The 68849-nt window shown below is 35.0% G+C and overlaps 1 protein-coding gene across 2 annotated transcripts; it reads left to right on the forward strand.

Annotated features, from left to right (window-relative positions):
• Positions 1 to 4714: 4714 nt before the first annotated feature.
• On the forward strand, positions 4715 to 43320 carry LOC110808787 (early-responsive to dehydration stress protein (ERD4)). 2 transcript variants are annotated; one of them, XM_088216132.1, is made up of 11 exons: positions 4717 to 5248; positions 6558 to 6710; positions 16180 to 16315; positions 16592 to 16693; positions 16862 to 16984; positions 17106 to 17186; positions 17391 to 17731; positions 18479 to 18724; positions 19255 to 19579; positions 41817 to 42050; positions 42720 to 43320. In XM_088216132.1, the coding sequence occupies exons 1-11, from the start codon at positions 4935 to 4937 to the stop codon at positions 43086 to 43088; spliced, it is 2424 nt and encodes an 807-aa protein (XP_088072258.1). In that variant the 5' UTR covers positions 4717 to 4934; the 3' UTR covers positions 43089 to 43320. The 2 variants fall into 2 exon arrangements, with proteins under 2 accessions (XP_088072259.1, XP_088072258.1); XM_088216133.1 differs by lacking the exon at positions 6558 to 6710 and having other exon boundaries at positions 4715 to 5248.
• The last annotated feature ends 25529 nt before the right edge of the window (positions 43321 to 68849 follow it).

Here is a 68849-nt window from a genome sequence, read left to right on the forward strand (position 1 = left end):
TTGTGTAAGGTGTAGCGCCTGGGGAAAGTGGAAAAGGAAAAAAAAAAAAAAAAATGCGCGCGCCACGTCAGCAGACCCAGTCAGCAGTCCTGGCCAACCAGGACCTGCCACGTGGTAAAACCACGTCGACCGGGGACGGACCACGTTGGCGATCCGCGTGCGCGCGATCGGACGACCCAGATCAATCGCGCGCACGGACGGCCCAGATTTCATAAAAAACGGACGGCTCAGATTAAATCAAAATGGACGGTTGAGATCAAAAGGCAAAAGGGTATAAATAAGACCCCCACACCACACCCCAAACCCTAGCCGCCTGCCCTCGCCGGAGAAGACGAACCAGAAGCCGGCCGCCGCCACCCACCGCCGCACCGGAGGGATTTTCGGCCGCCGATCCAGGTAAATTTCATACCCCCGACTCGTTTTTCCACGCTGATTTCCCCAGTGGCCAAATCGGAGCCAAAATCCCGGCCAAACGGCCGGAAAACACGGCCGAAAGCCAGCGGCGTCGCCGCGCCCCTCCTCTATTTTTGCCTCCGATGAGGCCCTTCCCGGCCTCTGTTTAATGCAATTTTTATACCACCGTGATCACCATTCTTTTCTCTACAGGTTGATCGGAGCCGAAATACCAAAACAAGAACTTCACCGGAGAGCCGCCGCACCCGAGAGCACCGCCGCCGGTAAGCTTCGGTTTTTCGTAATTTTTTGGCCCCCCGAGGGCCGTAGGGTTGTTTTATCGCAGGAACCAATGCGAGTGTGGCCGAATTCGGCTGGAAACGGCCGAAAACAGCCAACTCGAGGCGAACCGCCGCCGCAAGCGGCGGCGCCGTCGCCGGAGCACGGCGGAGCCGCCGTGCCGGAGTTGCGATATTGGCCGAAAGGGGCCCTGGGCCTAATTTGGGATTTTTTGGAACACGTGCAGGTACCAGTAGTGCGTTTCAGTTCCCCGGGAAAAATTCAGGAAAAATTAGGGACAGCCTGCAAGCGCACTGTGAAGCCGTGTTCGGACCCCGAAACGTGTAAGGACCCCTCACCCTATTTCCTATCACGGTTTTAAAGTTCAATAAATGATAAAATGGTATTTCATGAATCAACGAATGTGTGAAATTACTTAGGGTCGCTAATGGAGCCCGAGTCTAGTGTGTTTGTCGGTTAACTGTTATTTGGCCTGTTTTACAGTTTTAAATGCAGTATGAGGTTTGATGTTTTCATTTTATAGTTTCGTGTGCATATTGTACTGTTTTATTGATTATGGATTGAATGACTGGGATATTGATGCTGTATGTTGTCTGTTTGGCATAAATTACCGTTTTGCTTGTTTGTATGTGATTGATGATACTGACTGAGGAAAAAGAGAATGAAAGATTATGTAAATGGGTAATTGTATAATGTGGTCAGCCTGACTAGATATCCTGGGAGATGGTGGACGGACCGGGTCCGTAGGGAACCCTACCGGGATTGTGGTCTCCCATACCGGACGGGGTATGATCTTATGTGTTTGGCGCCCATACCGGACGGGGTATGGGGACGGTCCGTTTCACCCTCATACCGGACGGGGTAATGAGGTTTATAGTTTTGGCGCCCATACCGGACGGGGTATGGGGACGGCCCTGGAATACGACTTCAAATGTTAAGGGTTAACGGGTAGCGGGACTCCTATGGATCCCCATGGATACTAGTGGGCTGGTAAATGAGGAAAATATATTGTGTAACGATTGAATTTCGAAAGGCTTGATAAGTATTACGTTATACAGTTTATATATGATTTCATAATGATAATGATGTTATTGTTTTCGTATATTGTCTTATGAATTTCACCGGGTAAGTGAATGGTAAAGGTTTTATTATTGATAAAAGGTTTTGTTGTAAATTATGCTCCATTGGTCTTTTTGTGTTTTCTACCCACCTTTACCTCCGTGACGGTGAGATATTGTGATGTCTTTACTGGGCTAGTGTAGCTCATTCCTTATTTAATCATTTCAGATCAGGAAGACCTTGTTCCCGAGCCAGTTCCGCAGGAGGACGACGAAGGGGACGCCTAAAGACTCCATAGCCATATTTGTAGCTTTTACTTTCAAGTTTCTCCTTTAGGTAGTTTGATCTTTTATATTGTGAGCATGTTTTTGGTTTTAGTGTAAGGGATGTTAATCGAATTTTTGATTTCACTTCCGCATTTGATATTTTTAATATATATTCCATTATGAATTTCCGGGGCTGTTACATAAGGGATGTTAATAATAATCTATTTTATTTCGCTTCTGCACTTAGAATAAATTTATACATTTCTTTTTAATTTCCGGGGCCGTTACAATATTAACCTAAATCTTTTATTCCGCTTCCGCACTCAGATTTTTATATGCATTTTCTTTTGAATTTCTGGGGCCGTTACAATATCCGTACAGAAAAACACGTTAGGGGCCTCGATTGACTGAGAAATCACAAAAAAATCGAACCTATTAGCGGGGGGAACTTTTGGGTGCGGTGACCAAAACCGGGCTAAATTTTGATTTTATTAAAATTGATCCCGTACTAAATTTCGAGTTCAGATATTACAGTTTGTTTTTTTAAAATTTTAGATTTTTCTAAGAACAAAATTTTGAAAAATATTTAACTTAATTTTTTATTTTCAAACTTTTTCTTTTTTTTTTCTTTAGTTTTCCAAGTCATACGTTTTTGCTTTTTCTTCTTTTTAAATCAAATTTTCTTATTTATAAAAAATAATATTAATTTATCAAAACAATTATTACCGACAATAATTTTAATTAACATGAAAAACCAAACATACAATTATTTTTATATTAAGTAAACAATTAACAAAATTACATATAGTAAAAATCATCAATCTTCATATATCTTATTTTTCGTGATAATTATTAGTGTTTATAAATCAAGTAAAAAGGCAATTTTAAAAAATAATTTGTAAAATTTTATAAAAAAAGATTTTAAGAAATTATATTTATATATCTGTCAATTCTAGTGACTAAATTATAGTTGTACGATAATTTCCGAAATTGTATACTGACTAACCTTATAATTATGATTTATAATTCCCGATATATAGATAAGGATCAAAATTATAGAAAATATATATTAGTAATTCTAGAATTATAAGTAATTATGATTTTAAATTTTTTATAAATTAGTGTTGATGTCTGCAAAATTTGTCTGATTGTAGATTTTGGAATTGTATAATAATTATTTTTTTTATCCACTAGTCACTAAAATTCATATTTATTTTAATTAATTATTAATCATATTTAATAGAATGAAAATTGATGTTTTGAAAAATTTAAATTAAATTAAATTAAAAAATATTTAATTAATTAAAATATTTAAAATTAATATAATTTTAAATGTTACGTGTCAAAATTATATTCTGTTAATTTGTGAGGAGGTTCTTTTAGTGTGTATTTATTAAAATAGGCAATAAAATATTCAGGAAATCGTAATATATAACACAAATATTTTATGGGTAATTAACTGTTCTTCTTTTTTTTATTTAAAAAAACTGAGATGTAAATAAAGAAAAGTTTGTCATATTTAACATAAAATATTACTAAAATATTGAGATAATTTAAGAATGAAGAAGGGAATAATTATTTGATAAATAAATTATAAGACAATGAAATAATTAAAGTATTGAGAAAATTTTAAAATAATAAATATTTAAATAACAAGAAAGAATAATTATTTAAAGGAAGGAAAAATGATAATTATTTAAAACTTTTGAGAGAATTTTAAAATAAAGAAAGAAATATTTAATAAGAATAAAAAACAAGGTTGAATTCATAGAACAAAAAGAGAAATTAAAAAATAAATTTTTTAAAAATAATATTATTAATAAAATATTTTAAATAACCTTGTTAATTATTTGTACTCCTTTTCTCTAACAAAAAGAGGTGTAAAAAATTTGTGTGGCAACTCTGGAGAAATAATGACTAATGATTGATATGTAATTATTAGTATTAAAAATATATAATTAGTAGCAATTGGAGAAATAAATAGATTAAAAGTGCTATAGTGTTGATGGTGGTGCATGAATTTTTAACCATATTTATTAGATACAATTAAAAAGATAATTATTTTTTAAAATTTGAAAATAAATTTTTTTATATATTAATAATTAAATACCACATCATGTAATAACAAAAATAAAAATATTATAAAAATACCCCATGTCATAAAAGTGGAAGGGATGTTTGGTAAAATATAATATTAACATTTGCAAATATAATAATCAAATACTAATAAATTAGAAGCACTATGGGAATCCATTAGCTGATTTTGTGGCACTAATACATAAAACTTTATCATCAATCAACATGCGCTCTATCGCATTCCACTTTTCCACCGGATTGAGAAAGTGAAAACGAAACTCAAAAAGACAAAGAACAAAAGGAAAAAAAAAAAAGGAACCTGTTTATAATCATATGAACCCCAACAAAGAAATAAAAAAGAATTACAAGAACCCAATCCCCACACAAGAGAGTCTTTCACCTCTTTCCCTCTCCATCTCTCTCTCTCTCTCTCTCTCTCTCTATATATATATATATATATATATATATGAAATATATATGTATATATATGCATATCTCTCTCTCCTTCACATGCATGGAAGACTTCCTATTGGTTCTTCCTCCAATAAAAGAAATAGTATAGACAAAACAAAAACAGATAATGTAATCATTAAAACAATGGAAAGAAATATTAGAGCTTTTTTTTTTTTTCAGATCAGAACCGAATAAGCAATGAGCAGACACACTTGGCTCCTATAAATAAATAGTATCTTTTTCTTATTATTCTTGCCCTTTCTGTTTCTTTAATTCCTTTCTTACATCACCCACCTTCTTCTTTTTCTTTCTTTTATCTCCTGCTTTTGCTTCTCTTCTTTCCCTTTCTCTGTTTCTTTCTTTCCTTTCTCTTCTGCTTCTCCATCAATGGCTACACTTGGTGATATTGGGGTCTCTGCATTAATCAACATTCTAAGTGCTTTTGCTTTCTTGCTGGCTTTTGCTCTGTTTAGAATCCAACCCATCAACGACAGAGTTTACTTTCCAAAATGGTATATCAGTGGAGGAAGAAGCAGCCCCAGGAGAAGTGGAAATTTTGTGGGCAAGTTTGTGAATCTCAATTTCAGGACTTACTTCACTTTCCTCAACTGGATGCCCGAGGCTATGAAAATGAGTGAGAGTGAGATTATCAATCATGCTGGCCTTGATTCTGCTGTTTTTCTCAGGATATACACTCTTGGGTACTTTCCTTATCATTACTTTTATTATTATTATTATCGGTATTGTTATTATTATTATCATCATTGTTATTACTATACTTTAATTTTTTCAGCTTTATATTAGCTTCCCTGTTTGCTGGTGGGTAAGTTTGTTTCTCGAGAAAAAAGGAAAAGAGTCACGTTATGCAGTATATTTACTGTTTACAACTTTGAACTAGAAGATAATTGAAACTTTTATTTTCTTTTCGAGCTGAGGCTGTTTCGATGAACACTCTCTAGTAACCGAATTGCCCTTCTTTCTGTAGTTTGTAGCTATCTTGTCCAATGTGCTGTTAGTTTCCCGGTATTCTTCGCTTACTAAAATTATGACTGTCTATTGGAATATTAAAAAAAAGACAAAATTTTCCTGTTTTATAAGCCTCTGTTGTCTATTTGCCCTCTGTAATTCCAGAAATTCTCAATTTTTTTCCCTTATTTTCCCAGAAGTTAAGACTACCATTTTTTTGGGCAATAAAATGTTATTTGGGGTGTTTTTGACTTTATACTAAGTAGAATTGCACTTCTCTCTTCTGTCATGCTAAATTAGTGAAATATTTGGATCACAGAATGGTGTTCCTCTAATTTTTCTTCTCTGTTTTATGGTTGTTTTTCTTGTTATTTGTCTTGAGAAAAAAGTTTTGAAATTAGGACTAATTGATTAGGACATACTCAATGTGGTTGGAATTCATGTGTCTTTTACTTATTTTCAGGGGTGTACTTATTTATTTATTTCTTTAGTTGGTTTGATAAGCCGTGCTTCTCTATAAGCGGCTGAAGCCTGTATTTTTATGAACTCCTAAGTAGTTACCAAGAAAAAAATGAGTATGGGTATGTTATCATTTTCATCTGCATGTACCAAATCCGTAACTATGTTTTTGAAGAAGCTTGTAGTTAGAGAAATCAATGAATCATAACTACCACTTTCAGAGTGATGAAGACTTGATTTAGCTTGTTTCGATTTAATGCTTAAATTAGTGCTGGTGGGTTTCTCCCTAGCATTCAGGTGGGAATGTCAAATATGGAACTCTCAAGGCCATCCCTCAGATCTCCGTGTTCCCTTGTTTTTTTTGTCTTTTTTTGTTTTCTTATATGTTCTGTCCCTTTGTGTTCATTAGCAAGAGATATAAACTACCAAGTTCTCCATTGTTTTCCTATTATACCAGTTTGGTTATCCACTAGTCAAACTTTATACTGTGAACTGACAAAATCATGTTGAGAAACTGTTTTGGATTGATGCTTCAATATCTCTGAACATCCCTCTGATTATATTATTTCCTACTGTTTTTGACAGCTTGAAAATATTTGTACCCATTACGCTCTTGGCGCTTCTTATTCTTATTCCAGTCAACGTGTCAAGTGGAACACTATTCTTTTTGAAAAAGGACCTGGTTGTGAGTGACATTGATAAGCTTTCAATATCAAATGTTAAACCCAAATCTATAAGGTATGTTTATTTAAATCCTAAACAACAATAATTTTCCTGCCCCATAACGAAAGAAGTGATTAATTATCTCCTCTCCCTTTCCTTACGTCCTTGACTTCTACATTCATGAAATTCTGTTAAAAAGTTTCACCACTGAATGACAAGTTGCACAAGATATCTGTTGCCTGAAGCAATTTCTCAATCAGATAAAAAGTAAAATGGCAACCGTTTATATGCATGCTTATTTTGCTGTTGCACTCTATAGTTGGTAGAAGATTAAATTATGGTTCCTGCTTTTTGCAATCTCTTAGTTGAGAGGAAAATTTACTTCCTAAGCATATTGTTTGCAGAGCTTATATTTTTTGTATGAGTTATGTGCTTTCAAATCTTATATGTAGTCAATTTGTTGCTCACTTTGCTTTTATTAAAACTTGACACGTTCTTTGTTTAATAATTGGCCAAAGAAAACAGAAGTTATTGACTCAGGTCTGTTGAGTTGCACTAAATAATAACTGTCGTTGATATTCAGGAGGACTACCTTAAGAATATAGGTCATATCCAATGTGAGTACTTGAATTGAAAGGAAATGAAAATTGGGATTAAAGCTAAGATTTCTTTCTCTAACTTATTTTTGCTTTATGGATCCTTTATATTCAATGTGGAGCAATATGTCGGACATGCGGAACCCTTGCGCCTTCTTTATTTGCTTTGACTAGGAACAGTTTCATTTATCAAAAGCTAACTCTAATAGGGAAAGTATTTTGGCTTTTTGACCTCATATTGGACGCTAGATCTTGAAATATACAAAAGATCTCCCTCCAAACTGTACATATATCAAATACCATCTTCTACAAAATTCTATATATATATGAGATCAAGTATGAAATTCTGTTTTACTCACTTTAAATTGAGTATCCATTTCTTTCCTTCTCCTGGTAGGATTAGAAATCCTGTATTTTACATATCCATACAACTAAATGCTTGAGCTTCCTTATGAAACCCTCGTCGTTGGGTTAGCCATATACTTTACGTGTTTTTGGCGATTCACATGGCATCATCAAAATGTTGCAAGTCTTGTGCTCAGATTTTGTTGCTGTAAGATAATTGGAATGTAGTTATCCTTTTCCATTGAACTGACAATTTATTGATAATTGAACTTATAAATTCCTTTTCACACAGCATTAACTAGTGTAAAATATTTTAACTTCATTTTAAGAAGAAAACTGAAAATAATTTAGAATTTGAACATAGTCAGAATATCTATTTTGAGTGCTTGCTAGGATTGTTCTTTGAGAAATTTAACTACAAGTTGCTCACATCATTATGATGTAGCTATAACCTTCCCACAGACTAAACTTAATGGGTTGAAGGACAGACCGTTTTGCAAACAGGTTCTCACTCAATGGAGCTACGTATTGTCTCTGCTGTCAGAAACTAAGATAACGAGTATAGATCATGAGTTTTTTAAGCTAGTGCACTGTATAAGGGTGCAAGCTTATATATTTATGTTTAACATATGAGAAAAAAAATTAATTTCTTAACTTTCTACAAATGATGGATAAGAAAGAAATAACACCATATTTAAGGGAGGAAAAAAAAAATGGTGCTCTTTGTTTGTTTGTTTGTCTGTTTGTTTTTTTCTTCTTCAGATAGAACTAGTTGCTGCTTGTGATAGCTGTGATGTTTCTATCTCCCTTTGAAAAGGGAAGATGAGACATTTATTCTATAAAAGCCACTCATTCCTTTGTTTGCTGTATAATATCAAAACTGGAACAGATCCTGTACAATTTAAATAAACTACCTCCTATTATATATATAATCTTGTGCTATTTGTAGCATGTTAGAATATTGTAGAACATTCTCTATATATAATAATATAATTATCTTTCCAAATATGTAAGCGTAATTAGGAAGAAAATAATTTTGGTAATTTATGTTAGTTATCATATATGAATCCATCTACTTGTATTTATATTGCAACTTTCATTTCAAATGTATAAGAACTATTCAGTATTTCTTCCTTCTTAATCTTTTACACGGTATCAGAGTTAGGGTTAGAGTTAGGGTTAGAGTTTTAGGGGTAAGATTATATCAGACCAAACTAAGGATTGAACAACCCATTCCCGGCGCCGGAAGAAGTCGACCAGCGATCTCTGGCCAATTCAAAGTGTGGCCAGCACGGTGGTGTACGCTGGAGAAGTTGAGACGGCGGTTTGCGCTATAGTTTGAGGTTGTGTGCGTTGGGTTTGCCGGACGAGGGTATTTCTGTAACGACCCCCAATTTCGGTGCGTTTTGCTTTCCCGTTTGAGGACAGAAGCTATCAAGGAGCTTGACCGGCCGGTTCTGTGCACAAAACCAGAAAGCCGGAGGAGAGAAAACTGCCGCAAAGCAGATCACGGGACAACAAATTTTTTTGAGTTTTCCTGTGCGATTCGAGGTGTTCTCGCAAGCCCCTTCTGAATTTCGGTTGTCTAGTGGGGTCTGTGGTGATTTCCGGCTGAAAGGAGACATTTTGGTGATTTTCGGTGGTGGCGTGTGGCATTCTGGCAGTGGCGTGTGACATTCTGGCGGTGGTGCGTGCAGCGGCGTGTGAGTTCCGGTGGTTGGCAGTGAGGTTTTGGTAGGATTGTTGACAGCCATGCGTGAAGAGGTATTATCTTTTCTCAAATTTTTCTGGTATATTTGTAGTGTTTTTCAGGTATCTCTGATTGTTGAAGTTTGGGTATTTTAAGTGGCATATTTTTAGTTCTTGAATTGAAATGGATGATAATATAGTCTGTTATTACTGCTGTGAATAAGGACATATAAAACGATATTGTAAGAAATTGCAGAACCTTAATCGAAGGATACAGACCACTAATATTGTTGCTGCTACTGCTAGCTCATTCTCTGAGAGAACTGTTATGATTTCAGTTGATGAGTATATTAAACTCACTTAGTATCGAGAATCTTTAAATAAATTTTCTATTCTGCTTGAATCATAAGAAAAATGTCTTATCTCTTCCTCAAACAGATAAGTGATTAATTCTGATATTACAGATCACATGACAGGTAATCTTAATATTTTTTCTAGTGTTCGACCACATAAAGCACATTTTCCTGTAACTATTGCTGATGGGTCGGTATATAATATTGTGGGTTCGTGAACCACAAAACCAACATCATTTATTACTCTGTCATCTGTATTAAATCTACCTAAACTCGCTTTTAATTTGATCTCTGTAAGTAAGTTTACTAAATATCTAAATTATTGTATTACATTTTTTCCTAATCACTGTGTTCTTCAAAATTTTATGACGAAGCAGGTTATTGGTAAATGAAATATATCAAGTGGTCTTTACATTCTTGATACTCGGGTACCTCGATCAGTTACCTGTCTAGTATTATCTCTCCATTTGAAACGCATTGTCAATTGGGACATCCATCTCTACTTGTGTTGAAGAAGATATGTTCTCAGTTTCATGATGTACCCTCACTGGATTGTGAGTCATGTTAGTTTGCAAAACATCATCGTAGTCCATCAAGTCCAAGGGTCAATAGACGAGTAGAGTTTGCATTTGAGTTAGTTCACTATGATGTTTGGGGTCCCTATCCTGTTTCGTCCAAAACTGGGTTTAAGTATTTCATTACTTTTGTAGATGATTTTTCTCGAATGGTTTGAATATATTTTATGAAGAATCGTTCGGAAATATTTTCTCACATTTGTGCTTTGTGTGCTGAAGTGAAAACACAATTTAATGTTTCAGTACATGTATTGAAAAGTGCTAATATCAAAAAATATATGTCAGATTCATTTCAGAACTATATGACACAACACAGGATCTTTCACCAATCCTCATTGTTGATACACCATGTCAAAATGAGGTCGTTGAGAGAAAGAACAAACACATCTATAGTGCTTGATTAAGATGTTCTTTATAGTCTTCTTTTTCCAAATAAGTCTTTATTTCCGGTGTAACTTAAGATATTTGGTAGTACCTGTTATGTTCGAGATGTGCAACTTACTATAATAAGATTGGATCTAAAGGCCTTGAGGTGCGTATTTTTGGGATTTTCTCGTCTTCAGAAAGAATACAGATGCTACTCTTCAGATCTCAATAAGTATTTGGTATCAACTGATGTGGTTTTTTTAGAAAATATGCCATTATTCTTCTCATCATTTAAGTCTACAAGTCAGGAAGTGGACGACGAGTGGCTCATCTATAGTTTTACACAAGGTGCCTTTACTGAACAAATAGATAAAAGTGTTCCTCTAGATGATATACCTTCAGCTCCACTTGAGTAAGTTGATGATAGTGTTTGTGTATCTTTGACCCAAGTAGCACCGCCATTGTCCATGTTTATTCCAGAAGACAGCAAATTAATGATACATGTCCTGCACCAGATCCGTCGTCATTTGATTCTGCCTCACAGGATCTTGATCTTCCTATTGGTCTCCATAAAGGTAAATGTCAATGCATCATCCTTACCCCAACTTATCCCATTGCTAATTTTATATTATATGACCATCTGTCTCCCTCGTCAAGTGATTTAATTACTTCTATAGATTCAATCTCTATACGCAAAATAGTTAAAGAGACATTGAATCATCCTAGTTGGCGTAATGTTATGATTGAGGAGATAAATGCTCTTGATGATAATCATACCTGCAATCTGGTAGATTTTCCCAAAGGAAAAAAAGTTGTAGGGTGCAAATGGGTATTTGCAATCAAAGTGAATTCAGATGGTTCTATAGCAAGATTTAAAGCTCGAATGATAGTGAAAGACTATGCTCAGACTTATGGGATGGACTATTCTGATACATTCTCTCCAGTAGCCAAATTTATCTCTATCCATTTATTCGTATCTATTGCAGCCTCCCGAGATTTTCTCTTAAAAATGCCTTTCTTCATGGTGATCTCTCAGAAGAACTGTGTATGAAACAGCCACCTGCGTTTGTTACTCAGAGAGAGTACGAAAAAGTTTATCATTTAAAGAAACCTTTGTATGGTCTGAAGTAGAGTTTGCGTGCGTGGTTTGAGAAGTTTAGTCAGGTAGTATGTGAGTTCAGATTAAAGAAGAGCAAATGTGATCATTTAGTTTTTTATAGACAATCAACAATTGATATTATACTTTTTTTTTATTTATATTAATGATATTATGATTATAGGAGATGAACATGCAGAAATATTCTCTCTCAAGTCATTCTTGCATACCAAATTCAATACCAAAGATTTGGGACAGGTAAAATACTTTTTGGGAGTTCAAGTAACAAGAAGTAAGAAAGAGATTCTGTTATCTCAGAGAAAGTATGTACTTGATCTACTTGCAGAAACATGAAAGTTAGGAGCTAAGCCATGCAATACACCAATAGTACCAAATATATATCTTACAAAAGATGATGGTGATCCCCTTGATGACACAGATATTTAAATATAGGCGACTGGTTGGGAAATTGAATTACTTCACTGTGACTCGTCCAGATATAGCATACCTTGTCGGTATTGTTAGCCAGTTTATGTCAGCACCACAGCCAAACATTGGGAGGCTTTGGAACAGATTTTGTGTTACTTAAAAGGTGCTACAGGACTCGACGTAGTATTTATAAACTATGAGCATACTCATATCGAATGTTTTACAGATGCTGATTGGACTGGATATAAGATTGATAAGAGGTCTACTACGGGCTAATTGTGTTTTTGTTGGTGGGAATCTCATATCATGGAAAAGTAAAAAGCAAACAGTTGTATCTCGCTCAAGTGCAGAGTACAAATATCGCGTTATGACATAGTCTACATGCGAAATCTTATGGATACGTCATCTGTTAGATGAAATAGACTTGAAGCTCACATCTCTTGCAAAACTCTGGTACGATAATCAAGCTGCCCTTCATATTGCCTCAAATCATATGTATCATGAGAGAACCAAACATATCGAGATTGATTGTCACTTCATCCGAGAGAAGATTTAGGAAAACTTTATATTTACTGGTTATGTGAAGACAAGAGAACAATTTGGTGATATATTCACAAAATTCTAAATGAAATACAAATTGAGTACCTTCAGAACAAGTTGGATATGATTAATATTTATGCTTCAACTTGAGGCAAAGTGTTAAAATATTGTAGAATATTCTCTATACATAATAATATGATTATCTTTCCAAATATGTAAGCGTAATTAGGAAGAAAATAATTAGGGTAATTTATGTTGGTTACCATATATGAATCCATTTACTTGTATATATATTGCAACTTTCATTTTAATAAACATATAAAAATTATTTAGTATTTCTTCCTTCCTAACCTTTACATAGCAGAAGTACAAGATGTTGAGGCTTGTGACAAAATTGAGTGAGAAGTTGGGAAAGTTGAGAAAAATAGAGAGCAAAATATAGAAGAAAGAAAAAGAAGTTGCTAGAAATTTTTTAAATTGATATTTTTCAGCATACATAAGCTCCTTAAAGAGAAAATAAATTCAAAGTAGTCAACTTAAACATTAAATTAGATTCATGTTCTAAAAAAATATTTTTAATAACTTGTGTTGATTTAATGTAGATCTGTGGATTTCCAACACCTTGTATTAATTTTCTGCATATTTCCAACACTTTGTATTAATTTTCTACATATCTCTAATACCTTTTGTTAATATTTCTAGAGATTTACATAAGTTTATTCAAATAAAGACTCATAAGTCAACACTCCTCCTTGAGTTTTTCTTTGTACAAACTTGCTTTTGATCTTAGATCTTCAAATTTGTCTTTTAGAAGTGCCTGCTTGAGACTATATAAAGCCTTCTTCAACTTGTATACCATATCAGCCTTTCCCTCAACAACAAACCTTTGAGGTAGTTCAATGAAAATCTCCTCCTGCAAGAGACAATCCCAAAAAACTGATTTTACATTTAAATGATAGAGCCTTCAATTTAGCTTTGCTGCTAAGACCACCAACAGTTTGATAATGTCATGCCTTGCGACAGGTGCAAAGATATCACCATAATCCACTCTTAGTAATTGTGCATAACCCTTCACCATCAACCTTGCTTTGAATTTGAAAATGGAAGCATCAGAGTTGAATTTAATCCTGTATACCCATTTGACTCCAATAACATGACCATTTTCAGACCTTGGTACAAGCGGCCAAGTGTTGTTTTTATTAATCATGTTAATCTCCTCCTCCATAGAAAGCTGACACTCTTGTACTTCATAGCATGTTCATAGTTTGTTGGTTCAATAATGGTCAAATTGTACATTTCATAAGCTACTGCTAATAACTTGGTCTTTCTGATTGGTGTGTCTGCAGTAGGATCATCAAATTCTATAGAATCAAGTTGAACATTTTCAGCACCAACACGTTAGGAATTTAAAGCTGCAACAACTATATCTTTTATGAGCTACTTTGCTTCAACTTGTTTCTTATCCCAATCCCAGAATACTGATTCATCAACAAGCACATCCTTACTCACAAAAACTTTTCCTGTCACCACATTGTAGACTCTGTAACCCTTGGCTTGAGTTGCATACCCCAAAGAAATACTAATTTCAGTCTTGTCATCCAATTTATTTATTTTTAACTAAGGGAATATGACTGCAACATACTGAAACAAAGATTTTCACGTGTCATGTGCATGGTTTTAATCCATTCCATGCCTCGATTGGAGTCATAAACAGACCTAGTGGGAAGTATGCTAATTAAATAGACAACAGTATAAACTGTTTCAGCCTAAAAATGTGGGAAGAGAACTCTCAATAAGCATGCATCTCATCATCTCCATTTCTGTTATGTTCTTTCTTTTTTGACACACCATTCTGCTACGGTGAATAACTAATAGTAAACTGATGATAGATATCATTCTCTTCACAGAATTTTTTGAATTCTGCTGAGGCATATCTCCTCAATTGTTTGATCTTAAGTAGACAATCTTAACTTCGCTTTGCTTTTCGGCTAAAGTTTTAAATTTCTTAAACACAGATATCACTTAAGCTTTGTTTGATAGAAAATACATATGAGTCATACGAGTGTATCATCAGTAAACCACACAAAGATTCATTTTTACTCAAAGATTTAATATTTATAAAACCACTCACATCGGTATGCATGAGTTCAAGTTTTCTCATAACTCGTCTCACACCAACTGAGGAAAAACTAGTCCTATACTTACCAAGCTGACAGACAATATACACACCTTCACAATCAGCTAACATAAGCATATTAGCAACCATTCCACTCTCTTGCATAAACTTCAAAGAGTCAGCATTGTAGTGGTCAAATCTTTATGCCACAAGCAGGTCAAATCATTATTGGCAATAAAAACATGTTGATTTACATAGTTCAGACTAAGTACATAACTATTTTCATTTTTCTTAATCTTTGCTACTAGCACATTTGTAAGATCATAAATAAAACAATAATACCTAAGGGTTCTCTCAACAACCTTACAGTGTCCTCTTGTGGCTTATACTTCTGCTAGCAAGGCTGATTTATTGTAAACAAGAAAGTTACGTCTTGTAAAGTCAAGTATAGGAACACACTGGCAATATGCAGGTACAAGGTAGAATAAGTGAAAATAGGACTATGAGAATTTCCTAATTGACAACAAGATGCCACTGGTATTAAGTGGCCTTGCAATTCTCATTTCCACTATGCCGGACTGATTTGTTAACATAATTAGATTGATCCAAGAATAAATCTTCAGCACTGAGTGTGACTTTCACTCAAGAAAGTGATGAAGGGGTCTGAGGTCAGATATAAGAAATTCAACCTTCAACTTAGCCAAGAACAAAAGAGAATATGAAAAAGTAACTAGATTATATACATATAAAAGGAGTATTTCCATGTCTTCTTGATATTATAGATGAACATGGAATCTGCTTTACTAGAGAGAGCACCTTTTGTAGATAAACCAGAAATAAAGCATGGAAACCAAGCATGGCGGCGCTTGTTTCAAACCATAGATAGCCTTTTTGAACTACTCTTGAGGTGAGATGTTGATAGCACCTCATCATGTCTTGCTCTAATCCTTGAACTTATGAGCTGGTCCTAGTAGGTTGGTATCGATTGGTAATTTTGTGGACTTTCCATAAATAAGTTAATTGTGAAGTTCATTGTTGTTTAGGTGATTGAACTAATGGTGGATAAGTGTCTTTTAATTTTTGTCTTAGAATTCTTTTGCATGTGGCTTCCAAGGCATGAATGGTTGTCATATTGTTCTTTGATTTCATTTTGTTCCATGTAAACATTTCCAAGCGTCAATTTATAAAATATTTCCTTGCTTAGCTTTCAGTTTCCATAGAACTTAATCATTAAAGAAACCAAAATTATCACTTGCATTGTTATGCACTGATTCGGCTTCTCATAAGCTCTTGGGGAGTTGAATGGGGAAATTTATTTGAGATGTGTTGAAAATGTTGTTCTATTTTGATCCTTGTAAACTTTTATTTTAACATCAGTTTTAAAATTTGTCTCATTGTAGGCTATAGATTGTTTTAATAGGTTTCATATTTGATTTCAGGTTCTTCATCCACATAGCGTTGGAGTACTTGTTCACTATATGGACTTGTTTCATGCTTTACAAGGAATATGATACGGTAGCATCAATGAGATTGCATTTCCTGGCTTCACAGCATAGATGTGCAGAGCAGTTTACAGTGAGTTAAATGAACATCCTGCTATATAATTATCCCAGTGAAATTTTTTGGAGAATGTGTTTAAACATGTAACGAAACTGGATGTAGTTGTTCGTTAACATTTATATTTTAGGATTATTTTTTTTTTAATTTCAATCTCTTATCATGAGAATAAAATACATATTTCCATCCCATTTTTGTTGAGCTTACATTTTTTATTCTTCTTTTTTGGGATTACATATTCACTTTATGTTTCTGTTCTGTAAAAGTTTCTAACAGTAAAATCGAATATTGCAGGTAGTGGTGAGGAATGTGCCACATGTTTCCGGTCACTCAATATCAGATACTGTGGACCACTTCTTTAAAACAAATCACCCTGATCATTATCTTAGTCATCAGGTAATATTGTTCTTTATGATATTGCAATTGTATATATAAAGGTTTTCATTATTATCATTCATGAGATAACACATGAATAACATGTGCTATTTCTGTCAGTCATGAGGAATGTGCATTTGTTTTCTCCATTTTGCAGTCATATAATCTACTAATGTTTTCTTTCTTCAGGCAGTATATAATGCAAACAAATTTTCCAAGTTGGTGAGGAAAAGAGATAGGCTGCAGAACTGGCTGGACTATAACCAACTGAAGTTTGAAAGGCATCCAGACAAAAAAAGGCCGACTACAAGGGTAGTTCTTCTTAGGAACTTGGATGCTACTGGCAAACTTTGACTAATACGCCACTTAGTATGTAATACATTGTTAAGCTTTTGATGTTTTGAATTCATGGTTTGAACAACATTGATTTCAGACTGGTTTCTGCGGGCTGTGGGGCAAAAAGGTAGATTCAATTGAGTACTACAAGCATCAAGTAAAGGAGCTCAATAAGAGAGTAAGCTATAACTACTGCTTCATCTATGGTCTTACTTGAGATATTATTCATGGTAATTTGTCGAGTGTCATTTTCTAGTTTGTCCAAAGCTTCCATTGAAATCATTTTTCTTGAATTTACTATTTTCAATAAAACTTTTAGCAATTTGTGTTAGAATTATTCTGGTGCTCTAACTTTGATTTTTTGCAATATATTTTGTCTTAGATGTCACTGGAACGCCAGAAGATTCTGAAGGATTCAAAATCTATTTTACCAGTTGCTTTTGTATCATTCAATTCTCGCTGGGGGGCTGCTGTTTGTGCACAAACGCAACAAAGCAAAAATCCTACTCTTTGGTTAACAAATTGGGCACCAGAAACTCGTGATATTTATTGGAGGAATTTGGCTATACCATTTGTTTCACTAACAGTCCGGAAACTTATAATATCGTTGTCTGTATTTGCTTTGGTTTTCTTCTACATGATACCCATTGCTTTCGTGCAATCACTTGCGAACTTGGAGGGTCTTGAAAAGGTTGCTCCTTTTCTTAGACCACTAATAGAATTGTAAGTGAACTTATCATATTCTTAATTTTTGATAACCCTGATTTTGCAGCATGCCATAAAATATTAATTTATTTTGAAATTCTTAATAACTTCTTGTGATGAAGGTTGTCTCTAACATTAGAGTTTATTAGTTGGTGCTTCTCTCAATTCATTCTTTTTTGTAATATTTTCTATACCCTTACAACATATGCTATAATAGGTACTCCTACCTTTTTTTCCTCCTGTATGATTGAAAGTTCATATCTTTTCTTTTATATATTTGAATTGTCTCAAGCTTAAGGGAAAAGCATAGACCATAATTACTTTTTAATGAGCTCCATAATGCATTTATTTTTTAGTTTCAATTATAAAATACTATTGATTGTTTATTATATAATGAGTTATTTGTGTGTGCCTCCTGTTTGTCATTTCTTTGTAGTAGATAATTGCAGTTTCTGAAGTATTTTCAGTGTCTGCATTCTCTGGCCATGATGTGTCTATGAAAGATTTAGATTGTAACCTCTTAAGGGCGTTACATGAAGTGTGTTGGTAACAAGTTAGAAAATCATAATTTTAATTTTTAAGGATATGAGATAATACTTAGGAATGAGGAAGTCAATCCTATGTTACTTTTGAAGAAATATATAATAGTGATGTTGATTTTCTATATGTCAAACGCAGTATTGCAAATCTCCCTCCAATGGTAATAAATATCCTTTTATTTTCTTTTAGTAATTATTACTAAGTATATTTTGGCGTGTTGTACAGGAAATTCATCAAGTCATTCTTACAGGGTTTCCTTCCTGGTCTTGCTCTTAAAATCTTTCTGCACATTTTACCAACGATTTTGATGATCATGTCAAAGATTGAGGGACATATAGCTTTATCAACTCTAGAAAGGAGGACATCAGCAAAATACTACTATTTCATTTTGGTAAATGTTTTCCTAGGAAGCATTATCACTGGAACAGCCTTCGAGCAATTGCATTCTTTCCTTCACCAATCACCAACCCAGTAATGTTCTGCTATCCTTTTATCTGATTAAAAATGTCGGAAAATCTGTAGGCATATGACAACTCTGCTATCTGATACAATTTTGAGTTTGTTTAGGTTTTGGGGTTCGAGTAGGTGGTACATGTGCTTATCCCTATCATGTTGCCTTTTGAAGTAGTTTGGTTTCTCTTGAGATGGTTTGCATTGTGGAAGATGATGATAATTTTCTTTTATTGACCAGTCATTTAAATTTTAACAGAGCAGCTATTGTTGATTAAGCAACATAATAAATAGTGGTTTATCTAAAACATTGTTAGAGAGCTTCCTAGCCCATATTTGTTTTGGTAAAGGTAAAGCAGCTACAAGCTACAACACCTAGAACACTTGATTGGTTGGATAGAGGCATGCATGATTCTTGTTATCAGATATACCCTTAGCTACTGAGAGAATTAATAATTTCTCTGTGATCATCAGGAATTTCACTGCATATATCTGTAGTTTGTGTCAACTTCCATTTGATATGTTAATCTTTTATCCTCATCAAATTGCAGGATTCCTAGGACAATAGGAGTATCTATACCAATGAAGGCCACTTTCTTCATTACATATATCATGGTTGATGGGTGGGCTGGAATAGCTAGTGAGATTCTACGATTGAAGCCATTAGTTATTTTTCATCTCAAGAACATGTTTCTTGTGAAAACAGAAAGAGACAGAGAGAAGGCTATGGACCCCCATAGCGTGGATTACCCAGAGACTCTCCCAACTCTCCAACTTTACTTTCTTTTGGGGATTGTGTATGCTGTGGTTACTCCAATCCTTCTTCCCTTCATAGTAGTCTTCTTTGCCTTTGCATACTTGGTTTATCGTCATCAGGTTGGTTTACTTATATGCATACTTTTTCACATTGTTTTCATGTTATATAGGCTTATATCCACAGTGTATTACCAATACATATATCCATCTTCTAGGCTTAAGATCAAATTGGTTATCATTTAGCAAGTCTCTCAGTAAGGTGACAATCAGTTGAGTCTAAAAAGAATGAATATACTCTTATCTATGTTACAATTTATGTTTATCACTGATATTATATTTTTCATTTACAACGTAATGTTTTGTTAACTTAGAAATCTACATGCTCATGTAGACTAGAACTCTAGCAGCACATATGTTTGGCGAATAAAATTACCTTCAATACTTTTTTGTACTGGTTAGTGACAATTTATTTTTTCTCCTTCATTGCAACTAGAGCTACTGTTTTAAAGAAAAACTCCTGTACTCCCTCCTTTTTTTCAGTCACAAGTTTCTTTCTCTTCTTCTGCCAGACCATCACTGTCTGGCTCTTCATCACAAGCTTTTTCTTCTGTCTCCCAGCAACAAAGTTCCTAACTTTTTCTCTCCTGCACCACCATCAACCTGCATCTTGGTTCTTACACTCCATTTTAGCTGCTTCTCTGATTCTTAAAGTCTCTCAAGCAGTTATTCTCTCCCCTGCACAGTAGGTGCTGTAGGACAAGGTACAGTAGAACCATACTTACCCAAAAAAGTAGAGAGAAAGAAGAAAATATGAGGGAAGACAATAGAAGGAGACAGAAACAACAAGAGAGACAAAAATAATAGAGAATGTGAAACAACTTCACTGGACAATTACCAATTCCAAGCTTGCATAACTTTTTTATAGAACCCTTTATATAGGTTCTAAAAACAAATGGGAAAACAAATTTAAAGTTTCTAAAATTTCTTAAATAACTAAATACTCAAACCTCCTAAAAAAATTTTATTTCCTAATTGGAAAAACAAAAACAAATATCTTAAAAGTATTAAAATCAGCCGTATTTAGGCTTAGAAGGTTCTGCATCAGTAGGTACTCTTTGTTTTAGAGTCCCAAATTTTGAGATTCTCTCTCCTGCACCGCGACAAACCTTTAATTATAGCAGCAATTTTTCTGTTTGAAGCTTTCTCTCTCTGCCACTCAACTAGAAGACTCCATTGTTTTTTTCTATTTATTTATATATATACTTTGGTCCCCTCTTAATCACAGCAGCAACCTTTTTGGGTTGAAACATTTTTCTTGACCAACACAAGTATGCGATAGATTTTTGTTAGCATTAAAGATAGATGACTTCATACTTTGGTTATATGATTTTGGGTCACGATATTAAATGATTTAGATGATTTTAGAACTGTCATTGACAATCTGATTGACATATAATTATTTTATATACGGGTGGTACTCCTTTGATACCTATATTGATATTAATATTTTTTATACTTTTATTTAAAAAAAAAATATGCTATAGATTTACTGTGGCGACATGGTATGGAGGATCATGTCAGGATCCTTAGATCCTTTTATACCATTTTGCCTTCCATTCCCTTTTCTACCATCCCTTACTCATATAAGACAAAACACAACCAAAAGCTATAACAGAAAAGTGAAGCGAATCTGCAGAAAATTAGAGAAAAAAAAAAACAAATCTGCCAGAGTTACTACAGCCCTATGACCATATTTGTAACTAATCTAGGATTAACTAATTAACCATTAATTAAACTAATTGTGTCCGGCTACTGCTGCATTGCTGGTCCTAGCAGATTTTATGCCTCTAAATATACTCTTATCTGTCTTATTATTTATGTCTACAACTAATATTTTATTTTTTTATTATTAGAATCCTACAACTTGATATTTTTTAGATTAAAAATGTAGATGCTCTTGTAACTAGGATTCTGCCTGCTCATATCTTGTAAAATTATAAATAACACATACATTTGATGAAAAAAATTACTACTGATTTTGGAAAAAAAATATAAACTTTATTTCTCACTCTTTATGTTGTTACACTTAAAGTATTTATAAAATTTTCAATCTACAGATAAGTAAATTCTTATTTTATTATAATTCTTGTTACATAAGATTAATATTTTAGTAAAGTTTTAAATATATCATTTTAATTAAATAATAAGTTAAAATAATTAAGTAATAAAATATGGTAGTCAATACTTCTCTCAAGTTGGTATAAGGATATCGCACATGCCCAACTTGCAAACCAGGTTATGAAGAGCCATCTTCCAGTTTACTAATGCCAAACGATGCCAAAAAAATGCTGCCAACTGAAACCAAATTTGTTCAGCAGCAGCTCGCCTCGGCTCGATTCAAAAACGGCTCGGCTCGACTTGCCTCAAAACAATTTGGTCTTGCTCAAAATGGCTCAGGCCTGCTCTAAAACAGCTTGGGTTCAGCTCTATAATGGCTCAGGATCCATAGAAGTACCACGCGAGCTCTCATGTGCCGCCACACGCCACTACCAGAAACTGCCACGTGCCGCTGGCGGAAACACTACTATGTGCAACCACCAGAGTCTCACGTGCCTCCATGCACTGCTACACATGCGGCCACAGGAGCTGTCAAGTGCCGTCACCGGCCACCACGCACAGCCGCGATATGCCCCGAAAATATCACAAAGAGTCTCACGTGCCTCCATGCACTACCACACATGCGGCCACAGGAGCTGTCAAGTGCCGTCACCGGCCACCATGCACAGCCGCGATATGGCTCGAAAATATCACAAAGACTGCTGCACACTCAGGTCCGGCACAAATATGGTGAAAATGCGCTGAAAAACGTCGAAAATTGCCAAAAATCTAGCCTTGCGCGATCTGGTTTCCGCCGCGTTGGTTCGTCTTCTTCGGCTTTTCGTGCATTGTTTCTCCAGTTTTTCGGTCTTCAACTTACATAGACCTCGCGAACAACAGTTCCGTGGCCTGCGATCTGGCTGGTCGATCAGATTTTCTTATCCCATCACGATCTGCGTTCCTTTATGCAAATCAAGAAGAGCTGATCGCCGACTGACACACACATGCCATTCATTGACCCAGATATGCCAAGATAGGCCATTTGCATGCTTTACCTCGCCGGCTGGTCACTACTCGTGCGCATATTTGGTCTGATCCACCACCTAATCCCTTTGTTTCTCCTTTAGGTGGCGGTCGGAAATGCAAGAAAAGATTTGTGATAGGTTTTTCTTTGGCTTTCTATCTCAGATCTAGCTTTTTAGGGTAGTGTTAAGAGTAGATTTGGATAAGTGGGTACCAATCTAGTCTATTGTGTTCTTTTAAGATTTAAAGGAAATTTTAAAATTAAAATCCTAAAATAGTTTTTTTTGACTATGATATCATGTTAATTTTAGAGGAAAAGATATAAAATTTATTTCTTACCCTTTATATTGTTACACTTAGAATATTTATAGAATTCTCAATTTATAGATAAGAAAATTTTTATTATACTATAATTTTAATTTCATGAGTGTTGAAAAAACGATCCTTAAAACATGCACAATTATAAACAAAATAAAAGCAGAAAAATAACAGCACAAGATTTTACGTAGTTCGACAGTATGTCTACATTTATGGGTAAGACCAATAAGAAAAATATTTCATTATGATAAAAAAAGAGTACACCATAAATTAGCAAACCTATATATAGAGAGGTTTTTAGGGTTTTTTATGTCCCTAGAATACACGTAAAATTAATCACTAAAATAATTACAAAAATACTTTCATGACTAAAATCATCAAAATTTAAACTACATCAACGAATTTTTCCCTTGGTGTGAATTCTCTTCAACATCAAAGGAAATGACCTTTTTATCGTTCTGTCTTACCATGATACTCCCTTGGGGGCGCTATTTAGTATCACATATTCCAACCAAGTGTAGGCTGCGCCTAAACTTGCTATCTGATCCCTGAACAAAGTGACATCTGCCATCAAGTTCTTCACACACAATATCAATCACCTGATCTGCATCTAAACTCCTAGGTCCCTGCAACTGACAAGTCATATGCAATCAGATTCTCATACCTCTGTAGTCATATAATTTGTTTTCTCTTCCTGCCTGTTGCAATACTATATGGTTGTTGTTGATCAGGTGTACCATCACCTTCTTGAATAAGATCTTGCACTTCGTTTTCTGGATCATTGGACTGAACTTTTAACTCTAGTTGTACTCTGACATCGTGATCTAATTTTATTATTGTCTTCTCTATCTGACTGTCAAGTGAAGTAGACTCATTAAATGTCACATTTCTGCTGATAATTAACCCTGAAGACTTAGGATCACTACACCATAACCTATAGTTTTTCACTCGATATGCATATCCCAAAAATATGCATTTCTTTACCCTTGGCTTAAGTTTACAATCCCTAACATGAATATAAGTAGGATAACCAAATACTTTGAACTGAGTAATCAGCAGGTGACCTAGATCATACCTCAAAAGGAGTTTTACTTTCAATAGCTATAGATGGAGATTTATTAATCAAGAAACTAGCAGTGTTAACAGTCTTAGCTCAAAATTCCTGTTCCAAGTCTGAATGAGATAGCATGCTTCGTGCTTTATCACAAAACATTCTATCCATGCGTTCCGCAGTACTATTCTGTTGTGGTGACCCAACACAATTGCGGAGTCTCACTAATATTTTCATATTGTAGAAATCATCAAGCACATAATTACAAAATTCCAACCCATTATCTGTCTTAAGGCACTTGATCTTCCTCTCTGTCCGCTTCTCAATCATAGTCTTGCATATGACAAATGTTGAAAATGCCTATTTCTTGGATTTCAGAAAATACACTCATACCTTTTTAGAGTAATCATCAATCAATATCATGAAATAGCTGACATCACTTTTCAAGGGAACTCTGTGTAGACTCCATAAGTCAGAATGAACATAATCCGACTTATCTTTGGTCTTGTGCACTGCTCTTTTGTTGAATTTCACTTTGGTCTAATTTCCAAACACAAGTGTTCACAGAAACCCATGACTCCTTTATATCTGTTCAACGAACTCTGCCTGCTCAAAACAGATAACCCCTTATCACTCATATGACTCAAACGCAGATACCACAACTGATTTTGATTACTGCCCTGATGCTACAACAACTTCCCCTGAAACTACATTTTCTTAAAAAATATACAATTTAGATTCCAAAATATTTTTCATAAATACCATTGAGGCTTTGTACACTTTAAAAATATTATTTTCTGCATGAAATCTGTACCCTTGATAATCTAAAGTAGAAAGAGAAATCAAGTTCTTCTTTATCTGAGAAATATGCCAACATTTGATTGTTTTGATGCTCTATTAAATGTTCTTAATTTGATGTCACCAATTCCATATACAATCAATAGATTATCATTGCCCGTATACGTAGTACCATTCATCTGTTTATATGTAGTAAACCAATGCGTATGTGGACACATGAAATTTAGTACCAGTATCAAGAAATCAAGAATTCTTTCCATGATCAGAACTTATAGATAAGACTTTTCCAGCACTACTACTATCATTATCATCAGAATTGTTGTCATCAACTAAAATTATAAAAAAATCAAATTAAAGCGTTTAGTCTCTACCTTCATATAAGATAAATATTGCATATATTTAAATAACAAAAAATAAAAGTATTAGATGTAAAAAATATCTATTACTCAAACATTCAACAAAAATATAAATTAGAATAAAATTAAACATGTAATTAACCAAAATGTTGTGAGACCAATATTAGAAAACTCATGAAATTAATATATAATTCATAAAATAATTCTTTAACTATTTTTATAAGATTATTTTGCATAATATCAAATACAATTTTATTAATGATTCATTGTACTTCAAGTCCTACCATAAATATTTTTCTGTAATATTTTTAAAGTATTTTCTCTAAAAAAAATAAAATAGATTAAAAAAAAAGTGTTACCATCTTTAACCTTTAAACAACCGAAAGGAAAAAAATTTGAAAGTTTATTGACAGAACCTCTATCTCTAAAGAGAATTGATTTTAGAAAATATATAATTCTAATTTTGTATCCAAAAAATATAAATAATATTTCAAATTAAAGCTTTTGGTTTCTATTTTCTTTTAAGACCATTATTGCATATATTTGAGTAATAGAACACAAAAGTATTAAATATAAAAAATATTATTACTCAAACATTCAATAAAAACGAAAATTAGAAAAAAATTAAATATATAATTAACAAAAATACTTTGATACCAATGTTAGAAAACTCATGAAATTAACATATAATCTATAAAATAATTTTGTAACTATTTTTCTAAGATCATTTTGCATAATATGATATACAATCACATTAATGGTTCGTTGTAATTCAAGCCCTACAATGAACATTTTTCTGTGATTTTTTAAAGTATTTTTTCTGAAAAAAATAAAATAGATGAAAAGATAAAAATGTCTCCATCTTCAATCTCTGAACAACCAAAAGGAAAACAATTTGCAGGTTTATTAACAGAATCTCTATTTCTAAATAGCATTGATTTTTGAAAAATATGTAACTCTAACATTTTTTGTCCAAAAATTAAAAAAAATATCAAATTAAAACGTTTAGTCTTTACTTTCATATAAGATATATATGCATGAATAATAAAAAATAAAAGTATTAAATGTAAAAAATTGTTATTACTCAAACATTCAATAAAAATATAAATTTTTTCTCTCAACTTGGGATAATCTCTCTTAAAGTGATCATGCTCTCCGCATTCATAACAGTTTTGTCTTCTTAGCTTTAGATTTTGATTTACCCTTTGACTTATTCTCTCTTTCCGTTCTTTCCCTATTCACCAAACTCTCTCTTTCTGTTCTATACTGTAAGAAATTCTTTTTCAACTCTTTTGATTTTAAGACATTACTGATATCATCCAATGAAATACTGTCCTTACCGTACAGCAAAGTGTCAACAAAAATATCATATAATAATGATAGTGAACTGTTGAATACCACATTTTATTATTTAATTAGTTAATTATTTAGTATTATGTAATTAGAATTGTATGAGAATAATAATATCATATTATTAGAATTATAGCAAAATAAGAATTTCCTTATTAGTAGGTTAGGAATTCTATAAATACCCTAAGTGTAACAACCTAAAAGGTGAGAAATAAAATTATTTATTTTTTCTCCAAAAATCAACATGAACACAATATAACTAGGGCCTGATTCTCGTTATCTATCTTGATATCTATATTATTCAAGTTCATAATGATAGAATTAAATACGTCAAGATGCTGTTAAATGGACGTACCTTCATTTATTTTAAGTTTGTACATTATTTTCTTTAGATAAAGGCGTTTCGTCAGCGATCTTGTAAAATATAATTCTTCTAATTTCTTCCACGCATTTGTAGGGAAAACTTTTCCAGCAATTTTTCGTAGAACATTATCAGTTACACTCATGAAAATCGCACATAAGATTCTAGCTTGCAGATATGCCTTTTCTTGCTCTCTTATACCATTTGAAAATTTTTCTTCAATTGCTTTCCACAAACCCTGTAGTACTAGTGATGACCTCATTCTAATTTTCTATATACTGAAACTTGTTTTAACATCAAAATTTTCTACCTTATATACTTCATGAATGCCATCTCAAATTCCTAAAGTATGCACAAAAAACAGAAAAATAGAGAGAAATAATACTGTCAGAAAAATAAAAAATTACTCACAGAGAGTCACCATTGCATAGAAAACCACCACGCGCAACCACTAAAGCACCGCATGTGCCTCCACGCACCTCCTTGCACTGTCACATGCGTGACCGCCGAAGCTTTCACGCGCTGCTATTAGCTGCCGTTCACCTTTATCGGAAAATACCAAAAAACGCACAGAATCTCGCCAATCATTGGATCCGGCACAGATATGGTGAAAACGTGCTGAAAAACTGTTGAAAAATGCCTTCGTGCAAAGCTGAACACCGCGACTTCTTCTTCCTCTCCAGTGCGCTTCCGCCATGGTTTCTCTCTTCGGCTCTTCTCGTTTCATGCACAGACAAGGCCGAAAAATTCTTCCTTCCTCTTCGATTGCGCAAATTAGAAGAAAAAATGAGCCGGTCGCACGGTTTTTCTTTCTTTTTTGGCCAGCCACGATTTTTCATTGTCAGGCTTCGCGCGGCTGTGCCTAAACAGATCTCCCCATGCCACTCTTCTTCTTTCACCGGTCGCCGCACGTCTTCCCTTCAACTTGTGTGTTCTGGTCCGTTTCACCGCCAGCCGCCTCTGGTCTTAAGGGGAAGAAAACACAGTTGGTGCGATTATTTTCTTTAGTTTCCAAAATTTTTTTTGCTTTCCCCTTTTTTAATGACATTCTTTCTTTAATCCAGTTCAAACCCGAGCTCTGATACCACTTATTAAGAAAATAGTCCCTAAAACATGCACAATCACAAATAAAATAAAAGGAGAAAAATAACAACATAAGATTTTACGTGATTCGACAGTGTGTTTACATACATGGAAAATACCAGTAAGAAAAATATTCCACTATGACCAAAAGAGAAAACATCATTATATATATGGAGGTTTTTAGGATTTTTTAGGTCTCCAAAATATACATAAAATTAATCCCTAAGATAATTAAAAAAATACCTTCATGATTAAGAAGAAAAAAACTTGCATCAGTATCTCAATTGCAATTCAAACATGGGTTTGATTCACAGAAATTATCAGAATTTAAACTACATCAACAATGAGATTAATATTTTAGTAGGCATTTTAACTCATTAAATGATAAAATAAAATAATTAAATAATAAAATATGGTAATCAACAATTACCTTTAGTATTCTTTTATATTTATTCAAATTCTTGTATCAAACATGTCAAGCCTGGTCAAGATTCAACTTATGTTGAAATCTAACTCGAAAAGGACTCATTTAACTAAACAAGGCAAACTTGAGACTAAATTGCTTGAACTAAAAGCTCATATTCGTTTATTTAAAATTAAATTAGATATATATGTGCATTAAGACAAATCACTTAAACTATATTTTTCGAAATTTATTATTATTTGCATTAACTAAATTATATAATTATATGTTTAAATATACTGGCTGTGAGGAGAGTATTACACCACTGGTTAGTCTGTGTCCAATAATGGGTTACATATCATCTTGGAATATGATGGAGAACAACCAAAATAAGAAAGTAGTGAACAAAAGTGATGCAAATAAGGCTAAAAACACTCAAGATACTCAAAGAGTATCAAAAGGTGACTTGCAGTAAATTTCAAATGATGTAAACACAAATAGAGTTTCAAGAATGAGTCTATAATTATATGGTGTCACAAACAATTAATGATTTTGGTTAAGAAGATTGGAGTTATAACGAGTTACATAACAATTACATGCCTATAATTAGTCTAGTTATTGTTGGAGTTACAATTGTAATTATCACATAATTAACCTAATTATTGTGGGAGTTACAATTGTAGTTATTGTGTTGTAATTTATCATTGATTTCTTTGGCTATAAATACTAAAGGAATTCTTTTTTGTGGATATCAAGAGTTGTAATCAAATATTTCAGAATTGAGTTGAGAACGTTTTGGTTTTCTCTTCACTTTATGCACGAGGTGTTGATTTGGAATACAATTATTATCAATTGTATTTCAATTTTGATTTTCAATTTCAATTGTTCTTAGTGCTTGTTTGGATTGGGTTCAAGGGATATCATTTATCTTTCTTAGGTTTTATTTAACTTCTACCATTTGGGTGATTGAATAAATTTGATTCATTTTTTACTTGTGATTTAAATTCTGTTTTAAACCGATTGAAGAGTTTTAAGGTTCAAGTAACGGGTCTTGGGGTTCCGCATCAAAAAGTTTTTAAAAAGAACTAGAGTGAGAGCTAATTTGCATTCAAGAGACAAGAATTGATAATGTGGGAATTGATATTGCGAGAAGTCTATGGGAGAAAAGAGACATGACATAGTGCGATCTCCATATGGTTGGTACCTCGATTGCCATTTATTTTAGTGGAATTCTTGGAAACTAGATTTATTACTAGTTGTCTATATTGTGAATTCAGTTGCAAGGATTCCTCTTCTTCGCAGGTCTTCACTAGTTCTATGAGAAGAGGAAGGTTTTATGAGGTAGCAGTGTGGAATGGATCTGAACTTTTTGTGCGAAACTAGGATCTCCTTGGGGTCATAGGGGTGAGTTCAACATAATTTTCTTTTGACTATGAAAGATTTTCAAGGAACACTTTCACCACTTTATAAAAAGAGTTCAAGTCATGAATGGGTTGGGCCTCATGAATCTCTCTTTTTGGGTGGAAATGAACTTGATCCACTCTTAAAGAGAATGCAGTGTTTCTCTAAAATTAATAGATTTCTTGTGATCTTTAGCTTCGAAGTCTTCTCTGAATCTAGTCTAAAATATCCATCCTCGCATCACCGTGGATAACCATCCGATTTGTCTTCATCTCGTGGTGTAAAATGGAGTCCTAGCCCCTTCCCCTTTGAAGACAAATGGTTTAAGGTGGAGGGTTTCAATGACCTGCTTTGGTGGAGTGAGTTTAGCCCAAAGATCTTTCCTAGTTCTAGAATTTTCAGCAAAAACCTAGCCCATGTGAAGTTGAAGTCTTTGAATCCTAACCATGATAATAAGGAGTTTGATTCAGGAAGAAACTATCCTGGGAAATTAAGGAGCTAGTGGCTCATGGGAAGCTTATATATGAGATCGATTGGAGGCTAGAATTGACGTTGTAATAGATTAAAGAAGGGGGCTAGAGTATTCAATTCTTTCATAGTAAGAGTTATCACCATAGGAACAACTTTATGACAAAAATCATTGTCGAAATGCTTGAATTTGTATTGTAAATTGAAAGAGAATCAATGAAAGGTTTTGATAGCAACTTTTTGTGATCTGATCTTAAGTTTGACAATATTAGACAACAAGGGATAATGTTTGGAGTGCATTTGGTGAAGCTGATATCCATGTGACCTTTTTGGTTTGTAAGTGTAATGAGTTACGAAAATATTGAATACACTAAAGAGGGATCTATATATGATATCATAAATAATCTTATTAATGTTAATATATATAGAAAATCAATTAATGATTATATGAGAATATTCTGTAATATTGTAACACTCTCTCTAAAGCTAAAGTATAAATATTAATTATGCCCAGCTTGTTATGAAGATATTCAGTTCGGGTTCCATTTAAAACCTTTGTGAATATGTCACCTATTTGTTTCTGTCTTCACATAATTGGTAGAGATCAAGTTTTCCTGAATATTCTTATGTATGAAGAGACAATCAACCTTGATATACTTGATTTTTTCATGGTACACTGGATTTAAAGCAATATGAAGGCAACTTGATTATTATACTAGAGTTTTGCAAGTAATATGAGATTCAAACCCACTTCAGCTAAGAGATGTTGTATCTATAAGATTTTACATGTGAGTTGGATTGCTTTGCATTCGGACTCTACACTAGATCGGTACACAACAGTCTGCTTTTTACTTCTCTATGATATTAGGTTCCCACCAACAATAACACAATAGCCTGTAGTGGACTTTCTATTAATTTTAAATTCAGCCCGATCAGTATCTGCAAAACATTTAATGTGAGTGTGTTTATGATTGCTAAACAATATGCCAAGTCCTGTAACACGTTTTAAGTAGTACAAAATCTATTTCAAAACTTCCAAATGTTTGATTGTAGGTGCATGCATAAACTGACTAACATCACTGACAGGATATGTAATTTTTGAATGAGTTATTGTGAGATAATTCAATTTTCTAACTAATCGTTTGTACCTTTCTAGATCATTAAGGGGGTCACCATCATCTTTAGTGATATGTACAATTTGTACCATTGCTGTGTTGTATAGTTTAACTCACAGTTTTTCGGTTTTTACAAGTAGATCAAGTACATACTTCATCTGAGATAAGAAAATCTTTTTTTTGCTTCTTGTTACTTCTATTTTCAAGAATTATTTTAACTAATTCAAATCTTTAGTGTGAAACTTGGTATGTAATTATGACTTGAGAGAGAATGTTCTTATAAAGTCATCTCTTGTAATGACAATATTATCAATATAGACAATAAGAAATATAAGACCAGTTGCTGATCGTTTATAAAAAATTGAGTGATCACACTTGTTCTTCTTCAACCTAAATCTCAAAATTACTTTATTAAATTTGTCAAACCACGTACGGAGATTTTGTTTCAAATCATACAAATTTTTTTTCAAATAACAAAGTTTTCCGTACTTCCCTAAGTAACAAACCCAGGTGATTGCTCCATATACACTTTTTTTAGGAGATCGCCATGAAGGAAAGCATTATTGATATTCAACTAGTGTAAGAGTCAATTTCAAGATGCCACAATAGAGATGAATAAACGAACAGACGTAAGTTTGGTCACCGGAGAGAAGGCATCAGAATAACCGACCTCGTAGGTCTGAGCATAACTTTTTACTACAATTTTGGTTTTAAGTCTTGCCATAGTTGCATCTTTGTTTACTTTGACTGAAAATACTCATTTGCACCCTATGACCATTTTTCGTTTGGATAAATCCACCAAATCTTAAGTATGATTTTCATTGAGAGCATTTATCTTCTTAAGCATTACATTATGCCAATTAGAATGATTCAAAATTTTCTTAACTGTCTTGGGTGTGCAAATTGAATTTATAAAAATAAATAAAGAGTTAGACGAGGAAGACAAATGATCATATGAAATAAAATTAACAATGAGATTAGTTGGATGATGCACTGGTGTTTACCTTTGCGAATACCAATAGGAAGATCAAGATCCTGTGAGGTAGAATCAGATGACAAGGGAGCTGGTATAGAACGTGTATTATTAGTTTGTTGTCTTTTAGAATAAACATGAATAGTTGGTGGCAGTACTTGGGTCGGAAGCACACTAACACTATCATCCGTTTCCTCAAGTAGAGCTGGAGGCACATCATATGGGAAAATACTATTATCTGTTTGCTCAATGGAGGCACTTGGTGTGAACCTATAGATGAGCCACTCATTGTCCAGTTCTTGACTTGTAGAATTAGACAATAAAGAGAAGAACGATGTATTTTCTAAAAAAGCCACATCAGTTGATATCAAAAATTTATTGAGTTCTAAAGAGTAGTACTGGTATCTTTTATGAAGGTGATAATATCCAAAAAAGATACACTTCAAGACCTTTGGGTCCAATTTTATCACATTAACTTGCACATTTCGAACATAACAGGTGCTACCAAATATCATAAATTGCATTGGAAATAAAGATTTGTTTGAAAAAAGAAAACTGTAAGGAACATCTCTATTGAGTACTGTAGATGACAGGCAATTAATCAAGAAACAAATCGTGGAAACAACATCAGTTCAGAATTGTTTAGGCATTTGCATTTGGAACAAGATGGCTTGAGCTATCTCAAGTAAATGTCCGTTCTTTCTCTTATCGATTCCATTTTGAGAAGGTGTATTAACACACGAGTACTGATGAAGAATCCCATGTTGAGTCATATAGTTCTGAAATGAGTCTAACCTATATTCATTAGCATTATCATTTCTCAATAGATGCACGAAAATATTGAATTGGGTCTTGATTTCAGCACAAAGTACAAAAGTGAGAAAATACTTCAAAATTATTGTTCATAACATATATCTAATTCATTCGAAAAAAATCATTTATAATGGTAACGAAATACTTAAACTTTGTTTTGCATGGAACAGGATATGAGCCCCAAACATCAGAATGAACTAACTCAAAAATAAACTTAGCTCGTCTATTAACTCTTAGACTTGATGGATTATGGTGATGTTTTGTAAACCGACATGACTCACAATCCAATGAAGGTATATCATGAAATTGAGAACATAACTTTTTCGATACAGACAGAGAAGAATGTCCTAATTGATAATGTGTTTCAAATGAAGAAACAACATTAGAGCAGACAACTGATCGAGATACCTAGATATCAAGAATGTAGAGATTATTTGATACATATCATTTACCAATAGTCTGTTTCATCATAAGATCTTGAAAAACACAGTGATTAAGAAGGAATGTAATACAACAATTCAGATCTTTAGTAAACTTATTAACAAAAATCAGATTAAAAGTAAGTTTAGGTAGACTTAATACAAATAACAAGGTAATAGATGAAGTTTGTTTTGTGATCTCGGAACTCAGAAATATTATAGGTTTACTCACTAGCAATAGTTACAGGAAAATGTGATTTGTATGGTCAAAAACTAGAAAAGATATTATAATTACCTATCATGTGATCTGTAGTACTCGAATCAATCACCAATCTGTTCGAAAAGGAGATAATATATTTTTTCTTTGATTCAGTAAGAGCAGAAAATTTATTCAAAGATTCTTGATACTGAGAGAATTAAACATTCTCGTCAGCTGAAATCATAACAGTTCTTTCAGAATATGAGCTAATAGTAGCAGGAACAATATTAGCGGTATGTGTTCTCTAATTTTGATCCATCAATTTCTTACAGTACTGTTTTATATGCTCTTATTTACGGCAATAGTAGCAAGTAATATTACCACCCATGTTAATTTAAGAATTAAGATGTCACAAAAAAATATCCAGACAAACAATAACCAAAAATAGACGGAAAAACAGAAATACAGCAAATAAATCAGAAATTCAGATATAGACAGAGTACTTAGACCCATTGAAAAACCACCAGAACCTCACTGCCACCATCGAGGACCAAGCACCACCGTAGGAAAACACACGCCCCACTACGGGAGATGCACGCGCTGTCGCTGGAAACCACCAAGCGATGTCCCTTTGACTGGAAATTGCCACAGAACCGTGGCGCATCGAAATCTGAAATGAATCTCGCAAAATTGCGCCAAAAAACACCCCACGAACCTTGCTATAGCATGATCTGCCTCTGCCTCGGCTTCCTCTCTCCGGCCTTCTATTTCATGCTTAGAACCAGCAGAACAGAGCCTTTTTCGGCCTCTGCCTTCGCACGAAATCAGACGCGCACGTCTTCTCTTTCCAGACACGCATGGAAACGGAGGATCTAGCTTCCTTTGCTTCTTCCACTTCTTCTGCTTCTTTTACTTCCACTTCTATCTACTGCCTCTGGTGCTGGGAATGAGTTGTTCAACTTCTCTTTTGGTTTCATCTAATCTGACCTCTAAAACCCTAACTCTAAACCTGGTACCATAATAAAATTAGAAAAATATTGAATATTTCTTATTATATTTCATTCCAATGGGTTAAGTATATATAGAAATTGAAGAGGGATCTATATAGGGTAACATAAATCATTCTATTAATGTCAATATATATAGGAAATCAACTAATTACATGAGAATATTCTGTAATATATTTTATAATATTGTAGCAGTAACCAAGATAAGGCTCCTGGACTTGATGAATTTTCTATGGTTATTCTATGGAATTTTTTTGATATCATATGTAGGGATTTCATGGGTACATGCTTCGAAGGATACAGAAGTGATTTTGGCTTACTTGATCCACTTTCCTAATGGTAATTCCTGAAGGAAACAGTAGATATGAAGGACTTCAGGCCAATTAGCTTCATAGTTAGTATCTTGAAACTCATTGCTAAATCTCTTGATGGGAAATTGAACAAGGTGATTAATAGTGGGGAAGTACAAAAAGTTCTTGCGGAGGGCTGTCAGATTTTTTTTTTAATCTCTGACCGCAAACGAGGTTATTGATTGTATTTTAGATTTGGGAAAAGATGCATTCGATCTACTGTCAATATTGAGAAAAAATGTGCTTTCGTGCTAAATGATGCAAGTGGGTAGAAAGATGTGTATTGGCCACCCTTTTTGTTGTATTTTTAAGGTGGCCTTTCATGTTTTTGTTTGCTACTCAAGAGGCCTCGAAGAAAGGAATCTTCTTTCTTTTTTCCTCTTTATCTTGGTCATGGAAGCTTTTACCTTGATGCTTGTACCTAGCCAGAGCCTCTAACCTCATCAAAGGTTTTGGTGTTGGTAGTGGTGACTCAAGAAAGGAGATGACCCATTTATTGTATGCTAGTCAAACTTTATTATTTGCAGGTCTAGGAAAATTCTTGATGAATTTAAGGTGCATTTTAGTTTATTCAACATCCAGCCTCTGAATCGACTTGGTACCTTTGAAGATAGTTTTGGGGTAGAAGAATGCACATTAGGGGTTTTTGCAGCTTCACTCCCTCTCAAATATCTTAGTCTGTCTCCTGGTGCTAAATTCAAGAACCTAAGTACTTTGAAGCCAATTTTCGATAAGATTGAAGGAAGATTGTCTTATTGGAAGAAAGCTATCTAGTAAAAGTTGGTGGACTCGCCCTCATTAAAAGTACAGTCTTCAACTTGCCCATTATTACCTCTCTCTACGTCGCATTCTCCACAGTGTTGCTAAGAGATTAGAAAGCTTGGAATGTCATTTCTTGTGGGGGAATTATGAGGACCAGAAGGGTTATCACCTTGTGGCCACGATGAGGTTGGAGGGCCGGTTTGCTTCAGTGGGTCTTGCTATAAGATTTCTTATTTTAAGAACAAAGTCTATTGATTAAGTGGGTTTGGATGGTCAAGTACATAAGTGCCTTGTGGAGAGAGGTGATTATTGCCAATTATGGTTTGGAAGGAAGGGGCTAATGATAACTAGGTTTAGATAAAGTGATACAGAACTAGTAAGAGGAAAATAAATGTTTCAGGGTTTATGTTGAAAAGAATAGGAAAGTTTAATTTCCTTCTTTTAGTAGACTTCTAGCTCTATTATAACTTTAAGTAGTTAGAAACTTTTCTATTGAGTAGAATTCCTAAATAATTGAAGAAAATTGAGAGAAAATATTCTTCTTCTTTGATGAATGATTTCCACACATATAGATACAAGTCTACTACCCTAACAACCTAACAAATTCTGGAGAGAAACCTAACAAAATTCTGTTTTTAAGGACAAATTTATTGTAACAAATTTGTTGGTGATTCTCTCCATTTACAGCACATAACAACTGTAAATGGTTCCTCCATTTACAACACATAACAGTTGTAAATAACCAGTTTTAATCCTAACTTATTCTTCTAATTATTATATTTTCTACACTCTCCCTCAATCTAGTTTACGTATATGTTGAGTAAATCTAGATTGGATATTATGTTATCAAAGGTTCTCTTAGGAAGAGTTTTAGTTAGAATATCTGCGATATGTTGATTGGTTGAAATATGCATCAGAGTTATAGTCCCATCTTCCAATTTTTCTCTAATGAAATGACGATCAATCTCCACATGTTTAGTTTTATCGTGATGTACTGGATTTTTGGCCATACTAATTGTTGATTGGTTGTCGCACCATACTTTCATAGATATATTGTTGAGAACTTTTAATTCTTCAATTATTCTCTTTAACCATACACCTTCATAAATACCATGAGCGAGTGCTCTAAATTTAGATTCTGCACTGCTGCGAAACACAACAGACTATTTCTTACTTCTCCAGGTAACCAGGTTACTCCAAACATAGGTACAATATCCTGATGTAGATCTCCTGTCGTTTGTAGAACCTGCCCAATCCGCATCCGTGTAAATTTCAACACCCCTTCTGTCTATTTTTTGAAAGAATAAACCTTATCCCGAAGTTTTCTTGAGATACCTCAGAATCCGATACACAGCACTCATGTGATCTTCTGTTGGCTGATGCATGAACTGACTTACTGTACTTACTGCAAAACTGATGTCTGGTCTTGTGTGAGCCAAGTAAATAAGTTTCCTAATAAGTATCTGGTATCTCCTTTTGTCAACCATTTTATTACTGATTCTGGATCCAAGTTTGATGACTGAGTCCATAGGGGTGTCAGCAAGTTTGCTTCCTAGCATCCCAGTCTCCTTTAGAAGATCCAGAATGTACTTTCGTTGAGAAACTGAAATCTTTTTTTTTTATTTATTTACTTCCATACCGAGGAAGTACTTTAGTGCTGTAAGATCTTTTATTTCAAATTCTTTGGATATAAATTCTTTAAGTTTCTGAATCTCCTCAAGGTGATCTCCTGTAAGAATGATATCATCAACATATACAATCAAAATAGTCTTTTTACCTGATATGCAATGTTTGACGAACAATGTATGGTCGGATTGACATTGTTAATATCTTTTATGTTTTACAGCTCTTGTGAATCTGTCAAATCATGCTTTTGGATCTAATTTTCCACGAAGATGTTTATGAATGTGAACATATGCTAAACACCCAAACACTTTAAGTGGCAAAGTGTTTAAGATGTGAGAATCAGAAAAGATTTTTAAGAGGATAGTGTATGATGATTGAAACTGTAGAATACGGGAGGACATCCGATTAATCAAATAGGTAGCTATAAGGACAGCCTCTCCCCAAAGATATTTTGGTACATGTGTGGTGAACATGAGAGATCTAACAATCTCAAGAATATGTTTGTTTTTTCTTTCGGCTATGCCGTTTTGCTGTGGAGTATGAACGCAGGAGGTTTGATGAATAATGCCATGTTCAGTAAATTATTTTTAAAGAGTATTTTCAAAATATTCACAAGTATTGTAGGATTTCAATACTTAGATGGTAGCATGAAATTGGGTTCGAATCATTGTATGAAATTTTTTAAATAGGAATCCCACTTCAAATTTTTCCTTCATGAGAAATACCTAAGTAATTCTTGTATAGTCATCAATAAAAGATACAAATCACCTAATTTCGGAAACGTTGGAAACCCTGAAAGGACCCAAAATATCACTGTGAATTAATGCAAATGGTTTAGATGGTTTATATGGTAGACTATGGAATGAACTTCAAGTATGCTTAGAAAATTGGCAAACTTCACACTGTAATGAAACTGGATCTTTTCCTTTAAATAGTAGTGGAAACATCCTTTTTAAGTACATGAAGTTTGGATGTCCTAATTTATAGTGCCACAACATAATATCATGATCATTATTTTTGGAAATAGGAACAGAGTTTTCACATACTGCATTGTGAGCTTGTCTTTTAGAGGTGTTGACTTGAAGCAAATATAATCCCGAGCTCATCTTAGCACTGCCAATCGTCCTCATCGAGTCCAAATCTTGGAAATTACACATATTAGAAACAAATTTCGTAGCACATTTCAAATCTTCACATAGTTTGCTGACAGACAACAAATTACAATCCAAATTCGGAACATGGAGAACTGAACAGAGAGTCAAATTTAGAGACAAATTTACAGAGCCCATTCCTGCCACTTTTGAGAGAGAACCATCTACAATTCTGATTGAAATATTTTCTTCACATCTTCTGTAATTTGGAACATTGAGAAATCGCCACTCATATTATCAGATACTCCAGAGTCTACTACTCACACCTGTCCTTTTTCTAAAAGAGCAGATAAACCATGAATATTACCTTTGTGTGCCACAGAGGCACTGACCGGGTGAGATTTCTTGGATAAGATTTGTTGGAGGGCTTCCAATTGTTCAGAGGTAAATGGGTCTTTTCCCATCTCATCAAAAATTACTTCCTCAGTCGTTACGTGATTTCCTCAAAGCTTGCTGGAGGTCTCTGCTTTCGACATTTTCCACTCACCCGAAGGTGGTTTCCAGTCACTTGGCTTACTGTGAAGCTTCCAGCAACGTTCCCGAGTGTGCCCTAGCTTCCGACAGTGGTCGCACCAGGGCCTTGTCTTCTTCGTTCGAGTGTCAATCACTTGGGTTGTGAGAGCTGAAGAATTTTCAGTCTGGTGAGGTTGGTCATTCTCTCCCATCATGATCTTCCGACGACTCTCCTCGCGTCGAACCTTAAAAAAAACTTCTCGAAGACTCGGCAAGAGTTTGGTGCTTAGAACACGTCCCCGAATCGCGTCGATATTTTTGTTTAGCCCTAGCAGGAATTTGAAGATTCGCTTTCGTGTCCTCGGGGCAGTTCCAGTGACGCTATTCGAAGGCGTCCATCTGCTGCCAATTTCGACTAAGGATACTGTAATACTGGGTGACACTGAGTTTTCCTTGTCGAAAGTCATGAAGAGTTGACTCGATTTCGAATATTGCAGAGATATTTTGCTTGCTGGAGTAGAGTTCTTGTGCTGCATTCCAGATTTCATGAGCAGTTTCGTAGAGAAGGAAATTCTCTCCGATTTCAGGAGTCATTGAAGTAATGAGCCAGGACATGACCATACTGTCTTTGATCTCCCAGGTTTGTGCATTTACATCGGACGCTGGAGGAGGCATGAGCTTTCCAGTGAGGTGCCCATAACGCCCCCTTCCGCGGATGAAGAGACGGACAGACGACGGCCATTGAAGGAAGTTGCTGCCATCGAGTTTATGTCCTGTGATACAGGATGATGGTAATTCACTCACAGCTCTGGTTGTTGCTGTGTGATGATAAGAATCAGAGGAAACTTCTGGTGGAGAGGATGGAAGCTCACCCGAGGCTATTTTTGATTACAGCTCAGCAGGTTTTGATATCAATTTCTTTTTGGATCAGGTATTGCTCTGATACCATGAAGAAAATTGAGAGAAAATATTCTTTTTTGATGAATGATTTCCACACATATATATACAAGTCTACTACCCTAACAACCTAACAAATTCTGGAGAGAAACCTAACAAAATTTTATTTCTAAGGACAAATTTGTTGTAACAAATTTGTTGGTGATTCCCTTCATTTATAGTACATAACATCTGTAAATAGTAGAACCATTTACAGCACATAACAGTTGTAAATAACTATTTTTAATCCTAATTTATTTTTCTAATTATTATATTTTCTACAATAATCATATTACTATTTTGATTATATTTTATTATTTATAAATAAGATACTCTACCATAATTATTTTGTTAGACTATTCATATGATCATAATTCGAACATTGGGTACTAATTTTATTATAGAAACTTGAGATCCTTAATTTTGGCTATTAAAAAATTTTCTTAAAATCTTGCTTTCAATATAGAAATAGATTAGTAAATACCGGAGTTCTTTCATAGACATGACTTTTTCTAAGTCTCAAAAATGGTTGAGCTTTCACATTTGAGTTTCTGAGCAGATTGTTGATCTGGCAAGAGGCCACTTAAAAAACCATTTCATGAAAATTTTTGCTCCCACCAGAGAGGCGGAAGTTTTGGTTAGTAATATCATTGTAGTAACTCAATCGCATCTGGGAAGGATGTATTATTATTGAATTTCATATAAGAGTTGAAATCATATTTTACCAATAAATTGACTTGAGACTAGTAGTTTGAGTATGAAAATTGCTAGTTGTGGTTCTTAGTCAGGAGACTTCCAAATGGTATCAAGTCACCCCTAAATTATTGCCACAGTGGAGGTACTAGTTCTGTTTAAATTGGATTTGATATCATGTTTATCTTTATTGTTTGGGATCGCGAGAATTCAAAGGAGAGCTTATAATACTCTGCATCTCATATCTATAGTGTTCCAATTATGTTTTGTATGAGTGCTAATTCTTACTCTTAGAACATCCAACTGACTTAAAATCTTAATGATTGGGAGGTACAAAATGACTTCCATTTCAACATTCTTAGCTTTCTGCCATTTCGATACTAAGGTTTGTGAAAGTCCAGAGTGGTCTTTCATGAAAAAAAAATGGTTCATTTTCTGTCAGGTCCTTTTGCCATAATCTATCTCCTCCTTTGGTGTGCTGAAGCTAGATGGTTATGATTCGACTCTCTCCCTCTTTAATATGTCTTGGGCGGCTAATGGTTTGATAACCTGGGTGGCATAAAGCTAGAAAACTAGGAGGAAACTTACACCCTTCATTTCAGTGTTTGGGTGATTTGGAAAGAAAGCAACGAGAGAGTTTAAGGCATCATATGTCCTTTTGATAGTATTATATAATTGCTACCAAGATACTACACATATGGGTGGTGCTTATTCTCCTCTTGGTAGGGCGGATATAACACAATCAACCTTAGAGACGATAGTGTGTCTATTCATTAAAATAAGAATTGAGTAGGGAATAGTGAGGAGCCTTACCCCTCCTTTGTTCTATTCAATGTACTGAATGCAGCCTAAAGTATAGACTAATTTATAAGGTTCTGAAAATTTCGTATACAGGTCTTTGCTTATAGTTTCACATTTATGTAAAAGCCTTTTGTCATTTTTGCTTGAGATACAGAATATGCATGTGGGACAAATTTGTTATGGCTGGAAAATTGAAACAGATCTGCAAATTGGCATAATTACAAAAGGCTGATTGTTGTTTCAAAAATTCTTTTAGGGATCAGATATGCTTATAATGCATAATACATTGTGATGTATCTTGTATGCAGTTCTTTGACAATAAATTTCAATTTTATTTCTTGATTATGCAGATTATTAATGTCTACAATCAACAGTATGAGAGTGGTGCTGCCTTCTGGCCACACGTTCACAGCCGCATAATTGCAGGCTTACTGATATCTCAGCTTTTGTTGCTGGGTCTTCTCAGTACAAAAAGAGCTGCCAAGTCCACACCTTTGCTTGTTATCTTACCCATTTTAACATTATGGTTCCATAAGTATTGCAAAGACCGCTTTGAGCCTGCATTTAGAAAGTATCCACTTGAGGTAAGCACTAGCTTTTCAAATTAGCTAACTTTTTATCAGAAAGATATCTGGAAGACATAAAAATTTTATTTTTAGAATTTCTTCAAAAGAGTGAATTTATTAAGAATGATGTTGCAGACAGCATTTTGTTACTACTTAAAAGGAGTTTTAAGGGTATATTTAGGTATTGGGTTTGACGGTATGTTTATATCTGAGTCTTCCAAAAGCCTGAAAACAGTTTCCTTTTGATTTCTGTCTGAAGTACATGTAGGGGAAGCACCTTTTTCTTTTTCTTTTTCAGATATGAATTCCAATCTGATCAGTTAGGTTTATTGAGCAAGTCAAGCCAAATTGCAGATAGTGTCTTTTCTTTCATATCCAATTCCTTAAATTTAGGCACTATATGGCTTTTTCCCATTATGTTTAACCTCATAGATTCTATCTGAAGAATGTTTTGTTCAAGTTGTTGTTGATTCGGTTTCAAATGCATCTTTAGTTGAAAGTTTTTTCTTGAAGCTTTTCTCATTCAGTTTTATTCTTTTATGTAACATTTTGGGCCAACTTCTTGGGGGAAAACAGGTGTCAAGCAAACTTATTTTTATTTGGATTTCATATGACATTGACATATAAGGGGTTGCTTCCTTTGTTCATGTCCTGATGAGGTTATATTTCCTCCTGTTACATTCTCAGGAAGCAATGGCAAAGGACATGTTGGAGCGTTCTACTGAACCTGACCTGAACTTGAAGGCTTATTTGGCAGATGCTTACTTGCACCCTATTTTCCAAACATTCGAGGAAGAAGAGGAAATGGTGGAGGTTAGGGTAGATAAACTCCAGACTCATTGCAGCAGTCCTGCTGCCAGTGAACTAAGTTCCCCCTCCCCACCCCATCACACTTACCATCAAAGCTCAAGTCGTGATGATCATGTCTATCAACCTTCCTCGCCTCCTCGCTATGTCCATCATCCTTCTGTGCACCCTCATCATATTGATCCCTCGAGTTACGTCTATAGCCATTCCTCTCAATCTCATTATGCCTATCACTATGAAGAGCATTGATTTGAGCTTATGCTTATTACATGAACTAATCTTTCAGTAGGTTATAACCATTGATTTTTCTTTTAGCAAAGCCTGTTTGTGTCTGAGTTGGCTTCTCTTGGTGTAATTAGATTAATTTTACTACAAATGTGGCTTATGATGTTCTGTCCAAATTACACACTGATGCTTCTACTGTGTCATTACTGTTGAAAAGCTTTCACATCAGCTAATTAAATCACTTGATTTTCCAGAATTCCTTCATAGTTTCCTTCACTTCGCACTTAAAATTATGGTTGTGGCGTCTTTTTCTGCATTTATCTTTAATTTCCTAATGATATATTGTACTGTTCGTCAATTTATTTTTTGAATGTTAAATTTAGCTTTGATGTTAAAATGTTACCACAATGTCTTTCAGGATTTATTTAAATCATAGAACTACATAAATCAATATTGTATTAAATATATGAATTAATAAATTAATTATTTAATGATTATGATAAAATTACTGAATTAATTAATCAATATTTAAGAATTTTCCTCTAAACTTATTATATACTTCTACTTAGTATAAAAAATATCCTAATATCTTTACTAATTTTATGTAATTATAAGAATATGTGAATAAATATTAAGTTAATTATATATTTTTATTAAATTAATTAATTAATAAGTAACAAAATTTTCCCTAGATTACTATTAGGCCTATCCACATATTAATAAAATTACTACAATATCTGTGATAACTTAAGTTATAAGACTATATAAAAAAATATAGGATTGAGTATATAGGAATTGTTAAATCAATTCATTAATAACTACTTTGTGACAACGTGTCCCCCACTACTAGGTTACCGGTGTCAAACTACTAATTAACTTAAAAAATTAGTCACTAAACAACACATATTACAGTAAGGATCAAAATCTTCTATCTTCGTGACATATTGTAATACTATTTACAATAATTAAAGATAGAGTCAAAATAAAATATGACAATACTCATTAAGTACAGGATACTTAATTCTGACTGGAGCACTACTTATTGTCCCTTACTGATCCGGTTTTGTCTCCGAATTCTCTTAGTGTAAAAAATTGCCACAATGAATTTGGATGAGATTCAACATGCTCAGTAAATATAAGAAGTAATCTGCACCCTAGACATGTGAACACACAATTCATATACTCACTCAGAGATACAAATTTTAAAATCTTTCTTAGAAAACAATAAAACTAGATGATAAAATTTTAGGTTAATTTCTCCTTCTTTCTATTCCAACCTTCCAAATCATACTACTTGAATTTGCATTTACTTGTAACACCTAGGCCCAAGTCAGAAGATAGTACCCAGGCCAAAATTGGGCATCATAAGGGAAAAAAAAAAGAGGCACCCAGATGCATGCACGCCTCTAGAAGCCGAAGAGGATGAAGAAGAAGAAGCCTCAACCTGCATGCCAAAGAAGAAGCGTGTAGGGTTTTATGTTCTCCCGCCTATTAAATAAAAAAAGAAGGAATAGAGAGAGAGAAGAAATTGGTCGCATGTGAAGCTGAACGATATGAGGAATGTCGCGACGATAAAATAGAGGTAGATCCGTCCTCTGATGCGACTAGATTCACATGGAAGAGAGAAAGAGATTGTTAGTCGATTTGCGTGTGGGTTTTCTAAATCCACGTGAGTAGCAGGCCATGTGACTATCGAAGAAGGAGGACATACGGTAAAATCGGTGCTGGTGTGTGAAATCAAATGACCGAAGAAGAGGAAAGCGTGCGGTGGCCCGACTTGGGTGTCGACGTGTCAAGCCAGTCGAGGAGAGAGAAGGAGCAACGTGTGCTAGGTTTTTTGGAGCAGATCCATTCCGGATTTGAACCGCTAGAAAATTCTGTGATGATTTTTGGTCAAAGCTGGATCCGATGGCTGCGGGTGAGGTGGCACATGGTGCTCCAGTGGCTGTGCGTGGTGATTCCCGAAACACACGTGTGGTGGCTTGGTGACTCTAGAGACCAGGATCGCGTGTCCAATGTAAAATTAATTTTCATTCGTGTTATGTCGTTTTTGAAATTATTCGTGTTTAAAACATATGTTATTTGTTTGTAAACGAGGGAATCATCTAAATAATAGTTAGATTTAGAGGAGATCGTAGACCCGAACGAGTCCGAATCCTAACATCTTTCTGATATAGTTTTAGGTAAGGGATTATATTATTCTCATTTAGAGATACTCATGTTTTTTATAAAGATTTATTTTCTTTAAAATAAATTATTTACAAATTTTATAGTTTGTTTAAATTTTCTAATGCATTTTTAGTAAACTCATCATGTGTATGTACGTTATCGTGTTTGAGTGCTTCATGAATATACGTAATTAAATGGGTAAAAGCGAGTATGTGAGTATGATATGATATATGTAAACCTGAATAAACATGATTTCTGTGTATGCGTAAATGAGTATATGAGGTTCTGTGTATTTATATATATATGTAATGTGATATCCTAAATGCTGATTAAGATAAATGGGTGTCAAATACAGATTTAGAATAATAAGTTCATGATAAAATTTATATAGTAGAACAAAATTATTACAAATATTTTACAAATACATATAAGTTCTATTACATAAATATATTGAGACCAAAAGTGGCTGCAAAATACAAAAAAAATATAAGGGTCACTTTTTTCACTATGCTATTGGATTCATCAGAGCGTGAGAACAATTATGCACTCAGATTTGTGAATTCACGAGATCATCATAGACTTCGAAGGGTAGGTCAGCTTGCGGTTTCTCACTTTTTTCCTCATTTAGGGGAAGGGGAGCATAGAAAGAGTGAGTTCCATATGCTCAAGAAGAAAAATAGTATTAAATTAACATCGTAAGATTTTAAAAGTTAGTTATTTCATCTTACCATTTAACTTCCTTGCTTACCTATCTCACATTATAGAGAACCATTTATTTGTTAAGAAAATGATACGTTAATATAGACAGTCAAACATACATCATGCTAGATAATAGAGAAAACTAAATAAATCATGAAATGCTCATATTTTCGTATCATACTTCGTGAAGTCGTTACAACTTCCATCTCTAAGGGCATATACAGAATTCCAGCTATCCAAATGGAATGACCAGATCATATACAGATTTGGTAATTTGCTCAGACACATTTTTGGCTGGTCAAACAATGGTATGATTTATGATCACAGTCGTACCAACCATAGTGGCCATAACAGACATCTATAGTCATGACATTACTTAGCAACGGGTGACTTCTACAGATAGTGCGACACCACTCTCATTAGAGGCCACGTTGTCATCCATTGGGAGTGGTCCTTTTACATCTTTCCAGACCAGATAGGGGAAGGGGAAAACAGATACCTCGAAGGGTAAGGGGAACAGATATCCCTCAGAGATAAAAAGTCTAATGAGACACTTATGCAATATACATGTCAATATAGATACACTTCGGACCATACAGGCTTCATTCCACCATTCTTTTTGTTTTCTTTTCTTTTATTTTTTTTACTTTTACCGATTACATATCATATTTATTACATGCAAATTCATCAAGTGTCTGCAATTCACATAGAATATTTAAAAATAACAACAATGCGACTCATTTGAACACAGAGACATACAAAATAGACAAAATCACAATCATATTAAATTAGCTTATCTAAAAATACTTCTTAAGACGTCAAAAGAAATACTAGATTCCTTACCAAAATCTTGATTTTTTTTCCTCATCATTCTCCTTTCTTTCTCTTCTGCTTTCACTAGACTACTATCTTTCTCTCCCTCTCTCTCTCTCTCTAAACCTTTATAAAATAGAGGAATGGAAGTGTGAAAAGGAAGAGAAGGAGGGAATTTATAGAATTTCAGAACCGTTAGATTCGTACCAAGTGGTGAAATCCAGTGAAGAGAGCGGAGAAGAAGATGTTTGGCACAAAAAAACAAGGGAGGAGGGCTTCCTCCATCAGTGACGGTGGCATGCCGCCCAAGGCAGTGGTGGTGTACTGCCCGAGGTGGCAGTGCTCTACCTGCCGCGTTGCAGGCGCAGAGGTCTTCTGCCGTGCGTGCAAGGACTAGTTTGCACGCGTGCAGGGCCTTGGCGCTGTGGGCGCCGCACGCGCAAGCCTACTGTGCATAGGCCCCAAGCGCACAGGGCTTATCCACGCAAGCCTACTGCATGGACAGCATGCGCACAGTGTGCGACACTTGTCCGTGCGCGAGGTGACGTGCGGATGGCTCGCCTGCGCGTGGTCCTGATCCCGCGCTGTGTGCATTGGTGGGACGTGCGCGCTGTGCGCACGTCCTGTGTTTGCATGCGCGCGGATGGGAAATTCGCACTATGCGTACATCCCACGGCCGCTGTGCGCGCATACGCACACGCACAGTGCCCAGCACCCGCGCGGGCAACTAACTTTCTTACGAGAATATTTTTCCCATTTTGCCGTTTTTCGATTTTTTTTAAATTTTTATTCTCAATTTAGTTAAATTAAAATCATTTAAAATAAAATTAAATAAATTAAATAAAATTAAAATTTAACTAAAAATTAAATAAATAAAAATCAACCAAAATTACCAATCACGATAAATGTTAAACAACGTAAATTAATTAAGTGTAAAGTGGCCAAAGACTCGAAAAAATAGAGTTTTCAAATCATTTTAGCACAGTGATGGACGGGGTGTTACATTCCTCCCACCTTAAAAAAAATTTGATGCAAAAATTTGTCTCAAATAAGTCTTGATACTTTTTTCTCATATCGTCCTCTAACTCCCACGTCACTTCTTCCGGGGTATGATGCTGCCATCGTACCTTCACCATGAGAATCATCTTGTTACGTAAGACCTTATCAGTCCACCCAAGAATTTCTATGAGAACCTCCTCATAGGTCATATCGGCTTGTATCTGCACCTCATCGCGAGGAATAACGTGAGAAGGATCACGGTGGGACCTCTTGAGTATCGAGAGATAAAAGATATCACGCAAACCTGCAAACTCTAGGGATAGAGTGAGGTGGAATGCCACGGGTCCAATGCGCTCGATGATCGAAAAAGGTCCCACATAACGAGGGTTCAACTTCCCTCTCTTTTCAAACCACATCCTGCCTTTGTAAGGGTAGACTTTTAGGAAAACTTGATCTCCCAAGGCAAATTCCAAGGGTCGCCTATGATGATTGGCGTAGCTTTTTTGGCGGCTTTAAGCTGTTGCCAAATTATTGCAGATGATTGCGACCTTCTCTATGGTCTCCTGAATGAAGTCTAGTCCTAAGTGGCGTTAGTTTCCGACTTCACTCCAGCAAGTAGGGGAACGACAACCGAGGCCCCTAACATATTTTTTTTCACAGGGATGAGTATAAAATTGGCCAAAACTGGCCAAAATTGGCTGAAAACGACCAGGCCGAGGCAAACTGTCGTCACAGGCAGTGGTGCCGTCGCCGAAGAACAACGGTGCCGCCGTGCTGGAACCTTGAAATTGGCCGAAAAAGAATTTTTAACACCGATTTTAGATTTTTGATTATTTTTATGTACGTTAAGTGTGTTTAGATCTCCATAGAAAAATTTAGGAAACTCAGAAAAATAGGCGCAGTAGAAACTTCGGTATTTCAGACACCGATTTGGGTAAAAATCCCTCACTTTATTCTTTTTTATAAAATTAAAGTCTAATTATAAATAATACGGTATTTTGCATAATTTAGAAAAATTTGATAATTAATTACATGTTACTAATAGAGGCGAAACTGGTTGTTTATTATTATTTGTTCTGTTTTAACTGATTGTTTGATTTTACAATTTTAAATGCATGATAATACACTGAAATTAGAAAGATGATTTAATTGTGTTTTCTTGATACCTGTATTGCTTGTCTAGCGTGATTTACAGTTAAATTGTGAAACTGAAAAATTAAATATAAATGAAAAATTGTTTAGTTAAGTAAATTAATGAAACGGTTGTCTTACTGGATATCCTAGGAGATGGTGGACGGACTGGATATATAGGGAACCTTATCGTGAATATTGTCTCATACCGGAACGGGTATCAAGAGATGGTATTTTTGGCTCTCATACCGGATGGGGTATGGGGACAGCATGATTCACTCTCATACCGGACGGAGTATGAAGACGACCGGTTAATTGACAAGTTTTGAAATGGGTTCACGCATAGTAGGACATCCCTATGGACTTCTAGGGATACCGGTAAGCAAATAAAAAGAAAAAATATTGTTATGGCTAATTGAATATGAGATTATGATATTGTTTGTATTATTACATCAATAGGTCAATTTTGAAAATCTCGCTACGGTAAGTATGCAATAAATAATTTTATTTGTGATAAATGAATTTACTTAATTTAAGAGTTTCATTGGTTATTTTTATGATTTTTACCAACCTTCATTTTTGTATTGGGGAGTAGTGTGATATTCTTACTGGCTAGTGTAACTCACCCTTTCATTAACTATTTCAGATCAAGAGGACGAAGATCCAAATCCCGATCAACAAGGGAGTTGTGAATAGTTCATCACCCAGACTCCCTTCAAAGGCTAGTGAAGGTCGTCCTAGGATATCTAATTGTTTACTTTTCATTTATTTCTTTGATTTTTTTGCTTATTCTTTTAGAATGGTCATTCTTGTAGCCCTATTGGGTATTCTAAATTATTGTGTAAGGAATATAAATCCTAACTCTATTATTTCACTTCCGCATTCAATTTATAATTTATTTCCTTTTAAGTTTTGGATTTTTACAGTTGGTATTAGAGCCGCGTTACTCGGAACCATTCCTTACACAAAGACTTAAAAACATTCAATCGCCCAACCTTTCTTTATAGAAAAAAATAGGTACAAGGACATGAGGAGATGAGGGCCCCTACTGAATAGGGTAGCCCAAGATGGGTCGCTTCGAGAGGATGTCGACTGACTCTTCGAGATGTTAGAGAGACTCATCTCTGTCCAGTAAGTCAAGAAGGGGAGGAAGGAGCTGTCTAACCCTCCACCACTGCAGCAATACGAGCCACCCCTACAACGAGAGGATCTAATGTCATCTTGATACAATCTTATCCCTCCACTGTATCATCTAGCACCACCATAGTACAATCAGGTGCCACCACAAGGTCACCCAGTCCTTCCCCAATAATATCCAGTCCCTTTTCCATGGGACTTGGTTCCACCCATAATGGACCTGATAGAGGTTGACATAGGGAACTTTGTCGTAACCCTATGAATGAACTGGTTAGCAGCGTATCACGCCACTGTGGATTGTTCCCACAAGAAACTTGTAATTAAGCCTCCTAAAAGTGAGTCATTTCCAAGCTAATAAAAAGCTTTGAATATTATTCTCTCATAGAAAATTCCTTATTATATAGCGCTTTAACTAAGTTGTTTTCTCTACACTATACGACTTAAGAAAGAAATTTGTATTCAAGAGATCCCGATAGCCTGAGACTTCTTGGATGTGTTTTCTGATGAACTTCCTGAATCACCAGTGGACAGGGAAGTTAAGTTCACTATAGACATTCAGTCTGGCACGCAGTCTATCTCAGTTTTCCGCTCACTGTAGGAGTCATGTAGAAATGGAAGAGTTGAGGAAATAGATCAAGAAACTCTAGGATAGTGGGTTCATCCGATACAGTGTTTCTCTTTGGAGTGCTGGAGTCCTATTTACAAGGAAGAGAGATGGGATATTAAGGTTATGTATTGACTACAGGAGACTGAATAGAGTCACGATCAAGAACAAGTATCCCCTCCTCAAGATCGATGACCTTGTCGATCAATTGCAGGGTACCCAAGTCTTCTCCAAAATAGATCTACGTTCAGGTTACCATCAGGTAAAGATTAAGGTAGAGGACATTCCGAAAATAACTTTCCAAACTAGGTACGGACACTATAAGTTCTTGGTCATACCATTTGGACTAATTAACGCACCAGCCATCTTTATGGATTTGATGAAGAGGATTTTCAGACAATTCTTGGATTAGTTTGTCATCATGTTTATCGACGATATCCTAAACTATTCAAAAAACAGAGAGGAACACACTCACCATCTGACTCAGGTTTTGCAGGTTCTTAGAGAAAAAAAGTTGTATGCAAAGTTGAGTAAGTGTAGGTTCTGCCTTGAGCAAACTACCTTCCTAGGGCACATCATATCAAGGAATGAAGTGTCAGTGAACCCCGAAAAAGTCAAGGCAATGCTTGGTTGGGAGAAATTAACTAAGTCAAGGAGATTCGTAGCTTTCTGGGAATGACAGGTTATTACTGCAGGTTTGTAGAAGTATTTTCTAGTCTGACTGCTCCTTTGACTCGGCTCACAAAGAAGAACGTCAATTTTGAATGGATCGAGGACTGTGAAAGGAGCTTTCTAGAATTAAAGAAGCGATTGGTTACTGCACCTGTGTTGGCTTTGCCGAGTAGAACAGGTGGATACACAGTTTACAGTGATGCCCCTTACCTGTGGTTGGGTTGTGTTCTGATGCAGCATAGGAAGGTCATAGCCTATGAGTCTAGACAGTTGAAGAGTCATGACAAAAACTACCCCACTCATGACTTAGAACTTGCTGCGATTATCCACGCATTGAAGACTTGATATCATTACTTGTATGGGGAGACTTTTCATATCTATACCGACCATAAGAGCTTGAAACACATATTCACTCAAAAGGATCTCAACATACGTCAGAAACGATAGATAGAACTCCTCAAGGATTACGATTGCAACATTTTGCATTACCCGGGTAAGGACAATATGGTAGCTAATGCACTCAACAAAAAAAGTACAGGTATGTCAACTTACCTAATAGTTTTAGAATGTAGGGTAATAGGGGCCGCACAATAGATACGACTTCAGGACCTAAAGAAAGTTACATGCTTGGCCCACCTGACTGTTTAACCTGAGTTGATTTAGAGAATAAAGGAAGCACAATTCACTTATTCCACCCTAGTAGCGCTCAGGAAAGGTGCAGAACAGGGAATAAATTCAGAATTTCGAGTTTCTACTGATGGGTTGCTCAGATTTCAGAACAGGGTGTGTGTTCCATGTGACAGTGAGTTGAAAAAGGATATCATGACAGAGGCTCATAACTCAAAGTTTGTCATGCATCCTGGAAGTACTAAAATGTATCAAAGTATACGACCCCAATTTTAGTAGAACGAGATGAAAATAGAGATAGCTAACTTTATTTCTAAGTGCCTAATGTGTCAGCAGGTCAAAGCAGAGCATCAACGTCCAGTCGGCCTGCTTCAACCATTATCAATTTTGAAGTAGAAGTAAAAACACATCACAATAGATTTCGTGATACGATTGCCTAGGGTATGCTCAAGATATGATGCTATTTGGGTAATTGTTGACTGGCTCACCAACTCTTCTCACTTCTTGGCCATCAAGATGACTGACCCCTTGGATAAGCTAGCAAGAATGTATATTCGGGAGATAGTCAGGGTTATATGAAGTGCTAGTGACAGTAGTATCCGATAGGAATCCTAGGTTCACTTCTCGGTTCTGGTATAGTTTTCAGCAAGTCATGGGAACGAAACTATCTCTTAATATTGCATTCCACTCTCAGACCGATAGATGATCAGAAAAGACGATCCGCACACTAGAGGATATACTTCGAGCTTGTGTTCTTGACTTCAGGGACCACTTGGATGATCATTTGCCCTTAATAGAGTTCACCTATAATAACAGTTACAAAGCAAGTATTGGCATGGCTCCATACGAGGCGTTATATGGCCACCTATGCAGATCGCCGATCTGTTGAAAAGAAGTTGGTGATAGGAAATTGTTCAGGCCAAATCTTCTGGAGGAGACTACAGCCAAAATAGTTAAGATTAGAAAGTACATCCAAACGGCTCATAGTAGGCAGAAGAGTTATGCGGACACTTGGAGGAGGGATTTAGAATTTGAGAAAAGTGATCGAATACTCCTCAAGGTTACCCCTTTCAAAAGAATCAGTAGGTTTGACAAGAGGGAAAAACTAAACCCCTCAGTTTATTGGGCCGTTTGAGATCTTAGACAGAATTAGTACCGCTACCTACAGACTGGCACTACCTCCAGAACTATCTAGAGTCCATAATATGTTTTATGTATCCATGCTACACAAGTATAACTCGAACCTCTCTCATTTCTTGGACCACGAGCCCCTTTCACTCTAAGAGGATCTGTCCTATGAGGAAGTACCAGTGAGTATTATAGACCGAAAGAGCAGAGTACTCCACAACTGGGAGATTTCCTTTGTTAAGGTCATGACAGAATCACACACAAAGAGAGGCAACATGAGAGGTAGATTGAGACTTCAGGGCCTAGTATCCCCAACTATTTGATTTAGCGTGAGGGAGACAAATTTGAGGGAATAAATTTCTTTTAAGGGGGGGAGAGTTGTAAGATCCGAGCCTGAAATTTGGCCCAAAATTAATTTTTACATTCAAAAAATATATAAAAATCTAAATTTAAAATTAATAAAATTTAATTTAATGTGAATTATGAAAAAAATAGGTTAAACGGTTCAGATTCATTTCTATTTTAAACTCGATCAGACAGTCAGGATCAAATCACGATAAACGGCCCAGATCAACGCAAGATAGGTATAAATATCTCACATCAAACTGAACCCAAACCCTAGTCGCCAGCCTCCCGCTGGAGAAGAAGAACCAATCGTTGGAGAAGGGAGCCGCCCGCCGCCAAACTAAAGCCACCTCTGACTTCCAAAAAAGGTAAAAATTCTCTTATTCGCTCGGAACTTGATTCCAAGCACCCTCATGGCCAAATCAAAGAAAAAAGAACGATGAATGAGCTAGAAACCACGAGTAAAGCACGACGATGCTGCTGCGGAAAAAATCCGCAACTGCCTCCAATGAGCCCCTTCTCGATTTCTGTTTTATGTGATTTTTCCACAATTGTGACCATCGTTATGTTTTTTACCGATTGACTGAAGGAAAACGCCCAACCGCAAAGGTGAGCTGGCGGAGCCGCTGCACTAGAAAATTCCACTGACGGTAGGTTTTCAGTTTTTGACTTTTTTCGATCAATCGAGGCTCCCTAACATATTTTCTCGCAAGTATGGGTATAAAACTGGCTGAAACCGGTCAAAATCGACCAAAAACAGTCACGCTGAGGTAAACTGCCGCCGTAAGCGGAGGTGCTGTCGCCAGAGCAGTGCGGTGCCGTCGCTAAAGCACAGTGGTGCTGCCATGCCGAAACCCTGAAATTGGCCAAAAAAAGGTTTTTAACACCGATTTTGGATTTTTAGATATTTTTAGGTACATTAAACGTGTTTTGATCTCCGCAGAAAAATTCAAAAAATCAGGAAACCCCCAATAGACATGGTAGAAAGTTCAGTGTTTTAAACACTGATTCGGGTAAGAATCCTTCACCTTATCCCTGTTATAGAATTGAAGTCTAATTATAAAAATACTGTATTTTGCATAATTTAAAAAACTTTGATAATTAATTACAAGTTACTAATGGAGCCGGAACTGGTTGTTTATTATTGTTTGTCCTATTTTAACTGATTGTTTGATTTTACAGTTTAAACCGCATGCTAATACACTAGAATTAATAAGATGATTCAGTTGTGTTTTGTTGATGTATGTATTGCTTGTCTTGTATGATTTATAGTTAAATCATAAAACTGAAAAATTAAATGTAAACGAAGAATTGTTTGGTTAAGTGAATTAATGAAACAGTTGTCTTAATGGATATCGTAGGAGATGGTGAATGGACTCGGTATATAGGGAACCTTACCGTGAATGTTACCTCACACTGGACGGGGTATCGAGGGATGGTATTTTTGGCACTCATATCGGACGGGGTATGGGGACAACCTGATTCACTCTTATACCGAATAAGGTATGGAGAGGATCGATTAGTTGACAAGTTTTGATATGGGTTCACACGTAGTGGGACATCCCTATGGACTCCCAAGGATACCAGTAAGCAAATAAAAAAGAAAAGTTGTTATTCTGGCTAATTGAATATGAGATTATAGTGTTGTTTGTGTTATTGCTTCTACAGGTCGATTTTAAAAATCTCACTACGGTAAGTATGCAATAAATAATTTTATTTATAATAAATTAATTTACTTAATTTAAGAGCTCCATTAGTTATTTTTATGATTTATACCAACCTTCATTTTTGTATCGGTGAGTAGTGTGATATTCTTACTGGGTTAGTGTAGCTCACCCTTTCATTAACTATTTCAGATCAAGAGGACCAATATCCAGATCCCGATCAATAAGGGAGTTGTGAATAGTTCACCACCTGGACTCTCTTCAAAGGCTAGTGAAGGTCGTCGTAGGATATCTAATTATTTACTTTTCATTTATTTCTTTGATTTTTTTGCTTATTATTTTATAAGGGTCATTCCCGTAGTCCTATTGGGTATTCTAAATTATTTTGTAAGGAATGTAAACCCTAACTCTATTATTTCGCTTCCACATTCAATTTATAATTTATTTCCTTCTAAGTTCCGGGTCTTTACAGCAATGAGAGCCCAAATTTAGTTCCGAAATTTGAACAGTTTGTCATCGGAGATCTTAAAATCAGGAGATTTGTCAGAAGTGAACTTACCCAGATTCTTGATGAGTTTTGGGTCCGAGGCCTGTGCTTCCCAGATTTTTATATATAGATTTGGTATGCCTCAGATATGGGCGAGATAGGTGTCATTGTCATAATAGCTAAGGCGAAACAATTGTACAATGTTTATCATCTTCCAATTGGAGGCCATAGTTTGACCTAGCACAGTAAGCTCATTTTGACTTAGGGCATTGGTGATTATATTTCTTCTCCCGGGATGATAAATAATCTGGCAATCGTAATCATTCAGAAGATATATCCAGCGTCTTTGCCTCATGTTTAACTCCCGTTGAGAAAAGATGTACTTGAGACTCTTATGGGCTGTGTAGATTTCAAAAGTCTAACCATACAGGCAATGCTGCCATATCTTTAGGGCGAAGATAATGACTGCCAACTCCAGGTCATGGGTAGGGTAGTTCTGTTCATGAACTTTGAGCTATCAGGATCCAAAGGCGACTACTTTGCCATACTGCATTAAGACATACCCCAAACCAATATGAGATGTATCGTAGTAAACTTGGAATCTCCTAACATCGTCATGGAGGATTAACACAAGAGTATAAGTGAGATGATATTTTAGTTCCATGAAGCTTTCACTACACTCATAATTCTAAATGAAAGGTACTCCCTTTCTGGTGAGTCGAGTCATAGGGGCAGCAATCTTGGCGAATCCGTCAATGAATCGTCGGTAGTAGCCTACTGAACCGAGAAAACTACATACCTCGGCCACATTGGTGGGCAGACTCCAGCTGATCATCGATTTTACCTTAGATGGGTCTACAAAAACTCCTTCACTTGAGATTATATGACTGAGAAAAGAAACTTGATCCAACTAAAAGGAGCACTTGCTTAGTTTCACATACAGTTGGTTTTGGCAGAGAGTCTCCAAAACTTCAGCCAAATGCATAATGTGTTTCTCACAGCTTTTGGAATATACCAGAATGTCATCAATAAAAAGTATGATGTACCGATCTAGTGCGTGCCAGAAAACTTGGTTCATTAGGTCCATGAAGGGTGCTGGGGCATTGGTCAATCCGAACAGCATCACCCTAAATTCGTACAGACCATATATGTACTGGAAGGCGATTTTTGGAATATCTTCTTCTTTAACTCTCAATTGGTGATACCCGATTCTGATATCGATCTTAGGTAAGACTGTGGCTCCTTGTAGTTGATCAAAGATATTGTAGATTCGGGATAAGGGGTACTTGCTTTTAACGGTTACTCGGTTGAGCTCCCTGTAGTCCACGCAGAGTCAGAGGGTACCATCATTCTTCTTTACGAACAACACTGAAAAACCCCAAGGGGAATGACTAGGGCGAATGAATCTTCGGGTGATAAAATCAGAAGGCTAACGTTCCAACTCTGTTAGCTCAGTATGACTCATGCAATATGCGGGCTTTGAGATCGGTTAGGTTCCAGACAATTTATTCAATTAGGAACTTTACCTCACGTGGGGGAGGTAGACTAGGGAGTTTGATGGGAAAGATATCCGAAAAATTGTAAACAATTGGTATAGAACACATAGTTGGATCATCATCCATAATCCTGTTCATTCAATTGTTAGGAAAAATGATAACAACAAATTTTATTTCTTTTTTGGGGATCGTATGGTTACAATTTTACTTTCACAGTCTATTATAACTCTATACTTTTTTAACCAATCTATTCCTAATATTATATCAAATCCTACAAAAACTAATAGTATCAGGTTTACACATACCTCTATCCTTGAAGTTTTTATCCTACAGTCCTTATATACACAATGAGCCTCTAATAGTCATTTAGAGGGAGTTTCCACCACTAGCGTTTTTTCTAAAGGTTCTTGTCTAAATTCTAGATTATAAGCAAATGCATAAGAAATAAAAGAATAAGTTGCACCAGTATCGATCAAAGCCTTGACAAAAGTATTATGAATAGAAAGCATACCTTGGATGAGGATAGGAGTAGGAAGGACATCAGATTCATTTAAATGGCACACTCGACATTGTGCTACGGGTTGGGCTACATCCTTTGGTCGCTGAGGACAATCTTTTATAAGGTATTGGGTGCTTCTGCACCGATAGCAGATGTTATTGATATGCCGACAGGGCAGGTCACCATGCGAGCAACCACAATGTTGACAAAGTTGGTTAGCTTAGGCAGGTGGAGCTGTAGGCCAGGCAAGGCATAAGGAAGGGCAATTCTGGTTCGTTTGTCTGGAGGGTTACTTACTGGGTCAGACAATCTTTTTTAATTTGTTAGGATTGTTGTTGGGCACGAACTCGAGCAAAACGTTGGTGCTTCACCGAGATAAGATCTTCGGCCAATTGGGCATGATCAAGCACCTCCGCATACGAGCTGGGTCTCAGCATCGCGACCCGATCATAATTGTCGGCACGAAGGCCTTTGAGAAACTTCCTACCTTTTTGGTTTTCAGAGGTGACTATTAAAGGGAAAAAACCTAGATAGTTGAACAAACCAAGCTGCATATTGGGCTATAGACAGATTTTCTTAGCAGAGGTCTTAGAATTCCTCCTCGTTTTTTTCCGAACATAATCAGGGAAGAAGTTATCCAATAAAGTGTTTATGAAAACTTCTCAAGTAGTAGGGGTAGACAAGAATTCTTTCTCAAGTCGCTACCAGTGTTTGGCTTCATCGTTGAACATGAAAGCTGTAAGAAGGACTTTTTATTCTTCAGTCAGGTCTAGTACAAAGATGAGCTTCTCTATTTATAAGATCCAAGCTTTGGCTACTAAAGGATCAGGGCCACCTTCAAAGTGTGGCGGGTTAAGTTTTTTAAACTTCATTTTATTATGGGAGATAGACCAATCTGTGTTTTAGAATTCAAGGGAAGGGGGTGGACAAAGATTGGCCTGGTTCTGTCATACGGTTGTAGTTAATTATTGAATGGCTCGAAAAAATTCTGCAAATGCAGCGCTGGTCGAATGATCCGGGACTTCATGTCGTTTAGTACACTCTATGGATGGTTTTCTCTGCATCATTTCTACACGAATTGGAGGTTTAATCTTTGAAAAGATGACATATTTCTTCAGTAGGTACTCTAAAAGGTTTATCTATCCTAGGCTTCAGTGCAAGGGATTTGTTACGCGAAAATTCTGCTATGATATCACTTGTGATATCTTAAGTGCTAATTAAGGCAAACAAGTGTCAAATACAGATTTAGAATAATAAGTGCATGATAAAATTTATGCAGCGAAACAAAATCATTACAAATATCTTATAAATACATATGAGTTTCAATACATACATATACTGAGACCAAAAGTGGCTGCAGAATACAAAATAAATATAAGGGTCACTTCTTTCGCTATGTTATTGGACTCATTAGAGTGCGAGAACAGTCATGCACTCAGACTTATGGATCCACGAGATCCTCATAGACTTCGTAGGGTAGGTTAGCTTGCGGTTCCTCACTTTCTTCCTCATTTAGGGGAGGGAGGGTATAGAAAGAGTGAGTTCTATATGCTCAATAAAGAAAACAATATTAAATTAACATCGTAAGATTTTAAAAGTTAGTTATTTTATTTTACCATTTAACTTCCTCGCTCACCTATATCACATTATAGAGAACTATTTATTTGTTAAGAAAATGATACATTAATACAAACAGTCAAACATACATAATGTCAGATAATAAAAAAAATCAAATAAATCATGAAATGCTTAAATTTTCATGTCATGCTTTGCGAAATCGGTACAACTTCCATCTCTGAGAGTAGATACAGTTACGATAATTTGCTCAGGCCCATTTTCGACCGGTCAAACCATGGTATGATCTATGACCACGGTCGTATCAACTATAACGGATATCTATAGTCACAACATTACTTAGCCACAGGTGACCCCTACAGATAGTGCGACACCACTCTCGTCAGAAGGCACACCGTCATCCACTAGGAGTGCTCCTCTTACGTCTTTTTAGATAAAATAAGAGAGAGAGAAACAGATACCTCGAAGGTCAAGGGAAATAGATACCCCAAAGAGATAAAAAGCCTAACGAGATACTTAATGTAATATGCATGTCAATACAAATACACTTCGGACAATACAGGCTTCATTCCACATTTTTTTTTTATGCTTTTTACTTTTACCGATTACATATTATATTTATTATATGCAAATTCATCAAGTGTCTGCAATTCACATAACATATTTGAAAATAAAAATAATTCGACTCATCTGAACACAGATGCATACAAAATAGATAAAATCACAATCATATTAAATTAGATTATCTAAAAATATTCCTTTAGACATCGAAAGAAATACTAGATTTCTTACCGAAACTTTGATTTTTTTACTCACCGTTCTCATTTCTTTCTCTTCTTCTCTCACTAGACTACTATTTTTCTCTCTCTCTCTTTCTAAACCTTTGTAAAATGGAAGAATGGAAGTGTAAAGAGGAAGGGAAGGGGGAGGGAAAATTTATAGAATTTTAGAATCGTTGGATTCGCACCAAGTGGCAAAATTCGGTAAAGAGAGAGGAGAAAAAGATGCTTGGCGTAAAAAATGAGGGAGGAGGGCCTCCTCTATTAGTGTCGGTGGTGCGTTGCCCAAGTTAGCGGCGGTGCACTACCCGAGGTGGTAGTGCTCAAGCCGGCTCACTACAGGCACAAGTTTTTTGCCACGCGCGCAAGGCCTAGGAGCGTTGGGCGTCGCGTGTACAGGCCCTAGGTGCACAACACCTATCTTCCCAGGCCTATTGCGCGGATGGCGCGCGCATAGTTTGCAGCGCCTGTCTGTATGTAAGGTGACGCACGGACGACCTGCCTGTGCGTGACAGGATGCGCGCACTGGTCCTGAGCCTGCCTGTGTGCATGCGGATGGGACATGCTCGCATGCGTGCGTGCACAATGCCCAGCACCTCCACGAGCAACCAATCTTCTCGCAGTATTTTTTCCGCTGGAATAATTTTCCCGTTTTGCCGTTTTATGATGTTTTCTAAATTTTCATTCTCAATTTAATTTAGTTAAATTAAAATAATTTAAAATAAATAAAATTAAATTAAATTAAAATTTAACTAAAAATTAAATAAATAAAAATCAACCAAAATTACGAATCACGATAAATATTAAATAATATAAATTAATTAAGTGCAAAGCGGCCAAAGACTTGAATAAATAGAGTTTTCAAATTATTTTAGCACAGTGATGGACGTGGTATTACATGTAAAGCTATACATGTATTGTGTTATGTAGGTTGTTGTATGTATATGTATAAAACTGTTTATATAAATAGTGTTCATGTATATATGTGTATTAATTGATGGTTGAATAGTTTTGAAAGTTAAACCGTGCATCAGAGTATCTGTAAATAGTGTATACTTGTTATGAGTTAAAATATGTAAGCATTTAAGTTGTGTAGGTAGGTGTGTTAGAATGATGAGATTAATTTGCAAAGTAATAATGTAGGAACATTTAAAGACATGAAAATTCATTTAACGGGTACTAAAGAAGGGAGTTATGTGTGTGACCATTTTGGTAAGTGAAGTGTGGTGTCTTATCTGTTGATATGACCTAAGCCAAACGTGGCTGAGATGTCTTATAAATAATCATTCCGTATTCGAGTGTATGTAGAAAGTGATAAGTGATACCCAATATATAACTGTTTCGTGTTCGAGTGCATTAGAGAAGTGATAAGTGATGTATCTACATAGTAGAGGAGATCCTTAGTGCCCTCGTTGATGCTTGCGGAAATAACATTGCGCGATGAAACTCTTAAAAGACGTAAAAATAAAAATTGTAACCCATTATAAAAGTGTAACTAAAAAAGAAAAGTGTAACTAAAAAGTGATAAGTAAACAGCGCAAAGTAGAAGTGATATTCACATGCACGATGATAAGTGGTTCAGTGATAAGAGTAAGTGATTGTTAAAAAGTATAAGTGCAATGTTGTGAAATCAATGAACAACATTTTAGTGAAATTATTAGTATGTATGGATATGATTGAGTATCTTTGTGATGTTTGAGAAATCATATGTGAATGATGAAATTATTAAGCTATGTGAAAGTGAAGATTGTTGTGCATGAGAATGTGAAGTTACAACTACATGTGAGATTATTTGTATTGTATTATTTTCCATGTTTGGGAGTCGATTTTAAATAAATATGCATATGTTTTATCAATATTGTGTGATTGGGTGTATGCATGTCTTTGCTATGGACATTGTCCCTTTTCCTTATTGAGTCCGTGAAACTTACCCCAATTCACGCCTCCGAATGCATATCAGTTCATGTCATGAGCAAAATCAAGGTTAAAAGAACATTGTGAAGAATCTTTTATTGACTTTATGAGTTTTATTTTGTAAAGTAGATTTGAAATCATTATAGCTAGGTAATTAAAAGTTTTGTGAGCCTCATGATTTGTAACTTCATATGAGGGAAGTATAGTTAATTTTTAATTTTAGCATACTATTGCGCAAATTTATCAAGTTTTGTATGTGTAGTAGCTGCTCCTTATTCAATAGTGAAGGCGAGACATTACATTATTATTACTTTAATTATTATTTTTTCATTCTCTCTTATTTTCTCTTGCTTTAAATTCTATTCTTCCTTTCATTCCAACTTACATCTTATCTACTTTACTTTTAAACTTTTTTTTGGAAAACACATCAAATTCACATCATAATTTCTAAATCACATTCTTATATTTTAAACAAATCTTACGAAAATTTCATAAGTATAATTATTTTAGTACTTAAATTTTAATGTTTTTTATTTAATAGTTTTATTTCTATTTCCTTTGATTTTTATTAATTTTCTTTTAATTTATAAACGTTCTATTGCGTAATGTTGTTAATAGAACCAATACCATTATGGAATTTGGATTCCCCTTACCACATGGGCAGGAAAACATAACACACATACATCAAACTATTCACAGCACTACGTCGCCAGGTGACCCATATTACATATACACATCCGATCCACGTCTGAACTTAACTTTTCATCCACCCGTGGGTAGGGTTCACCACCTGTCAAATTTTAGTTATACTAGTCAAACAAATTTTTAAATATTTAACCTTCCTAAATTTTTTTATATTCTTTTATTTATTTCATATTACCGAATTGATAGATTATTACAATTTATTGCTTAGTTATTTTCTTTCTCAAAATCTTAGTCCTATTACTTATTTCACTAATTTTCTCTTATCTCAAAATCTTCTTCTCTATTTTTAATTTAATCATCCAATTTAATTTTTATTACTTTGTCTAAGTAATTAATTATGTATTTTTTTTATCTGTTACTTTTCTGCTAAACTAAATTTCCCTAGATATCTTGTTAAAGTTATTTATTTGATTTTATTTTAAATCATGCCCCTACTTATTCCTTCATTCGTATAGATAATTTACTGATCAACTTTCTTTATTATTTTCCACACTATTTAATTATTTTGCTTACTCGTTACTCATTATCATTTACAATAATCTTTCTAAATTTTACGTTCTTCTTGTTTATTTCTGTTATTATTATTGTTATTATTATTATTATTATTATTATTATTTATTTCATTAATCTTTTATTTAATTTAATTCTTTTTTAAATTCCTTACCTATTTGTCTATAATTATTTCATTTATTTCTCATTTTACTTCTTAATTTACAATGTTTCTAAACTAACTCCACACTCTCCCTTAACCACATATATGATTAATAATCATCATTTAATTTTCTTATTTTCTTATTTACTCTCAATCTATCCTATTTAATTTAACTCATATACATGTATTATTTTTCATGAAATCGGAGAGATTGAGAGTAAATAAAAAAATAAGGAAATTAATATAAATTAATGCCGCCAAACATTTACAACAAACCAGCAAGCATGCATGTAAGAAAAACTACTCCTAGGACAGATTAATTAATTTAAACAGAATGGAAAATGAATTTAAAGCATCCTAGAAGTCTCAGGTTTGAATTTATAGAAGCTGATCGGATGAAAGGTTTCTTCTAGCTTGCTGTGTTTGGTTGAGTATTTTTAATCCTGCAACCACACTCATTTCACGTTGCAAATACTTACGAGAAATCAGAAATTATTGATGGAAGAAGGGAGGGAAGGCCTTACCAATTCAGATGGTCGGATTTCACAGTGATCCAACAAGAACCTTCAGATTTCCAGGTTTTCTGGTTTCCTGAAGGTCGTACACCGTCTCCTACTCGGTGAACGTGTACCCTAACCCACTCCCTCCCTCTTTTCCGGCGTGTGTTCACCGCGGGTCACTCCCTCTCTCGAATGGTTCTTCCTTTCTCTTCAAATTTCACCTCAACCCAGTCGAAGGAATAAGAAGATTGCATTATAAACGAGGACAAAATTTGGGAAAATAGATCTCAGCCATCCATCACCATGCAGCACATTCTGGCCATTAGATAAATTTAATTCGAGGGGCAAAATCACCTTTTCGTCATCATTTTGAAATCTAGTCATTGAATCAAACTCGTACTCGATTTGGGTTGTTGATTCCTTTCTTTTCAGCTTTTCTTGCGTGTGGACCGTTGATCTCTGCCACAGACGATCGCGACCATGCAAGGTGCACGTCTCTACTTCTGGTGAATAGATTCTGACCGTTCAAATGACATCTTCAGCGGATGAGGCTTCATCCTGGCCATTCGTGGGGTTTATTAACCAATGCACGTCCGATCGGCCTCCACGAGGTGTGCTCTGATAAGCTGCCAGGACACGTCGGCCTAATGTGTTATATTTTAGAAAATTGCAGTTTGACCCCAAAAACTATAATTTCTTGACCTAGGTCCCTGAGTTGAATTTAATTTGAGAAAGACCTCTAATTGTTATAATTTTAATTATTAGGTCCCTATCTTTTTAATTCATGTTTTAAATGGGTAAATTTTAGTTTCTAAATTTTCTACGAGTTTAATAATACATTTAAAGAATAGAAATGCACCAATTAAATTTAAATGGAGATTTTATTTATTTAATATATGAGTTATGAAAGTATTGATTACATAATTTAATAAATAAAATTATTTAATTATTTAATTAATATTTACTATTAGTGTCTCTTAAAACATATTATTTTGATTAATTTTATGAAATTATTGAACTAATTAATTATTTAATAAATAAAATTACTAAAAGATTATTAAATTTATTAATTACTAACTAATAGGAATTTGCCCCTAACATTGCAGTAATGCCCTTCTAGTTACTGTTAGACTATATAGGAAGAATAATTGAGTTTTTCAAATTTTAAATAGTTTTAAAATATATATGCACAAAAGTAAAATAATCCAAAAAAATTAACACACAACTTGTGGTTTAAAAAAAATTAATGTAAAAAATTAGAGAATAGAGATTACAGACACACTTGATATATCATATTTCTAAAGATTGAACAACCAATCCTATTCTTATATCATCTAGTTGGCAACTCAATTGATAATTAACTATTTTCAAATTCTCTTACAAAAGTTAGCTAATAAAAAAACCTAACTTTCTCTACATTTCTTTTAAGAAAATACACTTAAGAAGTTCAATCCACCACTTTATAAAGCTTAAAGCATTTTAAAGAAGAATTTTTAAAGATCTCTCTCAAAGGGTGAATATTCAAAGAAAAGCACAATTATAAATTGAGGTTGTAATGATCAAAATTTAGCACATATGGTTGTCGTAAGATTTAATGAAATGAATGTATAAATTTTTTAAAATAAATTAGAAGTTTTGAAGATTTTAACAATTAAAAAAAAATGGTCCATAACGACTTAAATAAATTGTGGGATAGTTTAAAATTTTAAAAAGGGTTTAAATGAAAAGATCCTAATAGAAATGGGGTAGAACTGGAATTTTAAAAATATGACACCTCAACAGTTGAGGTGTCCTGAAGGACCAATCAATGGACACAAATGCAAAAGCATGTCAGAGAGAGCTGTGCAGGATTGGACGGTCAAAATCGTGCCATGTGGAAACTCATGGCATATCGAATGGTTAGGAATTAAAGACTTAAAATTGATGATGAAGATTTTTACTTTAAAATTCTACAAACAGTATTAGATTTGCTCGGTTATAAATAAGACTAGATTTTTTCCAAAAATTAAATTAGCAAAACCTTAGGGGAGAGAGAGGGGTGGCCACCAGTAAGGAAAGAAAAGGGAGAGGGAAAAATTGCAAGCACCACCATTCTGCTGCCATATTAGTAGTATTAGATTCGATTTAGTTTTTCCATTTTGAACCTCGAATCAAAAGGACCCTCGGCCATTTAGGTTAGATCTCGAGGTAACCCATATCTGTTTGTTCGTGTACATGTGTAGATATAGGTGAAAAAAAGAGATCCACATCGTAAGTCAACTTAGTTCTTCTGAGATTCAAAAAGGGGTAACTGTAGTTTATACTCTAAATCTTTAGATGTGAAATAATGTAGTGATTTGATTATATAGTGTGATTTGTACCTTAATGTTGGTTATAATGAAATATCATTCGATATTGGTGTGTGAAATGCACGAAATCTATGATGATTTGAATGTTGCAATGATAGGAAACATAATTTGGGGTTTAATAATCCCATTAAGTTTTCAAGATTTTGAAGATAATAGGTTGACCAAAAGGGTTATGGGCAATGGGTTGGGTCGATAAACTTGTGAGGCCCAAATTCAAATATTGGGTAGCTCGAGGCCAACAGGAAAGGATTTGAAAAAGAAAAAGAAAAATAGGGGTCTAATGCTTTTGGTGGGTTGAGATCCAAACTTTCAGTAGCCCAAGCCAAGCCCAACAAGCCCTTGATGGGCTTAGTTAGTCAACAAAAAAGGGAGAAACAAAAAAAAAAAGAAATGAGTTAAGGCTAAGTTAGGTCGAGCCTAATGGAAATGGATTGGGAAGTAGATTCAAGCCTTATGTGGCTTGAGCACAATAAGAATGGATTTTAAAAGTAAAAAAAAAGGGATTTTAAAACTTTAGGTGGGCTGAGATCCAATCCTTCGATGGCCCAAGTCCAAGTCTAATGGGCTTTTGATGGACTTGGTAAAACAAAAAATATAGATAAATAAATAAATAAAATGTAATAAAATAAGTTTCTGGTGGATGGAGCCCACAAGAGAGAAATGGGTTTAGTTAAGTGATCAAGATTATTAGTGGCTGGACTTAAGTGTTGAATTAATATTCAAGCAATATATATATGTATATCCTGGTTTGGATGGGCTAAGCCCATAGGAAATAAATAAGAAGGGAATCTAGTGGCTAATTGGGCTTAGATTGAAGAGAATAGAAAAAAATAGATCAAAGGAAATTAAACCTGGTGGTCTGAGCCCGTATGATGTAAATCCCGAGAGCTCTGAATCCATGTCCAAAGAAGAATCCCAAATTGAGTGGGATACCTGTAAGGGTGGCTCAAACTGTGGCAGCAGAGGATGGTCAAACAGCTCCCTCCTTTCCTCCCGGGCTTGCTAGGCAGAGATGAATCTCTCCAGCATCTCAAAGAGTTGGTAAACATCCTCTCGAAGCGAACCATCTCGGACTGCTTAATTTAGTGAGGGCTTCCTCTCCTCATATCTCTGTACCTGCATTTCATAAGGAATGGTTGAACGATAGTTCCTATTTGGTGTTTTTAAGTTTTTTTGTAAGGAATGGTTCTGAGGAATGCGACTCTGATACCAACTGTAAAGACTCGGAATCTTAAAGGAAATGAATTTATAATTTAAATTCAGAAGGAAATAATAGAGTTAGCATTTACATTCCTTACATAATAATTTAGAATGGCCAATAGGGCTATGGGAATGTCCCTACTAAAAAACAAACGGTAATTAAATAAAAGCGAATAAATAAGCATTTTAGGACAACCTTCACTAGCACTTGAAGGGAGTCCGGGTGGTAAACTGCTCACAACCCTCTTGCTGATCGGGATTTGGATCTTGGTCTTCTTGATCTGAAATAGTTAATGAAAAAGTGAGATATACTAACCCAGTAACAATATCACACTAATCATATATACGAAAAACTGAAGATTGGTAAAAATTAGAAAAATAACTGATGGAGCCCTTATTTTAATTAAATACATTTAACATAAAAACATTTGTTTGATACATATCGTTACAAGTTTCGCAAAAACAACCTATTAAGACTCATATCCATACTACTTTTCATTTTCACATATAAGAGAACAAGTGACGACAATTTTCTTTTCTTACTTGGTTACTAGTACCCTTGGGGGTCCATAGGGATGACCCTCTATTCGTGAACCCAATATTCAATTTTAACAATTAACTAGCCGTCCCTATATCCCATTCGATAATGGGCACCAAAAAATCTATTGTCCTGAAATTCCGTCCGGTATGAGGGTGAACCATATCTCTCAAACCTTTCCGGTATGGGACTTTCCAGTCCCGTCCAACTGAGGTGACATTCACGGTAGGATTCCCTATGTACTAGGCCCGTCCGCCCTTTCCCTTGGTACCCAGTAAGTCTTTCATATAAAGATTCCCATCAAATAAAACAACCAACAAATGTATACTAATGTCTCATATTATATTTACAGATCAATTAGACAACATTTATGTAGACGATATAGTTTATCATAACAAGGGATCGAGTAACCAAATAACCGAATAAACTAGATAAATCGATAAGACAATTGAAACTATAAATTAAGAACATGCACTACGATAACAAATAAGTAGGATAGTACAAGAAAACAAATAGAAAATCAGGACAATTATGAACTAACTAGTTTCGGCTCCATTAGTGACTTGTAATTATTTTTAGAATTTTCTAACTTTTCATGAAAATAAAAAATTATACATCGTTAAGCTTCAATTTACTGTAACGGAAAATAGAGTGAGGGATCATTACCTAAATTGGTGTTTTAAGATGTCGCACTATCTATTACCTCTCCTAACGGGTACCGGGTCTCTTGAATTTTTTCTACAGAATCCAAACACTCGACACATATATAAAAATACTCCAAAAATTCAAAATCGGTTCCTAAAACTCTTTTTGGCCAATTTTAAGGTTCTGGCACGGTGGCGGCGTCGTGCTTCGACGACAGCTCCATCGCCCACGGTGGTGGTTCGCCTCAGCCTGACTGATTTTGGCTTGTTTTAGTCAGTTTTGGCCAGTTTTGGTCGGTTTTCCAGTAGAAAAATACGTTAAAGAGCCTCGATTGGTCAGAAAATAAAAAAAACGAACCTACCGGCATGGGGAAAGGGGGCCTCTGGGTGTGGGGGCTCCACCAGTCCTCCTTTGGGGTTGGGATTCCTTCTTCGGCTAACCTGCACAGAATAGGACGGT

The sequence above is a fragment of the Carica papaya genome, chromosome 3 (genome assembly GCF_054855325.1).
Source record: "Carica papaya isolate Zhongbai chromosome 3, ASM5485532v1, whole genome shotgun sequence".
NCBI classification, from domain to species: domain Eukaryota; kingdom Viridiplantae; phylum Streptophyta; class Magnoliopsida; order Brassicales; family Caricaceae; genus Carica; species Carica papaya.

What these genes read in the sequence shown, in the direction of transcription:
- LOC110808787 (XM_088216132.1), top strand. Translation starts at nt 4,935, where the DNA reads ATGGCTACACTTGGTGATATTGGGGTCTCTGCATTAATCAACATTCTA. An exon ending in CTTCACCAATCACCAACCCA is followed by an intron (nt 18,725 to 19,254) that starts GTAATGTTCTGC and finishes ATCAAATTGCAG; the next exon opens with GATTCCTAGGACAATAGGAG. An exon ending in TTAGAAAGTATCCACTTGAG is followed by an intron (nt 42,051 to 42,719) that starts GTAAGCACTAGC and finishes TTACATTCTCAG; the next exon opens with GAAGCAATGGCAAAGGACAT.